This window comes from Ranitomeya variabilis, chromosome 4, assembly GCF_051348905.1.
Source record: "Ranitomeya variabilis isolate aRanVar5 chromosome 4, aRanVar5.hap1, whole genome shotgun sequence".
Classification (NCBI taxonomy): Eukaryota; Metazoa; Chordata; class Amphibia; order Anura; family Dendrobatidae; genus Ranitomeya; species Ranitomeya variabilis.
The window spans coordinates 686141950-686214038 of NC_135235.1; the positions used below are offsets into that span (position 1 = coordinate 686141950).

At 45.5% G+C, this 72089-nt stretch overlaps 1 protein-coding gene across 2 annotated transcripts; it reads left to right on the plus strand.

Annotated features, from left to right (window-relative positions):
- Window positions 1-7096: 7096 nt before the first annotated feature.
- Window positions 7097-27723, plus strand: LOC143767599 (uncharacterized). 2 transcript variants are annotated; one of them, XM_077256025.1, is made up of 7 exons: window positions 7097-7157; window positions 16724-16870; window positions 17000-17179; window positions 17263-17386; window positions 17468-17565; window positions 17761-17851; window positions 24389-27723. In XM_077256025.1, exons 2-7 carry the CDS (start codon window positions 16793-16795, stop codon window positions 25669-25671), a joined length of 1854 nt encoding a protein of 617 aa, XP_077112140.1. In that variant the 5' UTR covers window positions 7097-7157; window positions 16724-16792; the 3' UTR covers window positions 25672-27723. The 2 variants fall into 2 exon arrangements, with proteins under 2 accessions (XP_077112140.1, XP_077112139.1); XM_077256024.1 differs by having other exon boundaries at window positions 7102-7157; window positions 24386-27723.
- The last annotated feature ends 44366 nt before the right edge of the window (window positions 27724-72089 follow it).

Consider the following 72089-nt stretch of genomic DNA (forward strand, 5'->3'; position numbering starts at 1 on the left):
GGACATTGTCTTTGCAGGTGGCCCAGCTGACGGCAGGTGTGGCATCGTGCCCCAGGGGAACTGTGGTAGGCCGGGTTTCTAGCTGGTCCCCCTACAATCTTCGGTGGTTTGGGGCCTTCCAGGTCCATTGGCGGACCCCTAGTGACCATCTTTGATCCGGACAACTGAGGCCTCCTGGCATCATGATGTTCATCAGCCAGACGACCGGCTTCAAGAGTCGTTGGCCACCTGTCCCGAAGCCATTCCTGTGTCTCGGGGGTTAGTCCATTAAAGAATCGTTCTATCAAGACGAGCTGGAGGACGTCCTCTGTTGTGAATTCTGTTCTTGGGCTCCCTCCGGTGGTTGTTTGTGATAGTGCAGTTGTCTCTGGGTTGTAATCCGGGCAGGTGTTTCTGCTGATTGCAGCTCTATTCGGTATTTAGGTGTGCTGGATTCATTAGTCAGTCCCAGTTGTCCATTGTTCTTGGAGGGTTTACATCCCTGTCTGGTTACTTCTGCTCTGCTGCCAATTCAGCCAAGATAAGTGTCTTGTTTATTTTCCTGCAGCACACATGTAGTGTGCTTTTCAGTTCAGAACAATTTATTGTTTTGTCTTGTCCAGCTTAGACTTGTTTGGATTTTTTCAGTCATGCTGGATTCTCTGGAGATGCAGATATACATTCTATGTCTTTAGTTAGATGTGGAATTTTTGTATTTTCTGCTGTGGATATTTTCAGAGTTTTAATACTGACCGCTTAGTACTCTGTCCTATCCTTTACTATTTAGCTAGAAGTGCCTCTTTTGCTAAATCCTGTTTTCAGCCTGTGTGTCTTTACCCTTATATTCACCGTCAATATTTGTGGGGGGCTGCCTATCCTTTGGGTTTTCTGCTCTGAGGCAAGATAGAATTCCCATTTCCATCTATAGGGTTATTTAGTCCTCCAGCTGTGTCGAGGTGTCTAGGATGTGTTAGGTACACCCCACGGCTACTTCTAGTTGCGGTGTCAGTTTAGGGTTGCGGTCTGTACAGGTACCACCTTCTCCAGAGAAGGTCTCATGCGGCTCCAAGGCCACCGGATCATAACAGTACAACTGGCCAACAATGAGTTAAATGCATCTCAGAAGAAGGGTGTTGAGCCATTTTTTTTTCTGTAGTCTGCTTTGTCTCTCCTTCCCTCTTTTCCTCTGGGTGGCTGTGGAGTCTTGTGCTAGTATGGATGTTCAGGGATTAGCTTCTCGTGTAGACCAACTTGCTGCTAGAATACAGGGTATTGCAGATTATATTGTTCAGACTCCGGTTTTAGAGCCTAGGATTCCTACTCCTGATTTGTTTTTTGGGGACAGGTCCAAATTTTTGAGTTTTAAAAACAACTGCAAACTGTTTTTTGCTCTGAAACCTCATTCCTCTGGTGATCCCATTCAGCAGGTTAAAATTGTCATCTCCCTGCTGCATGGCGATCCTCAGGATTGGGCATTTTCCCTGGAATCTGGGAATCTGGCCTTGCTTAATGTAGACGCCTTTTTTCAGGCTCTAGGATTATTATATGATGAACCAAATTCTGTGGATCAAGCGGAGAAGACCTTGTTGGCCCTGTCTCAGGGTCAAGAGGCGGCAGAATTGTATTGTCAGAAATTTAGAAAATGGTCTGTGCTGACTAAATGGAATGATGATGCTTTGGCGGCAATTTTCAGAAAGGGTCTTTCTGAATCCGATAAAGATGTTATGGTGGGGTTTCCCACGCCTGTCGGTCTAAGTGATTCTATGTCTCTGGCCATTCAGATTGATCGGCGCTTGCGTTAGCGCAGAGCTGTGCGCGCCGTGGCTTTGTCCTCAGAGCAGATGCCTGAGCCTATGCAGTGTGATAGGATTCTGTCTAGAACAGAAAAACAAGGATTCAGACGTCAGAATAGGTTGTGTTTTTATTGTGGCGATGCTTCTCATGTTATTTCAGTCTGTCCTAAGCGTACAAAGAGAATCGCCAGTTCAGTTACCATCAGTACTGTACAACCTAAATTTCTGTTATCTGTGTCCCTGATCTGCTCATTGTCATCATTTTCTGTCATGGCGTTTGTGGATTTAGGCGCCGCTTTGAACTTAATGGACTTTGAATTTGCCAGGCGTTGTGGATTCCCCTTGCAGTCTTTGCAGAATCCTATTCCTTTAAGGGGCATTGATGCTACACCTTTGGCAAAAAATAAACCACAGTTTTGGACACAGGTGACCATGTGTATGGCGCCAGCCCATCAGGAAGATTGTCGTTTTCTGGTGTTGCATAATTTGCATGATGCTATTGTGCTGGGTTTTCCATGGTTGCAGGTACATAATCCTGTGTTGGATTGGAAGTCTATGTCTGTGACTAGTTGGGGTTGTCAGGGGGTTCATAATGACGTTCCTTTGATGTCAATCTCCTCTCCCTCCTGTTCTGAAATTCCTGAGTTTTTGTCTGATTTTCAGGATGTATTCGATGAGCCCAAGTCCAGTTCCCTTCCACCGCATAGGGACTGTGATTGTGCTATTGACTTGATTCCAGGCTGTAAGTTTCCTAAGGGCCGACTTTTCAACCTGTCTGTGCCTGAAGATACCGCCATGCGGAGTTATGTTAAGGAGTCTTTGGAGAAAGGGCATATTCGGCCATCTTCTTCACCGTTGGGAGCGGGATTCTTTTTTGTTGCTAAGAAGGATGGCTCCTTAAGACCCTGTATTGATTATCGCCTCTTGAATAAGATCACGGTCAAGTTTCAATACCCTTTACCTTTGCTTTCTGATTTGTTTGCTAGGATTAAGGGGGCTAGTTGGTTTACTAAGATTGACCTTCGGGGGGCATATAATCTTGTTCGTATTAAGCAGGGGGATGAATGGAAAACTGCATTTAATACGCCCGAAGGCCATTTTGAATACCTTGTGATGCCATTCGGGCTCTCTAATGCTCCATCTGTTTTTCAGTCCTTCATGCACGACATCTTCCGGACTTATCTTGATAAATTCATGATTGTATATTTGGATGACATTTTGATTTTTTCCGATGATTGGGAGTCTCATGTGGAGCAGGTCAGGATGGTATTTCAGATCCATCGTGATAATGCTTTGTTTGTGAAGGGGTCTAAGTGTCTCTTTGGAGTGCAGAAGGTTTCTTTTTTGGGCTTCATTTTTTCTCCCTCATCTATTGAGATGGATCCGGTTAAGGTTCAGGCCATTCATGATTGGATTCAGCCCACATCCGTGAAGAGCCTTCAGAAATTTTTGGGCTTTGTTAATTTTTATCGCCGTTTCATTGCTAACTTCTCCAGTGTGGTTAAACCTTTGACCGATTTGACGAAGAAGGGCGCTGATGTGACGAATTGGTCTTCTGCGGCTGTCTTTGCCTTTCAGGAGCTTAAACGCCGATTTACTTCGGCCCCGGTGCTGCGTCAACCGGACATTTCTCTTCCGTTTCAGGTTGAGGTTGACGCTTCTGAGATTGGGGCAGGGGCCGTTTTGTCTCAGAGGAATTCTGATGGTTCCTTGATGAAACCGTGTGCCTTCTTTTCCCGTAAGTTTTCGCCTGCTGAACGCAATTATGATGTCGGCAATCGGGAGTTGTTGGCTATGAAGTGGGCGTTTGAGGAGTGGCGACATTGGCTTGAGGGAGCTAAGCACCGTATTGTGGTCTTGACCGATCATAAAAATCTGATTTACCTCGACTCTGCCAAGCGGCTGAATCCTAGACAGGCTCGATGGTCCCTTTTCTTTTCCCGTTTTGATTTCGTGGTCTCGTATCTTCTGGGTTCTAAGAATATTAAGGCTGATGCCCTCTCTAGGAGTTTTTTGCCTGATTCTCCTGAGGTCCCTGAACCGGTCGGCATTCTGAAAGAAGGGGTGGTCCTTTCTGCCATTTCCCCTGATTTACGACGGGTTCTTCAGGAATTCCAGGCTGACAAACCTGACCGCTGTCCAGTGGGGAAACTGTTGGTTCCTGATAGATGGACTAGTAGAGTGATTTCTGAGGTTCATTGTTCTGTGTTGGCTGGCCATCCTGGTATTTTTGGTACCAGAGATTTGGTTGGTAGGTCCTTTTGGTGGCCTTCTTTGTCACGTGATGTGCGTTCTTTTGTGCAGTCCTGTGGGACTTGTGCGCGGGCCAAGCCTTGTTGTTCCCGTGCTAGTGGGTTGCTTTTGCCTTTGCCGGTCCCTGAGAGGCCCTGGACGCATATTTCTATGGATTTTATTTCTGATCTTCCGGTTTCCCAGAAGATGTCGGTTATCTGGGTTGTTTGTGACCGGTTCTCTAAGATGGTTCATTTGGTGCCTTTGCCTAAATTGCCTTCCTCTTCTGATTTGGTTCCGTTGTTTTTTCAGCATGTGGTTCGTTTGCATGGTATTCCGGAGAATATTGTGTCCCACAGAGGTTCCCAGTTTGTTTCTAGGTTTTGGCGGGCCTTTTGTGCTAGGCTGGGCATTGATTTGTCTTTTTCTTCCGCATTTCATCCTCAGACAAATGGCCAGACCAAGCGAACTAATCAGACTTTGGAAACTTATTTGAGATGCTTTGTGTCTGCTGATCAGGATGATTGGGTGGCTTTCTTGCCATTGGCCGAGTTTGCCCTTAATAATCGGGCTAGTTCAGCTACTTTAGTTTCGCCCTTCTTTTGTAATTTTGGTTTTCATCCTCGTTTTTCTTCGGGGCAGGTTGAGCCTTCTGACTGTCCTGGTGTGGATTCTGTGGTTGACAGGTTGCAGCAGATTTGGGCTCATGTGGTGGACAATTTGGTGTTGTCTCAGGAGGAGGCTCAACGTTTTGCTAACCGTCGTCGGTGTGTTGGTTCCCGGCTTCGGGTTGGGGATCTGGTCTGGTTGTCTTCCCGTCATGTTCCTATGAAGGTTTCTTCTCCTAAGTTTAAGCCTCGGTTTATTGGTCCTTATAGGATTTCTGAGATTATTAATCCGGTGTCTTTTCGATTGGCCCTTCCGGCCTCTTTTGCTATCCATAATGTCTTCCATAGATCTTTGTTGCGGAAATATGTGGTGCCCGTTGTTCCCTCTGTTGATCCTCCGGCCCCTGTGTTGGTTGATGGGGAGTTGGAGTATGTGGTTGAGAAGATTTTGGATTCTCACTTTTCGAGGCGGAGGCTTCAGTACCTTGTCAAATGGAAGGGTTATGGACAGGAGGATAATTCTTGGGTTTTTGCCTCTGATGTCCATGCTGCTGATTTGGTCCGTGCCTTTCATCTGGCTCGTCCTGATCGGCCTGGGGGCTCTGGTGAGGGTTCGTTGACCCCTCCTCAAGAGGGGGGTACTGTTGTGAATTCTGCTCTTGGGTTCCCTCTGGTGGTTGTTGGCGGTAATGCAGTTGTCCCTGGGTTGCAATCCTGGGCAGATGTCCCTGCTGATTGCAGCTCTGACTGGGGTATTTAGGTGTGCAGGATTCATTAGTCAGTGCCAGTTGTCCATTGTTCTTGGAGGTTTTGCATCTCTGTCTGGTTCCTCCTGCCCTGCTGCAAAATCAGCAAAGATAAGTGTCTGGTTTTTGTTTCTGCTGCACACATGCTGTGTGCATTACAATTCAGTGCTATTCATTGTTTTTTCTTGTCCAGCTTAGACTGTGTTTGGATTTTTGCAGTCAAGTTGGATTCTCAGGAGATGCAGATATACATTCCATGTCTTTAGTTAGATTGTGGAATTTTGTATTATCTGCTGTGGATATTTTTAGGGTTTTAATACTGACCGCTTAGTATTCTGTCCTATCCTTTTCTATTTAGCTAGAGTGGCCTCTTTTGCTAAATCCTGTTTTCTGCCTGCGTGTGTCTTTCCTCTAATACTCACAGTCAATATTTGTGGGGGGGCTGCCTATCCTTTGGGGTTCTGCTCTGAGGCAAGATAGAATTCCCATTTCCATCTATAGGGGTATTTAGTCCTCCGGCTGTGTCGAGGTGTCTAGGATGTGTTAGGCTACTTCTAGTTGCGGTGTCAGTTTAGGGTTTGCGGTCAGTACAGGTTCCACCTACTCCAGAGAAAGTCACATGCGGCTCCAAGGTCACCGGATCATAATAGAGTGCTCAGTCAGAAGGTTAATGAATATTACACAATGTGCAGAATTATTAGGCAAGTTGTATTTTTATCACATGATACTTTTTATACATGTTGTTCTACTCCAAGCTGTTCAGGCTTGAGAGCCAACTACCAATTAAGTAAATCAGGTGATGTGCATCTCTGTAATGAGGAGGGGTGTTGTCTAATGTCACAGTAAAAAACAACAGTATCGGGAGCCTGTGAGGGCTCTTCACCCACACTTCCCCATAATAACCTGGAGCCTCCCGTATACTCCTCTACACCGAACAGGGGGCGGGGGGGGGTTTCAGCACCCCTACATACCTGATCAAGAACGATGATTCTCTCCAGGTCCATCTTGTGTGTCTGCAGGCATGGAGTGATAAACTTCAAAATGATAAACAGGAAGTACATGGGAGTGTTCTAGTAAAAATACGGCGATCAGCAAATACGGTCTTCACGGTGTACCGCAAAATCAACACACTGGGCAAGCTTCCGTTGTTTTTGTTGCCCCATAGATTTTCAATGGGGCCGGGTCCATAAGCCGTGAAAAATATCGAGGAGGCTCGATATTTTTTCACGGCCATGAATACAGCCCTCACGGCTGTGCGGCATATGGCGCTACGACGAAACCACTTTTGGTTGATGACCACAGATCGGCGTATTTGGCAATTATGGCTCAGATTCCAGGTGGAAATGGGAGACTGTTTTCCTTGATGCTCCAGGAGGTTCCGGTAAAACATTTTTCATTAATTTGCTGCTCGCAGAAATTCCCTCAATCAATAACATTGCTCCGGCCGCTGCATCGTCTGGGGTTGTGGCCGCTCTCTTAGATGGAGGCGCACGGCTCAGTCAGCACTAGGATTACCCCTGAATCTAGCGCTCTTGGAAACTCCTGTCTGTAATATGACTAAGATCTATGAAAGGTCTGGGAGGATCCAATCACTTAATGGGGGGAATTGTTCTACTTTTTGCAACGTTACCTGTTCTTAAAGGAGCAGTACCAGCAGAGGAGCTGAATACTTGTCAGCACAGCAGAGTCCTGCATACACATGTGACTCCTGACTCCTCCCCTCCGGTGACCTCATCACAGGTCCTCTATGCACAGAGCAGCGCCAGCAATATATGTGGAGTGCGGCCCTGCGGGTGGAGGTAGGTGCTGGAGATTCCCCATTACTGAACGGGGGGACATTAACCCCATTCATACACGGTGATGCTGTAGCCATGTTGGCTACTGGTATTACTGTGACTGTCCGGCCGCATCACGTTATTGAGTTTATAGAAGAACCAGTGACGCGATGCTCGGCACACCGTCCTCAGGAAGCAGGTCAGGGAGAGCTGTTATAGGAGGGAGCGCTTAGATTATTGTCAGACCCCTAAGTATTATAAAGTTGTGTCCTTTAGTGTCTTTCATGTGGCACTATAAGGTGTATGTAACCCCTTCACACTAAAGCCCGTTGTCACCTTCCTGACAAGGCCAATATTTTCAACTCTGACCACTGTCACTTTATAAGGTAATAACTCTGGATGCTTCAATGGATCCCACTGATTCTGAGACTTCTCTTTATAACATATTCTACTTCATGATAGTGGTAAAATTTATTTAATATGACTTACATTAATTTTTGAAAAAATAAGAAATTAAGAGAAAATTTTAAAGATTTTGCAATTTTCTAAATTTTAATTTTTATGCCCATAAATCAGAGAGTCATGGCACAGAAAGTAGTTAATAAATAACATTTCCCACATGTCTACTTTACATCAGCACAATATTTGAGACATACATTTTTTTGGTTAGGAAGTTATAAGGGTTAAAGGTTGACCAGCAATTTCTCATTTTTACAATAAACTTTTTTCAAAGCAATTTTTTTAGGAACCACATCACATTTGACTTTAAGAGGTTTATATGACAAAAAGTACCCAAAAGTGACACCATTCTAAAAACTGCACCCTCCAAGGTATTCAAAGCCACATAGTGTATCCTTGCCCATCCCCTGTAGACTATGAGCCCTCGCGGGCAGGGTCCTCTCTCCTCCTGTACTTGTGTGTGCCTTGTTTTACTCATGTTTATTGTACTTGTCTATATTTGCCCCGTTCACATGTAAAGCGCCATGGAATAAATGGCGCTATAAAAATGTATAATAATAACATTCAAGAAGTTTATTAACCCTTCAAGTGCTTCACAGGAACTAAAGAAACGTGGAAGGAAAAATTAACATTTAACTTTTCAGTCAAAATGATCTTTGAGCCCAAGTTTTTTTACTTTTTATAAGGGTAACAGGAGAAAATGGACCACAAAAGTTGTTGTGCAATTTCTCGTGAGCATGCCGATACCCCGTTTTTGGGGGAAAACCTTTGTTTGGGTGCACAGCAGGTCTCGGAAAGGAAGGAGCACTGTTTGACTTTTTGTACACAAAATTGGCTGGAATTGAGATCGGACACATGTCGTGTTTGGAGATCTCCTGATGTGCCTAAACAGTGGAAATCCCCTACAAGTGACCCCATTTTGAAACTAGACCCCTAAAGGAATTTATCTAGATGTGCAGTGAGGACTTTGAACCCCCAGGTGCCTCACAGAAGTTTACAATGTAGAGCCATGAAAATAAAAAATCAAATGTTTTCCTCAAAAATGATCTTTTAGCCCCAATTTTTTTATTTTCACAAGGATAGCAGGAGAAAATGGACCACAAACAATGTTGTCCAGTTTCTTCTGAGTATACCTCTACCGATACACATGTGGAGGAAAACCACTGTTTGGGCACACATCAGGCTCAGAAGGGAAGATGTGATGTTTTGGAATGCAGACTTTGATAGAATGGTCTGAGTGCTTCATGTCACGTTTGCAGAGCCTCTGATGTGCCTAAACATTGGAAATCCCCCCACAAGTGACCCCATTTTGGAAACTACACCCCTGATGGAATTTATCTAGAGGCATACTTTTAGGCTATGTGCACATGTTGCGGATTAGGCTTAGGAATTTCTGGTGCAGATTCTGCCTCTCTTGGCAGAAAACGCACCTGCGGATTTGTTCCATTTTTTGTGCAGTTCCGCAGCATTTTTTGTGCATTTTTGCTGCGGTTTTCTTGCGGATTTGCTGCGTTTTTTTACCCCTGCGGTTTTCTATAATGGAATGGGTACAAAAACGCTGCAGATTCACAAAAAAGAAGTGACATGCTACTTCTTTTAAACCGCAGCATTTCTGCAGCGGATTTTTGCAAAGTGTGCACAGCATTTTTTTCTCATTGATTTACATTGTACTGTAAATCAATTGCGGATCTGCAGCATTTCTGCACCTCAAAAAACACTTCGGATCCGCAGCAAATCCGCAACGTGTGCACATACCCTAATAATAATGATTATAATTCTTTTGGTTTTACTGGTGTATGAACTTATTATGTAGTGTTATGTGTAAGATGTGTGGAGTACATCAGATTATAAAAGTGTGTTGTGTCAACAGGTTAAAAACTAATTTTATTAATTTGCGGACATGTGGTATGCTTTGAAGCAATCCTTAATTCAAAGGCCAGGTTTCTCAGTGCAGGTTTCACAATGGTAAATTGTGTTCTTTCGGATTCCCTTCTTGGAGCATACTCTGCACTGTTTTTGTGATCTTCCTTTCTTTGCTGTTTTGGAACCGGTCCTGGAAAATGTTGACCTGGGACAAGAAGGACACTATCAGTTTCCAAAGTACTGGAACCCTCATCTTTCTGAGTGCCAAACATTAGGGCCTTGATGACTACCTCCTCAAATTAAAAGAAGGTCCCTGCATTGCCTGCAGATCAGAACAGCACAAAAGCATTGTATGGTGCCATCTATACAATGTGCACGGCCAATATTTTGTACCATGTTTTAGCTTTTCACATGGCACTGTATGTTTTGAGAACCTGATCTGACAGATCTACACCCCCATGTACCGATTGTAGTCCAAGATCCAATCTGGCTTTGGGAACTGTGACAAGGGAGCTGTTGTCACGGTGTATGGTGGTGAAGATAAGGATATACCTTTTAACCTTATACTCACCACCAGCATGTTGTCGCTATATTGGGCTCGGCTTTCGCCCTTTCTCAGCATTTGCCAAATTTGTGGCTTAGGGAGGCCTCTCTGATTTTTTCACATGGTGCTTCAGGCAACTGTACTTCTGACAGAGAGGGCCTTGAAGAGGGGGGTGCTGGTGTAAAAGTTACCAATGTAGACGTGATAACCCTTATCCAGCAGTGGGTGCAGCAATTTCCACACAATTTTCGCACTCACCCCCAAGAAAGGGGGGCTTTCACAGGGGTTAATCTGGGTGTGCTTTCCCTTGTAGACCCTAAATCTGTGGGTGTACCCTAGGGTACTCTTGCACCGTTTGTACAGTTTAATTCCATACCTGGACCTCTTACTGCGCAGGTATTAGTGAAATTTTAGCCTCCCTTTGAAATGAACCAGAGATTCATCTATAGCGATGTCCCTTTGAAGGTTGTACGCTTCAGCAAATTTTCTGCTAAAGTGTTCATCTATTTGCCGAATTTTATATAGAAGATCAAAGTTCGAATCATCTTGGGGAGGACAGAACGCATTATCACTATAATGCAATAATTTTTGGATCTCTTCAAATCGTGTCCTTGTTATGGCCATACAGATTACCGGTTCTGTAGAGAATATCAATACTCCAGTATCGCTGAAGCTCTGATTTTCAGATTATGCCCATATGCAGCACAATTCACCAAAATGTCATCATCTCTGCTGCATCTACAGGGGTCCATCTGGCATATGATAACTTGGGATTTTGGGTGAAAACTAGATGGGCATACAAGTTTGTCTGGGCCACCATAAATTTATTATCTCCTCCCTGAAAAAGAATTTTAAGAAGTCAATTTTAGTGAGGCCAGTGGTGTCAAACTGGATTCTTGAGCTGCCGATGAAATCCGGAATGACCGGCTGATAATTTTTAGTGTTCACTACACTAACGCTCGCCCTATAAATTTACTCGGCACTAACTATTCTTTTTTTTTTTTTGCAAAAGAAAAACGGACATCACCAACAATACACCATACGCTCCCCCGATGCACTACCTAAAAATTTACTGAAAGCAAATAATTATTTTTTTGCACTAATGAAAAACGGACATCACCAACAATATAACGTACGCTCCCCTGACATCCGCTACATTGACACTATTCTGTGCAATTTTTTTTCTCTAAAATTACACTTTACCAACTACTAGTATTTTTTTCTAAAAAAAATAATCGGAAGTAACTTACACTGTGACATCCGCTAACTAAAAAAGTCCCTTTATTGACACATTGCCAATGCAGGGGGTTCCAGACCCCCGGGAAAATGTGCAGGGATGGTCTGCTATCCCATTTTAACCCGGTCACTGCACGATGCAGCGCGGTGACCGGAAATAGCAGCGCCGAATATATAATTCACTTTGTGGGAGGGCAGCAGTATATATACAGCACGTCAAGAAGGGGTTAACTTTTTAAACCTATTAAATAACTAAAAAAAACTGATGTGGGGTCCCCGCAATTTTTGATAAAAAAGCCAAGGTAAAGCAGACAGCTGGGGCTGATATTAAGGTCGATGGATATTAATCCCTACCCAGCCTTAAAATACCAGCCCATAGCAGCCCCAAAATTGGTACATCACATTAGATACACCAATTATGGCATTTTGCCTGGTTCTTTCCGGGTGCATGGGCAATCGGGGTGATATCTTTGAAGGGTGATGTCAGCTGTTCTCTTCCAATCTCTTCTTTTTCCTGTCCTGATCTGGCTGTACATCACTACAATGACACTCTTAGAAGCACCCTTGACCAAGTAGCTCCCCTCACCCTCAGAACCTCCAAACACAGAGTGAAACAGCCCTGGCTCGCATCGCAAACCCGATTTCTCCAGCGATGCTCTAGGAGTGCTGAATGCTTATGGAGAAAAACACGCACACCAGAAGACTTCATACACTTCAAATTTATGTTAAGGATCTATAACTCTGCCCTTCACTGCGCCAAACAGTCCTACTACACCACCCTGATCTCCTCACTATCCAACAACCCCAAGAAACTTTTTAACACCTTTCACTCCCTCCTCAGGCCAAAAGCACAAGACCCTATCACAGACATTTGTGCTGATGACCTAGCCTCCCACTTTATAGAGAAAATAGACAATATCTGTCAGGAAATCTGCTCCCAGACACCAAGTGCAGTGACTTCCATCCCTCCCTGCATCTCCCCTGGCTCACTCTCCACATTCGATCCCATCACAGAAGAAGAAGTCTCCAAGCTCCTCTCCTCTTCTCGTCCAACTACATGCACCACCAACCCCATTCCCTCACACCTCCTCCAGTCTCTCTCTCCAGTCATCACAACTCACCTAACTACAATCTTTAATCTCTCCCTCTCCTCTGGCATTTTCCCCTCCTCCTTCAAACACTCTATCATTATTCCATTACTAAAGAAACCCATCCTCGACCCATCCTGCACAAACAACTACAGACCGGTCTTCAATCTCCCCTTCATCTCGAAACTCTTGGAGTGCCTGATCTACTCCAGCCTTACCCTTTACCTCTCCACTCATTCTCTCCTAGACTCTTCACAGTCCGGTTTCCGCTCTCTACATTCGACAGAAACTGCACTCAACAAAGTGACCAATGACCTTCTGACAGCCAAATGTAACGGTGACCACTCTCTGCTCATTCTTCTCGACCTTTCTGCAGCTTTCAACACTGTTGACCACCCTCTCCTACTCTCTAGGCTCCAGTCGCTAGGCATTAAGGACACTGCTCTCTCCTGGTTCTCTTCCTATCTTTCTGACCGCTCCTTCAGTGTTCTGTTCTCTGGCTCCACGTCATCTCCTCTTCCTCTCACTGTTGGGGTACCTCAGGGCTCAGTCCTTGGCCCCCTTCTCTTCTCCCTCTACCCAGCCCCAATTGGACAGACCATCAGCACATTTGGCTTTCAGTACCATCTTTATGCTGATGACATACAACTATACACGTCAGCCCCTGACCTTACCCCTGCTGTACTACAGAACGCCACTGACTGTCTGTCTGCAGTCTCCAACATCATGTCCGCTCTCTATCTGAAACTCAACCTCTCCAAAACTGAACTTCTTCTGCTCCCACCATCTAGTAACCTCCCTAAATCTGACATTTCCCTCTCCGTGGGTGGAACTATAATAACACCCCGGCAGCAGGCACGCTGTCTGGGTGTTATGTTTGACTTCAATCTCTCCTTCACCTCCCATTTACAATCTCTTGCCCGCTCGTGCCGCTTACACCTAAAGAACATCTCTAGAATCCACCCTTTTCTCACCATGGAGACAACAAAAACCATCACTGTCACCCTGATCTACTCCCGCCTGGACTACTGCAAAGCTCTATTAATTGGCCTCCCCCTTTCTTGACTTTCCCCTCTCCAGTCTATCCTTAATGCAGCAGCCAGGGTCGTGCATCTGGCTAATTGTTACTCGGACTCCTCCGCTCTTCGCCAGTCGTTACACTGGCTGCCCATTCATTATAGAATCCAATTCAAAGTACTTGTTCTCACCCACAAAGCTCTCCACAGTGCGGCCCCCCCCTTACATCTCCTCCCTCATTTCTGTCTATTGGCCTAACCGACCGCTGCGCTCTGCAAACGACTTTCGACTAACCTCTGCTCTAAACCATACCTCCCACTCCCGACTCCAAGACTTCTCCCGTGCCATGCCAATCCTCTGGAATGCTTTACCCCAAGATATTAGGACCATCCACAATTTGCATAGTTTTAGGCGCTCGCTCAAAACACATTTGTTCAGAGCGGCCTACCACATTCACTAATCAGTCATTTTATGTTTGCGTGTGTGTTGCCCATTCACTATTTCCATCTATCCCACACCCCCTGAAGATGGCTGGACCATCATTGTAAATACACACCTGTACTTTGTATCTCCCCCACCTCATTGTAGATTGTAAGCTCTCACGAGCAGGGTCACCTTATTTTGCTTTATTATTGTATTGTTAACGTTGTTACCTATGACTGTTGTGTTTGAAATTGTTAATCTGTAAAGCGCTGTGGAATATGTTGGCGCTATATAAATAAAAATTATTATGATTAGCTGTGTAGTGTAGTTATCAAAAATGGGAGGGGACCCCGTGTAATTTTTTTATTTAGTTCCCAGGAGTGACCTGCGAGTCTATGTGTCCAGGTGTCTTCACCATGCTGCTCATATTCCATTTGAGCACTGATTCCATCCATTTCTGCCATTTTCCTGCCGTCCAAGCCCTCCTGTTAGGCTTTTCTGTTAAAATGCTTTTTCATTGACTTCCATTATAGTCGGTACTCGAGTCTGAGCATCCGACCTGCTTGATTTAAATAAAGAGTACTCAAGCATTTTAGTGCTCGCTCATCACTAGTGGATACAATTGATAACACCAGGGAATTTGCAGGAATATGTGGCGAATACTCAATGGATATTCTGCTTTCTGGACCGGTTCCACCTCTATGTCCTATTAAACAATCCAGGAGAAGATCTTGTCAGAACCGTGACGTGAGATCCATCTGCTGTCGGCACAAGCAGCGTTTCATGGGGACTTCATGGAAAGGGAGTTAAAGTGTGAAAACGCACCTTTTGTGATTTTTCTGGGTCGGATGCCTTTTTTAAGTATAACATGAACACATTAGCCTTTTTTAAGTATGCGTCCTATCCCCTGGGTGTTCCTTATATAGTGATTGTCAAATGACGAGAAGATACCAAATGTCAGAACCAATACACACAGTGGGTACAGAAAGTATTCAGACCCCTTTAAATTTTTCACTCTTTGTTTCATTGCAGCCATTTGGTAAATTTAAAAAGGTTAATTTTTTTAACATTAATATACACTCTGCACCCCATCTTTACTGAAAAAAACGGAGCTGTAGAAATTTTTGCAAATTTATTAAAAAATAAAAACTGAAATATCACATGTTCAATAAGTATTCAGACCCTTTGCTCAGTATTGAGTAGAAGCACCCATTTTAGCTAGTACAGCCATGAGTTTTCTTGGGAATGCTGCAACAAGTTTTTTTCACACCTGTATTTGGGCATCCTCTGCCATTCTTCCTTGCAGATCCTCTCCAGTTCCATCAGGTTGAATGGCCAACGTTGGTGAACAGCCATTTTCAGGTCTCTCCAGAAATGTTCAATTGGGTTTAGCTCAGGGCTCTGGCTGGGCCAGTCAAGAATGATCACAGAGTTGTTCTGAAGCCACTCCTTTGTTATTTTAGCTGTGTGCTTAGGGTCATTGTCTTGTCGGAAGGTAAATTTTTGGCCAAGTCTGAGGTCCAGAGCACTCTGGCAGAGGTTTTCATCCAGGGTATCTCTGTACTTGGCCTCATTCTTGTTTCCTTCAATTGCAATCATCCTGTCCCTGTTGCTGAAAAACACCCCAATAGCATGATGCTGCCACCACCATGTTTCACTGTTGGGATTGTATTTGGGAGGTGATGAACAGTGTCTAGTTTTCTCCACACGTACCGCTTAGAATTATCACCACCATGTAAGGCTTAGAATTATCACTAAAAAGTTCTGTCTTCATCTCATCAGACCAGAGAATCTTATTTCTCAAAGTCTGGGAGTCCTTCATGTGTTTTGTAGCAAACTCTATGCTGGCTTATATGTCTTGCTCTGAGGAGAGGCTTCCGTCGGGCCACTCTGCCATAAAGGCCCGACTGGTGGAGGGCTGCAGTGAGAGTTGACTTTGTGGAACTTTCTCCCATCTCCCTATTGTATCTCTGGAGCTCAGCCACAGTGATCTTTTGGTTCTTGCTTATCTCTCTTACCAAGGCTCTTCTCCCACCATTGCTCAGATTGGCTGGACGGCCAGGTCTAGGAAGACTTCTGGTGGTCCCAAACATCTTCCATTTAAGCATGTAACCTTGGCCAGATCTGTGCCTTGCCACAATTCTAATTGAAAAAAGTAAAGCGGTCTGGATGGAGCGCTGATGACAGAGGCCACCGGAGCACAGGTTAGGGATTTAAAATCTTTAATCACAACGCGTTTCAACAGCCAATCGCTGTGTTCTTCAGGTGACAATGAATTTTGTCTCAAACTTCTGTGTGTCAATCAGACATGAGCTCTAACGTGATAGAAGATTACAGTGCGGGGAAGACGGGAAACATTCATATAGACGGCCAGTGGTGATGGAGCCAGTGACGGACTCTGGACAAATATGTTTCTAGAGCCGAAGTAGAAGATGAAGATGTCGTCCTCATCATGAAGTAGTTATTTCTCCTGTCACGTGTAATGAATATCTCCTGCAGTATTGCTAATGTTAATTCCAGTGTCGGTAAATGAGACGAGAATTAGCGTTATGGAAGATGAGTCTATGAGAAACGTATTCAGCTGCCGACTCCGAGGAAGAAACTGCTTGTTGTCTGTGGCCTAAAATATATAGGTTTTATTAGTAGATCTAAGGAAGACAACTAAATACTGTAAAATAGTAAAAATACCATTGGTGCATGGGTCCCCGCCAATCTCTGTATTTTCTGGTCACTCTTAAGGAACTTGTAATTCCTACAGCTAATCAGCTGCCACAGCAGTGAGTAACATAGCCAGTGAATAGGAACATGGAGGAGATGTCTTAGTCAGCAATTCAGCTTATGTTCCAGTCCTATAAGACTAGAGAATACAACATCTACACGTTCTATCTCCTATGTTTCCCAGTAATTGAATTATTACACAGGATTTTATGAGGTTACATTGTGTCATCTTCTCCATTCAGGTCTCTACAATATCGGATTCTCTTAGTGGACATCTATATAATTGAATTTTCCTGATTTACCCATCAAAGATGGATATGGACAGAGACAAGATGGTGGAGAGGATATTGCACCTCACCCTAGAGATCCTCTTCCGGCTTACTGGAGAGGTGAGAGATTCTGATGACGTCACATTACATCATTCTTATCTATGGGAATAACAGATGGGCAGAATTGGAGAGGCGAAGACTCTGGAAATGTCTATAGTGAGATTTATTAATGTGTTTCTCCATAACCAGGGTTACATAGTAGTGAAGAAGACCTCTAGTGAGCGCTGTCAGGACCCTGTGTCTGAGGGATGGGGAAGACCCCTGAGCCCAATCACAGGGCCTCCACCTGACCCTCTAATACATGAGGACATCAATGACCAGAAGATCCTAGAACTCACATACAAGATGGTTGAGCTGCTGACTGGAGAGGTAACAGTGCTGGGAATGCTGGGACATTACACAGTAACGCTATGAAGGGATCGGGGGGATGACGGTATCATTGTATGTGTCAGGTTCCTATAAGGTATCTGGATGTCGCTGTCTATTTCTCCATGGAGGAGTGGGAGTATTTAGAAGGACACAAAGATCTGTACAAGGACGTCATGGTGGAAGTTCCCCAGCCCCTCACATCACCAGGTAATAGACAGGACTAAATACACACGGCCTAAAATTATCTGTATGTAAAGAATGAATTCAGTCCCTGTATGTTTCCTCCAGATCTATCCTGTAAGCGGACAACACCAGAGAGATGTCCCCTTCCTTTTCTTCCACAGGACTGTAAACAAGAAGATCCCAATGTTCCTCAGGATCACCAGGTAGATGGAGAGACGGTGTCATGAGATCTCCCCTATGATGTGTAGATGGCTGTGAAGGTCTTATGCACAGTCTTGTTTTATCCACAGTATTATGTTTTATACTTGTGTAATGAGAACGGTGGAGATGGCAGGATTAGAGCTGATCATAGATGTGACTTCTCCATCTGTCTGTGACTTTTACAATATTTGTTTCAGAGTGAAAATCCGACTCATATTAATACTACAGAGACATATGTGAGGGATGATGAGCGGTGTAAAGAGGAGATTGCTACATATGACTACCCAGGTGAGTAGTAACCACTAAATACAGAGAAGTCACAGATTCCTCTCAGGAAGATGCAACAGGAAAAATGTATTGCAGTAAATACAGGAAAATGTTTCGGTCAATTGTGACCTTCATCAGTTACAGGAGGTTATTAAATAAAAGCCGGTAACGGGAATTATACTCGCTGCACGATCATATATCATAATTATTTCAGCGTGGTTGTTGTAGGCTATGAGAAAATAGGAAGATTCCTGGAGCTGCAGTGCTCTCTGACGCGGCATCCATCACTTGTCTCAAGAGCCGCGTCGGAGAGCACTGCTGGACCATGCATACCAGGATAGGGATGAGGCGCCATGCATCCTAGGACGAGATGGGGGGCCCTGCATACCAGGATGGGGATGGGGCCTTGCATTCCAGGATAAGGATGAGGGGGCCATGCAAACCAGCGTAGGGATGAAGGGGCCATGTGTATCAGAATGGGGATGAGGGGACTATATATACCAGGATGGGGGATATTAAGTACAGAGTTGGCTACTTTTTTGCTTCAATGTTTTTTCCTAATTTCCTTCTTTAAAACCTAGGTGCGTCTTATGGTCCAGTGTGTCTTATAGTCTGAAAAATACAAGGATTGTGATAAACTACAGGAAAAACATTACATCTGTGCCATGTGTAAGATAGCGCTTACTGAATGCGTTGGGAGGACACTCACTTGGCTTCGAGATTTAAGGCACACAGGAACACTTTCCACTTAAACAGTGTATGCGATTTATTATGCAGTCATAAACCGTACCGCGAACAGTCCATTACACACTGTACCGGAACATGACATTAAGTTGCGCTCATTAAACATGCGGGACCTTACTCCGTCCAGTTACCATGGGTGACTGCACAGTTCATTAACTGACCTTCGTCAGTACAAACAGTCCCCCAACTCTGGGTTACCTTCCTGGAGCTCCTGCTCCACATGCTGACCTCCTGTTAGTCCTCTTTCCTGGGGAAACTGTCTTACTGGGATCACCGTCCTTGTGACCAGGGCACTCATGACAGTCCAGAGCCGCAGAAGAAACGGTAGCTTCCATAACGCAGTGCCATCACAGACTCTGCACATATGGCCTCTCCATGTGCTATTCAGGAAGTCCTACTCCCAGGATCTTCCAACACAGGCCTTCAGATCCATGGCCTCACTATCTGCTCTTCAGGGATCCGATCCTACTCCCAGGATTTCCCAACACTCAGGCCATCCAGTATCTTAGAACACACAGACCATTCAGGTCCATACACTCTCTCCCTCAGAGACATGTGACCCAAACCATGGTAACATTATGTGCCTGTAACCACTCCCATAGGTGGAAGGTGTGTGTGGTTAGTCAGACGCACCCAGCTCTCCCATTAACCCTCTAAGTCTCCCTTTAAAGCTATACAAACACAACTCTTATGGAACTACAAGTCCCAGAACAACAATACTGGCTTACAGCGCAGACTCCCTCTGCGACACTGCCATTTACAATCATGCTGAACACTGTTTCACAATCCCAGTTATGCCTCCATGCGTATCCTGAGGAGCACACATACAGCGCCCCCTGGCTACAGCATGGGTTACTGCATCACACATGTTATATCTCTAAGCTGTGCATGGCTGATGGCTGTAATATATATTTATTCAAGCCTGCAGGAGATGTGTTGGCATGGCTCGAGCCCCGGTTTCATAGATTTATTTAGACATCATGAATTCCATTATGTTTTCCATCCTAAGGAATTCAGATTACTGCCCAATCTCTCCTGAAATGGGGGGTGCTAATACATTCTCTACTCTTTTGGTCAGGACTCATTGTAGCACCAATGGTCCACCATAAATGAGTGCAACTCCGGTTTAGTGTTCTCCCCTCTTACATACAGTCATATGAAAAAGTTTGGGCACCCCTATTAATCTTAAGTTTAATGTTTTATAAAAATGTTTCTTTTTGCAACAGCTATTTCAGCTTCATATATCTAATAACTGTTGGACACAGTAATGTTTCTGCCTTGAAATGAGGTTTATTGTACTAACAGAAAATGTGCAATCTGCATTCAAACAAAATTTGACAGGTGCATAAGTATGGGCACCCTTATAATTTTCTTGTTTTAAATACTCCTACCTACTTTTTACTGACTTACTAAAGCACTTTTTTTGGTTTTGTAACCTCATTGAGCTTACAATGTAGCGACCTGTAGCGACCTGTACAACGATGTCACATGGGAGCTATTATGACGATTCAGTGTCTGAGTCGTCAACGAGGTCGTTGGTAAGGTGTCAAACACAGCGATGTGTGCTACCCAGCGGGACCTCAACGATCAAAAAAAGGTCCAGGCCATTCCGACACGACCAGCGATCTCACAGCAGGGGCCTGGTCGCTGCTACGTGTTACACATAGCGAGATCGCTACTGAGGTCCCTGTTGCGTCACAAAACTTGTGACTCAGCAGCGATCTCGCTAGCGATCTCGCTTAGTGAGACGGGGCTTAAGTCACTTCACAGCAGATCACCGTGAGAATTCTGTGTTTGTTATTTTTAAGTAAAAACAAAAACTTTGCTTTAATTTTAATGAAAGACTTTATTCTGGCTGTGTCTCTATTTACCAAATAATTATAGGATTAGTAATAGAGAGGTGTCTTAGAGACCCCTCTCCATTACTAAGCCGTGGGCTTGATGTCACCTGGAAATACAAGGGTGACATCAACCCCACAAATATGAACTCCACTTGCCACTGCTACAAGACAAGTGGAAAGAGCCAGGCAAAGCACCAGAATTGGCGCATCTAACAGATATGCCTTTTCTGGGCAGCTGCGGGCTGCTATTTTTAGGCTGGGGGGTCAATATCCATGGCCCCTTACCAGTCAGAGAATACCAGCCCCCAGTTGTCAGCTTTTTAGCAAGGCTGGTTGTCAAAAATGGTGGGGACCCATGCCATTTTTTTAAATTATTTATTTAAATACCGTATATACTCGAGTATAAGCCGAGTTTCAGCCCATAAAAATAGGCTGAAAGTGCCCCTCTCGGCTTATACTCGAGTCATGGAAGGCGGGGGGGTCAGCGGGTGAGGGGGAGCGACACCTGTCAAATACTTTTGAAAAAACTGACCGTCACATCCAAACATAGATCAAGTGTGAACAGGTGCTGAACCTTAGAGTCACCAACTCCTATACAATCCATTCACATGGAGACGTTTATTCTCAGCGAGGAAGGAAAGCGTAGGACCTGGTATAAGAGAGATGCCGTAAAGTGGCTACCAGGTACACATAAAATTGGCCTTTTTTATGCGCTAAACGCTCTCATTTTTCATATTTTTAGTGCAGTAATGCAGTTAAATTTCTGTGTTTCATGTTTGCATGTGTTAGCGCTGCAGTGTGCTGCCTTTTTTGCTTACCTGTCAAATACTCACCTACTCCCGGCGCTCCTGACGCGGTCCCTGCAAGTCCCACAGTGTTCGGCGCAGCAGCTTCAAGTTCTTCCCCTCTTCAGCGGTCACGTGGTTCTGCTCATTAAAGTTATGAATATGGACTCCACGCCCATAGAGGTGGAGCCACATATTCATTACTGTAATGAGCGGTACCATGTGACCGCTCACTACAGGAAGAAGCTGCCGCGCCGTACACCGTGGGACATGCAGGGACCGTGTCAGGAGCGCCGGGAGTAGGTGAGTATATTTACCTTCCCTCGTTCCACCGAAGCTCCGTCTTCCCGTCCTCTTGCTGTGACTGTGCAGGTCAGAGGGCGCGGTTTTAGTGCAGCAGCATTACATGTGGCACAATGCTGTATGGAGCGTCTATGGGGCCATAAAGAACTGCATGGAGCATTATATGGGACATCTATGGGGCCATAACTGCATAGAGCATTATATGGGGCCATAACTGCATGGAGCATAATATGGGGCATCTATGGGGCCATAACTGCATGGAGCATTATATGGGACATCTATGGGGCCATAACTGCATGGAGCATTATATGGGGCATCTATGGGGCCATAACTGCATGGAGCATTATATGGGGCATCTATGGGGCCATAACTGCATGGAGCATTACATGGGGCCATAACTGCATGGAGCATTATATGGGGCCATAACTGCATGGAGCATTATATGGGGCATCTTATGGGGCCATAATGAACTGCATGGAGCATTATATGGGGCATCTTATGGGGCCATAAAGAACTGCATGGAGCATTATATGGGGCATCTATGGGGCCATAATTGCATGGAGCATTATATGGGGCATTATATGGGGCCATAACTGCATAGAGCATTATATGGGGCATCTATGGGGCCATAACTGCATGGAGCATTATATGCGGCATCTATGGGGCCATAACTGCATGGAGCATTATATGGAGCTCCTGATTCAATATGGATATTCAAAAACACTTAACCTACTGATGTCTCAATTAATTTTACTTTTATTGGTATCTATTTTTACTTTTGACATTTACCGGTACCTGCTGCAATTTTCCACCCTAGGCTTATACTCGAGTCATTAAGTTTTCCCAGTTTTTTGTTGCAAAATTAGGGGGGGGCTTATACTCAGGTCGGCTTATACTCGAGTATATACGGTAATTAAAAAAACAGTGTGGGGACCCCTCTATTCTTGACAACTAGCCTTGCTGAAGCTGAGGGTTGCAGTCTCCAGTTGTGATTTTTGCCAGACTGCTTAAAGAAAATACAGGGGAACCCACGCCGGTTTTTTCATTAATTTATTTAGTTATAGCGCAGGCGGCGGGTAAGAAATAGCCCCATCATCCGCTCCTGGTGTCACTGTTCTTAGCGGCAGCAGGTGTAGGTTAATGGGAGTAATAGTCCCAAAAGCCCCCACCTGCTGTCATCATTCTGACTTTAATATAACTCTCATAATTCTCCTCGCTGACAGAGCAGGGGAGAATGATGAGAGCATCTTCAGCACTTGCTGCCTGGGAACAGTGCTTACTGCAGCGCTTCTTCCATGCCAGCTGTCCATGTGGTACTGATGCTGCACACGAGCGACACACGGTTGCCACATGTGTGCCATAAGTATTACAAACATGGACATCTCTGGTACCGGAAATATCAGGACGTGTGAAACCTGCCTTATACACAGTTCTCTTTAAATGCCTAATATTTCTTCTTGAAACTCATCAGACAGAAAATATTGGAGCTTAGGATAGTTTAGATTGTGAAATCTCGGAGACTAATGCTAATTACACCAGAGAGATGGTAATAAGAGATAATCCACTGGCGCTTAACAAAAAAAAAAATAATCAAGTTTCGAGCTGCCTATCTGGATAACAACCACCACCTGCTGTTACTAAATGAAAAGGTTTCACCACTAGTTACTCATTTATTACTGATGAAGACTGTTGATCTTGATCATTTCGGTAGTTCCTAATCAGGCCCCATTTTTCATATCTGACGTGTGTCACTTTATGTGGTGGTAAGTATAGAATTCTTCACAAAGGATTATAGAAAACAAATGGATCTTACAAACTATTTTCCAGCTTTGCACAATACCCTATATACAGTTGTACACTACTGTCTGGGCACATGGCAGTGTTCAGAAGGGAAGGAGCGCCATTTAGCTATTTGAATACAGATCTTGCTGGAATAGTTTGCAGACAATGTATTGGGAGCACTGTTCATGGTCACTTGGCAGCTCAAAAGATGTCCACCATGAAAATGTTTGGCATTATCTTCTCTGCTTTCCATCTCCCAAGGATTGCCTTGCTCATCGCTCTTTTGTACCCTTACATGGAATCTGGACTTACAAAGCTACCCCTAGGCTTGGACTATGGTGTTACCTGCTATTCTGTGGTGTTAGATGGTGAGAAGAATAGTCAGATAGCTGGGTCAGAACTAGAATACAGAATCAGAAGATGCAATAGTAGTCAGTAAACTGGCCACGGTCACAACAGGAAATAAATACACAAGCCGCAAGCTGAGCACAGAGGACTGAACCAGAGGAAAACAACGCGGTATCAGGCAGATTCCGGAATTATGCTTTGAGCTTTAGTAGGGTGTGGTACTTTACAATTGGCTGAAGTAGGGAGCAGATTTCTCCAGCTGGACAGCAGGAACAGATCCCAGATGAGATTGGATACACCATATGCAGAAGCCCTAATATAACTAAATAACAGAAAACCAGAACAGTCAAAATCCCCATAAAGTGATTCCATTATATAAATTAATTCACTGAGGGTAATGATCCTTAGGAGGAGTGAATATTTTGACTCCACAGCCACTTTCTGTAAATTAACACGCAGTGGATGTTGGAGAGTGAAAAATTACACAATTACCATTTTATTACCCAACATATAGTGCCCAAATTGTGCTCCTGGAGACACACACCATAAAATAAATTGGTTCTTCTCACTATAGTATTGCTAAATACAGGGATCCTAAATGTTGTTTGAGCACACTGCAAGACTGTCATTGTCTTAGTTAATAATTAAAGTTTTTTACATAGCTTGCCATTTTTATGGACAGTTTAAGTAGAAATGTTCAAAAATATAAAACTCAAGGATATTTTATTAAAAAATAGTTTTTTTTATCTTAGCAGATGACTGTACCAGGAGATTAGAGGAACAGCTGACATCTTCAATTTTTAAATCTGATCATCTTGAGATCCTACAAGATACAACTGAAGTGATTGCTATTACTCCAGATATACCATCATCCATTCACAGCAAAGATCTGTTATCTGATCCCATGAAACAGGCCTCATCTTCTGATTCATTACCGACTACTAAGGAAAATAAAAGTCCAAAAAGAGGCAATAAAAACAATAAAAAACAAACTGCTCCTAAAGCAAAGAAGCCATTTTCATGTTCAGAATGTGGGAAATATTTTACATGGAAATCACATTTTGTTACTCACCAGAGAATTCACACTGGAGTGAAACCTTTTTCATGTTCAGAATGTGGGAAAAAATTTTCACAGAAATCACATTTTGTTACTCACCAGAGAACTCATACAGGGGACAAGCCTTTTTCCTGTTCAGAATGTGGGAAATGTTTTAATCAGAAATCGGCTCTCGATACCCACCAGAGAGTTCACACAGGGGAGAAGCCTTTTTCTTGTTCAGAATGTGGGAAATGTTTTAATCAGAAATCGTCTCTCAATACCCACCAGAGAGCTCACACAGGGGAGAAGCCTTTTTCCTGTTCAGAATGTGGGAAATGTTTTAGTCACAAATCGGTTTTTGATAGCCACCAAAGAGCTCACACAGGGGAGAAGCTTTTTTCCTGTTCAGAATGTAGGAAATGTTTTAATCAGAAATCATTTCTTGATAGACACCAGAGAACTCATACAGGGGAGAAGCCTTTTTCCTGTTCAGAATGTAGGAAACGTTTTAACAATAAATCAGATTGTCTTATGCACCAGAGAATCCACACAGGGGAGAAGCCTTTTTCCTGTTCAGAATGTGGGAAATGTTTTGCGCATAAATCAAATGTTGTTATACACCAGAGAACCCACACAGGAGAGAAGCCTTTTTCCTGTTCAGAATGTGGGAAATGTTTCGCACATAAATCACATTTTGTTATCCACCAAAGAACTCACACAGGGGAGAAGCCTTTTTCCTGTTCAGAATGTGGGAAATATTTTGCACAGAAATCACATTTTGTTTCCCACCAGAGAACTCACACAGGGGAGAAGCCTTTTTCCTGTTCAGAATGTGGGAAATGTTTTAACAATAAATCAGATTGTGTTACGCACCAGAGAATTCACACAGGGAAGAAGCCTTTTTCCTGTTCAGAATGCAGGAAATGTTTTAACCGGAAAGCGCTTCTTGTTAGACATCAGAGCAGTCACACAAAGAACAAGCCCTTTTCATTTTCTTAATGTATGAAATATTTTACTTGGAAATCAACTGTTAATAAACATCAGAGATGTCACATAGGGGAGAAGCCTTTTTTATGTTCATAATATTGGAATAGTTTTAACCAAAATTTGATCTTATTAAATGGGTTGTCTCTTGTCATTCCTCATGTTTGCTGACAAAAGGATAAAACTAAACGTTATTAATTCCAAATGTTAAACTATATCCATTCACCCCCTGAAGGTTAGTCAGAAAGTGACTAATAGAAAAAACATATAACTCGCGTCTCAGTACATAGGGTGAGGTGACGTATACACACTCACTCTCCAAGCCTCTCATTTCTACAGATTTTGTCGTCCTCACCAAAGATGACTCATCAGGAGACTTTATGTATTTTCACATACTATCGATTCCTGACATTGGAGTGGCTTAGAAACTTACGAAATATACAGTTTGAAGTCTATGATCTGCCAATATATGGCTAGTTTTCTGACTGTTTTGGATAACATGATATGTGATTTTAGTTTTTTTTCATGTAGTCGCGCTTGAATATAGATCAACTAGCTATTGAACCCGTTCTACGCCCGGGTGGCGAGCATTTATATTGGTATATGGTCTCCATCCTGGTATGTGTTGCTTCCATCCTGGGCCCTAATCTTGTCATGTGCTGTTACCATCTTGCACCCCCTTCCAGTCTATAAGGTAGCACCCCCCCACAGGCAGACTCTGTAGAATAAGGCAGCACCCCCCACAGGCAGACTCTGTAGTATAAGGCAGCACCCCCACAGGCAGACTCGGTAGTGTTAAGGCAGCACCCCCCACAGGTAGACACTGTAGTATAATGCAGCACACACCCCCACAGGCAGACCCAGCAGTATAAGGCAGCACACACCCCCACAGGCAGACCCAGCAGTATAAGGCAGCACCCCCCACAAGCAGACTATGTAGTATAAGGCAGCACCCACAGGCAGACTCTGTAGTATAAGGCAGCACCCCCCACAGGCAGACTCTGTAGTATAAGGCAGCGCCCCCCACACAGGCAGACTCTGTAGTATAAGGCAGCACCCCTGTGAAGATACCAGATTGTATCTTAATTTCCCAGACAACCATGATTTTGCAACCAAGAGAACTGGCTTTTTATCTGTATATTGGCTTGTGAATTTAAGTGTTTATGTCTGGTGGTTCAAGAAGACAGACTTGCCAACTGATATACTATATAACATACTGTGTAAGTCTGTAATAGTGACTGTACATAGGGTGTTTTAAGCTTTGTTTATTAATGTGTGCTGAAGTGCTAATAGTGCTATGTGATCCCATCACCATTGTTTACCTTATCTTGATGTTGGACTGAAGGACACTGGGTAATTCTAAAAATAGCTTAAATGTCTTGGGTATAAGAAGACTCAGAGATCACATCATGAGAGACTGAAGTAACAATTCATCATGGCATCATCGCGAGAGACACTGATCTATGATTCTATAGGAAACAACTTAGGGGTTTTCAGCTCCGGTTGGAAGGACACAGATCTGATCCAGTGACCATCCCTGAACCATGGCTATGTTTGGAGAAAGCCAGGTTTGGGACCCGCTGGTCGCCTGGTTCCATGGAGATGGTCAGATAAGCCAGGTGGTGACTCTCGTGTCAACTGGCTTTGGACTTTGTATGGACTCTATGGACAGTTTTTGGTCATCTCTCTACGCTTGTCGTTACCTCTTCTCTGTGTGTGTATCACAGGTGGAATAGCGACCCTGGGAGCTCTGACATCATGTTAACTGGCTTTGGACCTTGTACGGACTCTTCAGGATCTTAGCCGAGGGTCTGTCGGGCCCGGCTGAAGAACACAGGACTGCTCTCGGATATCTCCATACGCTTGTCGTTACCTCCTCTTTGCGTGCATACCACAGATGGAGTAGCGACCCTGGGAGCTCTGACATAGCATCTACCATTATTTCGGCGAGTCAGTGGAAGGGTGAGACACTGTAATGTGCACCATCTTGGGGTAATTGCTGAGATTGTTCTGTTTGCTATTGTGTGTTGTGGTTCAATAAAGTATTGCCACAATTTTTTACCTTAACCCTGTGTTGTCTGTGTAGTGTATTGCCCACCGGGACATAGAGCAAGTGTTCATTGGTATGAGCCCTGGTCCATGAAGTCTTGCTAAAGACAGCCAGGCCAGCGGACGAGAGCACCCACTGACCCCTTTCTCCACAACCCCCCCACAGGCAGACTGTAGCATAAGGCAGCACCCCCCCACAAGCAGACACTAGTATAAGGCAGCACCCCCCACAGGCAGACCCTGTAGTATAAGGCAGCACGCCCCACACAGACAGACCCTGTAGTATAAGGCAGCACCCCCCGACAGGCAGACTCTGTATAAGGCAGCACCTCCCCACAGGCAGACACTGTAGTATAAGGCAGCACCCCCCCACAAGCAGACACTGTAGTATAAGGCAGCATCCCCCACAGGCAGACTCTAGTATAAGGCAGCACCCCCCACAGGCAGACCCTATAGTATAAGGCAGCACCCCCCCACAGGCAGACCCTGTAGTATAAAGCAGCACCCCCCCACAGGCAGACTCTATAAGGCAGCACCTCCCCACAGGCAGACCCTGTAGTATAAGGCAGCACCCCCACAGGCAGACTCTGTAAAAGGCAGCACCTCCCAACAGGCAGACTCTAGTATAAGGCAGCACCCCCCCCACAGGCAACCCCCATAAAGTAAAACAATAAATACCTCTCTTCCTGGTTCCTGTGCTGCTACCTGATTCCACTTACCTCCGGACCATGATTTCTGGGCAGTCACATCATCGCGCCCCCTGTCAGTGTCGGCGTCGGTGATGTCAGACGCTTACAGGGGATGATGGGAGAAGGAGCGTAGCACTCCTTCCCTCATCAATGCCGTCAGCTGCATCGGCTAGATGCCAATACTGCTGATCCTGCGATGACAGAAGGGGAGCCCACTGCTGGCACCGCCCCCCCCCCCCCTGCTCAGGGGCCCATAGCGGCCAGGCAGCAGAGCAAGGAGATCGATTCTCCCTGCTCTGCCGCAAAATGTAACTATTGGCACCCTGTGCACGCCAATACCAATTACAGTAGCGTAGCTCCGGGTGGCCCCCCTCTGAGCACCGGGGCTGGCCCCCTCTGCACCCCCGGTAGCTACGCTACTGCCGGATGCGTAACTCTGTGGGGTCCAGTCTATAAAGGCTCGTAGCAATATATTATAGATATTAAATAGTCTCTTGATGAGTCGTCTTTAGTGAGGCCTACGAAACGAGTAGAAATGAGAGGCTTGGAGAGAGAGTGTGTATACGTCAACTCACCCTATATACTGAGTCGTGGGGTATATGTTTTCTCTATTAGTCACCTTCTGACTAACCTTCAGGGGGTGAATCATGGGTATAATCTTACATTTGGAATTAATAAAGTTTCGTTTTACCTTTTTCTCAGTGAATCTTCTAATCAAGGGATAATTTTATATATATATATATATATATATATATATATATATATATATCATATCTCTTAGAAATAAAAGGCAGCAGCACTCACCAGTTTGCCATGGACCCGTAGAAGTGCTGATTGTACGAAACGGCCGTCGTCCTCTTGCACTCCCCGCACCCTCGCTATTTTCTTGAAATGTGTCTATCATAATCTCCACCATGGATTAAAGGCACATTAAAGACTTTGAATCAGCAAACTGGTGAGTGCCGCTGCCTTTTATTTCTAAGAGATATGGAATAGTGGATGGTCATGTTTTATTAAGCTGAGCACCGTAATCCCAGTTGCTTTGGATTGTCGGCAGGCGAATGGAGATATAGGAGTGAAAGGGCAAAGGGTTTTGCTTTGCATCATGTCCTAGTGCCATTCCATTTCTGAGTTTCGAATATATATATATATATATATATATATATATATATGTATATACAGTATATACAGTGGGGGAAAAAAGTATTTAGTCAGCCAGCAATTGTACAGGTTCTCCCGCTTAAAAAGATGAGAGAAGCGTGTAACTGACATCATAGGTAAACCACAACTATGAGGGACAAAATGGGAAAACAAATCCAGAAAATCACCTTGTCTGATTTGGCAAGATTTTATTTTACAAATGATGGAAAATAAGTATTTGGTGATTAGCAAAAGTTCATCTCAATATTTGTGATATATCCTTTGTTGGCAATAACAGATGTCAAATGTTTTCTGTAAGTCATAACCTTCATAAGGTTGGCACACACTGTTGGTGGTATGTTGGCCCATTCCTCCATGCAGATCTCCTAGAGCAGTGATGTTTTGGGCCTGTCGCTGGGCAACACGGACTTTCAACTCCCTCCAAAGGTTTTCTATGGGGTTGAGATCTAGAGACTGGCTAGGCCACTCCAGGACCTTCAAATGCTTCTTATGAAGCCACTCTCCTTCGTTGCCCTGGTGGTGTGCTTGGAATCATTATCATGCTGAAAAACCCAGCCATGTTTTATCTTCAATGCCCATGCTGATGGAAGGAGGTTTGCTCTCAAAATCTCACGATACATGTCCCCATTCATTATTTCATGTACACGGATCAATCTTCCTGGTCCCTTTGTAGAGAAACAGCTCCAAAGCATGATGTTGCCATGCCCATTCTTCACAGTAGGTATGGTGTTCTTTGGATGCAATACAACATTCTGTCTCCTCCAAACACGATGAGTTGTGTTTCTACCAGTTTTACTTTGGTTTCATCAGACCATATGACATTCTTCTAATAATCATCTGGACAATCCAAATGCTCTCTAGCAACCCTCAGATGGACCCATATATGTACTGGCTTACGCAGGGGGACATGTCTGGCACTGCAGGATCTGAGTCCCTGGCGGCACAGTGTGTTACTGATGGTAGCCTTTGTTACGGTGGTCCCAGCTCTATACAGGTGTCACGATAATGTGAAAAAGCCATGTTTGAGAATCTGCATAGCTGTACAAGACACACGCTGCAGGCTCCAACCCCCCTTCTTCTTACCCTTCCCACTGCCTTTGTTGGCCTAGGCAGAAACCCTGTGTAACTTGAAACTCCAGCGTGAGGCCATGAAACTATTCACTGCTCCTTCCCCCCTCCCATAGGAATTTCTTTGTCTTCAAACACATGAGGTTTTCCGTGTGTGGGGGAGATATTAAAGAAGCCATAATGCGCCACCAGTGTATGATAGGAATATGACAGATACATATTCAGAACATGCTTTGATAGAGCTTCGCTACGGGGCTTTTGCTGGAGTCTGGCACCAAGAGAACCAGAGAAATGGATTTCTCCTAAACAGAGTGGAATAGCTAACTTAGCTTAGACTCAGTAGAAAGCTAATTTCAATATAAGATGAGTGATGTGTGTGCCGTTATTCTGATAGGTTCACAAGCACATTTATGAGTATTATAAGTTTTCGCACCAAAATGTGCACCCTGGCTGCTAGGGGAGGGTGCAGGTAAACCAGCCCTTTAGTGATGTCACAAGCCTACCAATATAAGTTATTGCCAGTCAGCCCAGCCTTCATTCTTGCCTGAGAAGCTGTTGCACCAGGACCCCCTGATGAATTGGGATATCTGGCTCCTCCCACAAGCGTGGATAACTAGGACGATCTAAGCAACATGTGAGTGTTCATTTTCTGTTTTAATCCATTTTCTTTGTAATTGCTTTGTACATACTTTGTCTCATATTGTAAAATCTTTATATACCTTTTGTAAACACTGCCTACCTTTTTGGAGTAAAATATAAAATGTATTAGTTTCGTCTTCTCCATGTTCTATGCGAATCTTCACGTGACTGAAGTTAATTACGCTACTAATTTGGGTTGGCCTGAACCCCCTCTGTTAAGAAATCTGAGCTGGTGGCAGCGAAGTATGTTCTGGGCTAGGTGGGTACAGCTGGCAGTGACGGAATGGGGTTTTATAATCTGTTGCTGGCTGCGGCCTGAGCATTTAGGCTGTGTGCGCACGATGCGGAATTTGTGCGGATCCGCAGCATATTTTTCCATGCAGAAATGCTGCAGTTCCGCACAGTAATTTACAGCACAATGTAAATCGATTGGAAAAAAAAAGCTGTGCTAATGGTGGGGAAAAATCCGCATGAAAACCGCTGCAGAACAAAAGAAATAGCATGCTACTTCTTTTGTGCGGAACTGCAGCTTTTCTGACCCCTTCCATAATAGAAATCCACAGGGGTAAAAACTGCAGAAAATCTGCACAAAATCCGCATCAATTCCGCATCAAAACCGCGCAAAAATTGCGGCAAATCCACACCTGCGGTTTCTGCCAGGAGATGCGGATTTTGTGCAGAAAATTCTGCACCCCAATCTGCAACGTGTGCACATAGCCTAATAATTCCCTCACTGCAGCGTGCCTGCTAGCTAGTCCACAGTGAAGCGGCCCATCCGCCGACTAATTATCCTAGGTGTAGTTCCCTGACTGACCTGAGGGTAAGGGGGGTGCTGGAGAGCTGCAAGTTCCAAAGCGGAACTGGAAAGCGGGATATTCATAAATCCCTGCAGTTTGTGACATATTGTAGCAGCAGTGGGATAACTAAAATAAGCCCCTGCGGTAAATTGATAGGTCAATAGCCTGGTTTGTGTTTTCATCACATTGTAGCAGTGGTGGGATAACTAAGATAAGCCTCCTGCACATGTGGTAGCCGTTTGCTGATCAAAGGTCACCCCCTTTTCGAGACAGCAGGTCATTCACTAGATCCTCCGTGCGGTTCTGGGATTTCTAATCACTGTTCTTGTGATCATTTTGACCCCACAGGTTGAGACCTTGCGTGGAGCCCCAGATCAAGGGAGATTATCAGTGGTCTTTTATGTCTTCCATTTTCCTTTTATTGCTCCCACAGTTGATTTCATCACACCAAGCTGCTTGCCTATTGTAGATTCAGTCTTCCCAGCCTAGTGCAGGGCTACAATTTTGTTTCTGGTGTCCTTCAACAGCTCTTTGGTCTTCACCAAAGTGGAGTTTGGAGTGTTAATGTTTGAGGTTGTGGACAGGTGTTTTTATACTGATAACAAGTTCAAACAGGTGCCATTTCTACAGGCAATGAGTGGAGGACAGAGGAGCCTCTTAAAGAAGAAGTTATGGGTCTGTGAGAGCCAGAAATCTTGCATGTTTTTAGATGACCAAATACATATTTTCCACCGTAATTTGCAAAAAAAAATCTTACCAAATCAGACAAGGTGATTTTCGGGATTTGTTTTCTCATTTTGTCTCTTGTAGTTGTGGTCTACCTTTGTCAATTACAGGCCTCTCTCATCTTTTTTAAGTGGGAAAACTTGCACAGTTGGTGGCTGTCATTTGGTAAATTAAAAAAAGTTCATTTTTTGCTCCTTAATGTACACTCTGCACACTATCTTGACTGAAAAAAAAAAAGTGAAAATTTTAGCAAATTTATTAAAAAAGAAAAACTGAATTATCACATGGACATAAGTACCTTACTTTTCGCTTTATAAGATGCTCCGAAATATAAAACGCACCTCAAATTTTGAGGAGAAAAATAGGAAAAAAAATGTTTTTTTAATAAAATGATGGGGCTTCTTATAATCTATGCGTCTTATTGCTTACTGAGGGTGGAAGTTGGGGACCCAGGGTCGCTGCTGGAGGAGGCAGGAGTGGAGTGATGCTGCAGATCGCAGGTTGGGATGAAGGGGTGTCCGGTGTTGCTGCTGGTGTCCGGCGCTGCCGGTGCTCTGAGGGTGTCTCCGGTGCCTGGAGGTGTTATGCGGGTGTCCCGCGGTGTGGCAGGTGTCGGGCGCTGCTGCCCAGTGCTCTGTTGGTGTCTCCAGTGCTGCGGGTCGCCGACCGATGCTACTGCGGCGGTCTCCAGTGCTGCCAGAGCTCTGCCGACATTTTGTGTAAGGCCAGAGCCCCAGCAGTCCCATGGTTTCCTGTGCGGTGGACTCCGGGCAGATGGCCGCCCTGGGGGGGGGCACATGAGCAGATGAAGATCTCGGCACAGAGATCTCGGGAGATAATATTTCAGCGCTGAAATTTCACCTCCCGAGATTTCTGTGCCGAGATCTCCATTTGCACATGCGCTGCTCCCCCGGCTGCCATTTTCCCAGAGTCCACCGCACAGGAAACCATGGGACTCAGCACCGGAGACCGCCGCAGCAGGATTGGGCAGCACCGACAGCACATCTGCAGCACCGGAGACACCAGCAGGGCACTGGGCAGCAGCGCCGAACACCCGCAGCAATGCCGGACACCCCTTCATCCCAGCCTGCAGCCTACCGCAACTGTATCGGTAAGGTACATATGCATTATAAGACGCACTCTCATTTATTCCCCAAATTTGGGGGAAAAAAAGTGCCTCTTATAATCCGAAAAATACGGTATTCAGACACTTTGCTCAGGCACTCATATTTAAGTCAGATGCTGTCTATTTCCATGTGATCCTCCTTGAGATGGTTCTACTCCTTCATTGGAGTCCAGCTGTTTTTAATTAAACTGATAGGACTTGATTTGTTAAGGCACACACCTGTCTATATAAGACCTCACAGCTCACAATACATGTCAGACCAAATGAGGATCATAAGGTCAAAGGAACTGGCCAAGGAGCTCAGAGACAGAATTGTGGCAAGGTTACAAGAGAATTTCTGCAGTACTCAAGGTTCCTAAGAGCACAATGACCTCAATAATCCTTTAATGGAAGAAACCGTTCTGGGCACGGTTTATTGATTACATTTTTCTGCTATGGCAGGGCACAGAACAGGACCTTCTCGCCTTCCTTGAGATCCTGAATGATAACAGGATTAATGTTAGACTCACATGAAAATATAGTCAGACAAATCTTGAATTTTTGGATGTCTTGATTACAAAAGGTGCTAATGATTGAATTCAAACAAATGTACATAGAAAAGAGACAGCTGTAAATTCACTATTACATGCCTCATCATCACATCCTCGGCCATTAATCAATAGCATACCAACCGGTCAATTTTTGAGGATGAAAAGGATATGCTCTAATGATCATCTCTTTAATGAACAGGCTGAAGCTCTTTCTACAAGATTTGAGAACAGAGGTTACTCTAAACGTTGTATAAAGAGAAGATTGAAAAAAGAAACTGACTAAAAGAGAAGATTTGCTACAACTAAAAGCAAAATCCCCCATGGATTCCAAGGTGAGATTTATATCCACTTATAGTGATAAGTGGTCTAGCGTCAGACAAGCGCTAAATAAATATTGGCCGATGATAAAAAACGGACCAGACTCTACCTAAATATTTGAACGACAAACCCTCTATTACATACAGGAGGTCTCAAAATTTAAAAGATTTACTTGTCCATAGCTATCATGCAGGACAAACTCCGGAAAAAGCATTTGGATCAAGAGGGCCCAAATGTTTTTTTTTCCCCTGTCATGACTGTATAGCCTGTTCCAATATGTCTCAAGCATCGACGTTCGTGTTTAGTGATGGGAAGCATGTATACACCATCACACAACACATTACATGCAACAGCATTGGTGTAGTATATTATGCTGTATGCCCTTGTAAAAAGATTTACATAGGCCTAACCTCAAGAACTTTAAAGACACGTGTCAGAGAACATTCTAGAGATATTGTCAACGCCAGGGATGTCACTGACATTGCAACCTTAAAACCAATCCCAAGACATTTTAAGCTCAAACATGATTGCAATGCCAAACTCTTGAAAGTGACAGGTATTGACAAAGTTTATATTGACCAGAGGGGGGGGGGGGTAATTGGCGAAAAAATTTAGCCCAACCTGAGGCGAAATGGATTTTTAAAATCAATTTGGTTCAACCCTATGGATTACATGAAGTCATGAGTTTCGCTCCTTTTCTTTGAAGTCTTTTGGCAGTTTTAATGTTTTTTATTATTGGTGTGTTGTTTTGTTTATTTGTGTCCTCAATTGGATATTTTTAATCATTCTTTTCTTTTAGTTTTTTAAGCTCCTGTTATTATCATCATTGTTACTCCTGTATACATACCATGGTTGGATGGCTTGGTTTGGGTTAGCTGGGTGGTTGGCCTTGGATCTGGTGGTGTTCCCCATCCGATGTTCTTCACGTGGATCACAAAGAACTCAATTTATATAGCATAAAATAATTTTAGCACTTGCACTTTATAAACATGTTAATTTGTATAATGTTTATTCCTTCTTCTCACCTTCCCCAATAGAAAAAAATGGGAGAAGATCTTTGGTGAAAGAGGTAAAGAAGAACCCCAAAACCACTGTGGCTGAGCTCCACAAATGCAATAGGGAGATAGGAGAAAATGCTACAAAGTCAATTATCACTGCAGCCCTCCACCAGTGGGGCCTTTATGGCAAAGTGGCCCAACAGAAGCCTCTCCTTATATGAAAGCCGCCATAGAGTTTGCTAAAAAAAAGCACATGAAGGACTCCCAGACTATGAGAAATAAGATTCTCTGGTCTGATGAGACGAAGATATAAGTTTTTGGTGATAATTCTAAGCTGTATTTGTGGGGAAAGCCAGGCACTGCTCATCACCTGCCCAATACAATCCCAACAGTGAAACGACTGTTTGCAATTGAAGGAAACATGAATGCTGCAAAGTACAGAGATATTCTGGATGAAAATCCCTTCCAGAGTGCTCTGGATCTCAGACTTGGTCAAAGGTTCGCCTTCCACCAAGATAATGACCCTAAGCGCACAGCTAAAATAACAAAGGAGTGGCTTCAGAACAATTTTTTGACCACTCTTGACTGGCCCAGCCAGAGCCCTGACCTAAACCCAATTGAGCATCTCTTGGGAAACCTGAAAATGGCTGTCCACCAACGTTCACCATCCAACCTGATGGAACTGGAGAGGATCTGCAAGGAAGAATGGCAGAGGTTCCCCAAATCCAAGTGTGAAAAACTTGTTGTAGCATTCCCAAGAAGACTCATGGCTGTACTAGCTCAAAAGGTGCTTCTACTCAATACTGAGCAATGGTTCTGAATACTTATGACCATGTGATATTTCAGTTTTTCTTTTTTGTATAAATCAGTTTTATTGGTCAGAACAATAAAGAAAACATTTGAAAATACAAATTAGTAAATCTGTGCATTATTAGACAGTAGTTACATATTAATCAGATAAAACAACGTTACAATACTTAAGTCTTACAATTTAACTGTCTGACTGATAATGTTATTATTCATCTCGAGATTGTGAAATACTAACAGTAGAGATATTTAATGATTATCATTAAGTTGTTTTGTAAACAATTAAAGATATAATATATATCCAAACCAGTTATGGGGAAGACAAACAATTAGAGTAAGAAAAGAAAAGAAGGTAGAAAGAAGAAAAGAGGGGTGGATGAAGGTATGGGAAATGTGAGAAAAAGGGGAGAGAGTGGCTGTCGTCCCGTCCAGTGGCCAAAGCGCGGGCCACGAAACGATCCGGGAGCTCACATGAGTGAGCTGTATGATACATCAAGTTCTAGAAATCCAGAGATCTAGCTCAGGGGTTTCCCTAAAGACAATCCAGGGGGCCCAAGTATTGTAGGTTTTTTCAAAATTATCAGATGACTGATTTATCAGTTGCTCCATTCTATAAATGTTATTAAGTTCAGCCACAAATTCCGCATGAGAAGGAAATTTTTATTGTTTCCAAAAACGTGGAATTAGATTCCTAACTGCAGTAAGAAAATGTTTAAGAATGCCTCTTTTGAATCGAGATATCGACAAGTCACATAAGGACAGCAATGCTAGTCTCGCTGAAGGTTGGATCTGTGTGATAGACAGCTTGTTATGAAGTTCAAAAATAGCCAACCACAGATCCTTTAAGGGGGGGCAGTCCCACCAAATATGCATGTAAGAGCCTATTTCCTTTAAGCATCTCCAACAGGTGTCAGGAGTCGTGGGGAACACCGCATGTACCATAGATGGGCATCTATACCATCTTGCTAGGATCTTGTAGCTCCTCTCCTGTGATACCGCGCACAATGACGATCTAGACGAGAAGAGAAGGATTTTTTCCCTGTCCTCGGAAGATAAGGGTCTTCTCAGATCAACCTCCCATCTCGAGAAAAACATTGGCCAACCCCGCGGCGAAGCTCCCCCCTCTTTGAAAATTTTATATAGCAGCGAGACAGTGTGATCTGGGGGGTTTGTTGATATGCAGAGTACCTCAAAGGAAGTTAGCGGCCTACTGATATTAGTTTGTTTAATAGTCTTGTGGATATAACTTTTCAGCTGCTCATAGAAAAACCAGTCAACAGAGTGCATTTCTTCCTCTGGGAATAATTCCCGAAGGGACTTCATCCGATTATCCTTCAAATAATCATGGATGATGGGTTTAGAATCTTTTCTTTTGTTTAAATACATCTCTTTATGTAGCCCTGCCGGGAAAGTGGGATTATCAAATATCGGGGTCAAGGGGCCCGGGACAGCTGCAATCTGGAGGTCTTTGTTTCTGTTTTTAATAAGGAGCAATATGTTTCTTGTGAGAAAGGGTATATAAACATCCAGCCCCGTCCCCCTGCCTCCAGACCAGAGAACAACTTGAGAATCACATCCATTAAGATCGTTTTCCAGGTTTACCCACTTTTTACTGGTTTTACTGTGATAAAGATCCAGGATGCATGATCCTATTGATGCATAACTATAGATCGCAAAATCCGGGAGGCCCAAACCACCCATCAGTTTAGATCTACTTAATATTGAGTATGAGATACGTGCCCGGTTATGAGACCAGACGAAGCGAGTGATTATTTGTTTGAGGCGAGAAAAGAAGGAGGCTGGTAAGAATAGAGGGATTGTTTGAAAAAAATATAAGAGGCGAGGCAGAAGATCCATTTTAACTGCGTTAATCCTGCCTAACCAAGACAATTGGAGCTTGTGCCAATTCTCTAAATCCGATATTGCTTTTTGAAGGGTTGGCGCAAAGTTGGTCTCAAACAATTTAGACGTTCTACTTGTAATTTTGATACCCAGGTAGGTGAGAAAGTCAAAACGCCATTTAAATAAGAAGGTCGTTCTCAATTTATAAACCAAGGGGAGTGGAAGTGAAATATTCAGGATTTCGGATTTAAGGGAGTTCATTTTAAAATTACTTAAAAGACCGAATTTATTTAGTTCCGAGATAATGTTTGGTAAGCTCGTAGAGGGGGATGTGATATATAGGAGAATGTCATCTGCAAAAAGTGCTAGTTTATGTTCTTCAGACCGTAATTTTATACCCTTAATTGAGGGGTTATTTCTCAGGGCCACAGCCAGATGCTCCATTGTTAGGACATATAAAAGGGGGGAAAGCGGGCACCCCTGCCTCGTACCATTTCTGATCGGAAACAAATCCGATAATACACCGTTTACCTTGACCTGTGCGCTAGGGGAGGAGTACAAGGCGGAGATCCTGCGCAACATATTTTCTTTTAAGCCAATTTCCTCTAGGGTCTGAAAGATGAATTCCCAATGCACCCGGTCAAAGGCTTTTTCAGCATCGATTGACATGATACATAGGGGATCCCCCCCCCACCCGCCTTATCAAGTAGGGATATGGTACAAATTGTGTTGTCTCTTGCTTCTCGTCCTGGCACAAAGCCCACCTGATCTTGGTTTATTAATTTTGGCAACAAGGGGCGTAACCTATTGGCTAACATCTTCGCATATATTTTAATATCTAAATTTATCAAAGAGATCGGGCGATAATTATCACATGTAGAGGGATCTTTACCGGGCTTGGGTAGAACTGTTATGTGAGCGGTGAGTGCCTGAGAAGGAAAGGGCTCTCCAAGAGAGACAGAGTTACAAGCTTTCAGAAATATTGGACTGAGTAATGTGTTAAATGACTTGTAGAAGCCTGCTGAAAACCCGTCAGGACCCGGGCTCTTTCCCTGTTTCAAGTCTCTAATGGTTTCAGAAACTTCTTCCACTGAGAATTCCCTTTCAAGATCAAGCAAATCACCTTCAGGCAGTATGGGTAGTTTGTGTTCCTGTAGGTATGATTTAATTTTGCTACGTAACGAATGTAGTGGAGCATCTTTATAATGTCCTGCTATATTATATAGAGATTTATAGTATTCACTAAAGTTAAAAAGAATATCTCTAGTATGAAACACTTTTGTCCCCTGTCTGTTCCTAATAAAAGGGATGTAGGTATTGGGATTACGTCGATTGAGGGCTCTGGCCAAGAGCCTACCACTTTTATTGCCGAGCTGGTAGAATCGGCTCTTGAGTGTCTCTCTGAGACACCTGGATTTTTGGTCTATGATGGTTAGCAACTTTTGTCTGGCTGAAGAGAGCTGAGCAAATGTGTTGGCCTCAAGGTTTCGTTTATGTTTGTTTTCCAATTGGTGAATTTGCTCTGTTAGGCTGACTATCTCTGCCGCTCTTTCCCTTTTCAAGCGAGCACCATGAGAGATGAGGACGCCTCTTATTACACTTTTTAAAGCCTCCCATTTCACAGTAGGGGACGTGGTGTCCCTCTCGTGGTCAGCTACGAATTCTATGATTGTTCAATCCTAGTTTTACATATGTGATCCTGGAGCAAGTTTTCATTCAAACGCCAGGAGAAACATGGTCTCGAGGCAGAATGAAGCGAGATTGTTAGGTAAATAGGAGCGTGATCTGACCACAGAATCGACCCCACGTCGGCCCTCACCTGCATATCAAGCAGCTTATGTGAAATAAAAAAATAGTCTATTCTGCTGTAAGTATTGTGTATTTTTGAGAAGAAGCTATAGTCCCTAGTTGACGGGTTAAGGACCCTCCAGACATCTATCAGTCTCAAGCTGTGCAGTTGAGATCTTATTTTGTTAATGGAAGATGCAGGATATGAGGACTTACCCGAGGAGACATCCACCGCAGGATTTATTGGGATATTAAAGTCGCCCCCAAGTATCACAGGAGAGGAACCAGCGAACTCCTCGAGGCGTCTTTTGCAATCGGCTCCAAACTTCTGCTGCCCTTGGTTTGGGAAATATATGTTAGCTATTACAAGTTTATGAGCTGCCCATGTGATAAGTAAGAAGATAAATCTGCCGTTTTTATCAATTAGTGAGTCCAAGATCTCAGGCACAAAGGACCTGTGGAAGGCTATTGAGACACCCTTAGGGTACCGTCTCACAGAGGCACTTTGGTCGCTACGACGGCACAATCCGTGACGTTCCAGCGATATACTTACGATCTCGCTGTGTCTGACACGCTACTGCGATCAGGGACCCCGCTGAGAATCGTACGTCGTAGCAGATCGTTTGAAACTTTCTTTCGTCGTCAAGTGTCCCGCTGTGGCGGCATGATCGCATCGTGTAACAAAGGTGTGCACAATATTGTATACGATGTAATGGGTGGAAGTCGTACTGTCCCGTACGACTTCTACATCGCAAATACGTCATGAAATTATCGCTCCAGCGCCGTGCATTGCGAAGTGTGACCGCAGCCTACGACGCTGGAGCGATAATGGAGCGACGCTGGAGCGTCACGGATCGTGCCGTCGTAGCGACCAAAGTGCCACTGTGAGACGGTACCTTTAGACTTTGAGAATGGATTTGGGCTGTGATACCATTTTGGATAATTTTTTGTGATACACTGTGGCACCGCACCAGTTTTGAAATGTGTCTCCTGGAGCAGTAGCACAGAGATCTGTTGCTTGTGACTATCAAATAGGACCTGTCGTCTTTTTTCTGGTACATTTAGTCCCTTTACGTTGAAGGAACAGAATTTAATTTCATCCATTGTCAAATATCTTTGCGCCAGCTCGCAATAACGTGCACCCCATCCGCCAAAGCACACGACAGCCGTGGGTAGTAAGGAAAAAACAGTAGGAGGTGAGGGAAAAAGACAGGTTAAAGGAGAAATAATATAGCATAGAAAACAAAGAAGAAGGTGCGCTAGGGTTTGCGTACCAAGTCAAACTGTGCATCTGTGAAATTAGAGCGAGAAATGGAGAAGGAAAAATTCCCTCCCCTCTCTCACCCGTACACCCCGAGCGGACAAGGGAAGCCGAGAGAAGCATCAGCCCCCCCCATCCCCCCGCGAACTCAGCAAGGCCTATGGATAAGAATTTACAAACATGTAAAGTAAAGTTAAACAGAGTAATAGCCCTTGTTCAAGCTAACATACACATATATTTATATACATGTTATACCGACGGCATGCGGAATATTGCGTGTCCAAATGATCAGAGATCAGAATCAGACCTCCCAGGCAAACCAACAGTGGGACAATCCGCCCCGCTAGTAAAATCAATCAATCAACAACAAATACCATGGAGCCATTCAACCGCAGCAGAGTGTATATATACATTGCAGCAACGAGCAGAAACTAATAAACACCAAAAGATAAATGGGAACGAAGAAAAAGAATGTCATGGAGGATCAGAGGAGCTCTCATTGACATGCCGATTCTTGGAACTGGGGACCTTGAGCCATCTAGGAGGAGCATCTGGGAGAGTCGGGACCAGAGGCCAGTCTGGAAGTTCTATTAGTGGGAGTTCAAATGTGCCAAGGAAGTTGGCCAAGTCTCCAATCCGACAGAAGTATGCGCTTTTGCCTCCTTTGAAAGCTATTAGTTGAAAAGGGAACCCCCACCTGTAGAGGATATCCCTCTCCTTGAGAACCGCCAACAGAGGTTTCAGGGCTTTGCATAAGAATAGAGTACGTCTTGATAGGTCTGATAGCAGTAGAATTGGTTGGCCTTCAAATTGAAGGTATCCTTTTTTTCTAGAGGCTGTCATGATGGCCTCCTTAATTCTGAAGTAATGTACCCTGCAGATGACGTCTCTAGGGCATGAATCAGACATGGGTTTGGGACCAAGAGATCTATGAATTCTGTCAAATTCAGTGGTATTGTCTTCATAATCGCCGAGAATGTCCAGGAATATTCTCTGAGCTGTGCGGTCTAGGTCCTGAGGACCGACGGATTCTGGAAGACCACGTATGCGGATATTATTACGCCTGTTGCGATTCTCCAGGTCCTCAAGACCGGACGACATTTCCTCTAATTTCATAGTATGGTCCATTAAGATTTCTCTGTGCGTCTGAAGTTCTTGAGCGATATCTTCTTGTGTCTTTTCCACGTCCTCTATACGTGATGTAAATTCCATCTGCAGGTTATGTATCTCCTTTTTGTACGAGTTCTCAAGCCTACATGCAAAACTTTCCAGATCTGTTTTAGTAGGAAGAGCTTTAATATATTTACTCAGTTCAGCAATATTCATGTCCTCAGGCATGTCTCTGTCTCCACCACCATTAACTGTTGGTTTCCTAGGAGAGTTATGAGAGGTCTGTGGGTCTTTTAAAGAGGAACTATTTTTATGCGGAGTTTGCGACATTGCTGATCTGGTGTTTCTTGTTTGGAGTGGCTGGTTCAAGAATCGTTCCATATCCTCAATAGGAGGCTCCTTGTGTAAGCTTGAGGGTTGCCCAGAAATCTTCTTAGTTTTACCCATATATGTCCGCTGTCGCTGCTTGCCTGTTATATTGCTCAGGGGGGCATGGGGGTGCAGTGATCACCACATTAGGCACAGCTCCCCATCAGCAAGCCCCCTCCAGGGTGCATTCGATTATGGTCTTAAGGTTGGTGAAGCATATATTGTGTCCTGAACCAGGAGAGATGGGCCTCTGGATGTCATAAACGGTCCCAGCACTAGGTGACGCCAGAGGACTAGAGTTGTAAAGTGAAGGCTTATTAAGTGGTAAGCTGATGTTTTGCTTCTCAGTATTACTGGAAATAAAGCACAATAACAGCCCAGGAAATGGTGAAGGTAAGGTGGCTGCTCCTTTTCTGCAGTGAGGACTATGTGCAAGACAATGTGTGAAAGTGCCAGGTATTCTGAATAAGCCCGCCCCAAGATGGTGTTTCACTGAGAGGGGATCCAACCCCAACATGGCGTCCGCCCTCTCACTGGTGGGAAAATGATCAGCACTGGGGTACTATAGTGGGGGCCCCAGGGAATCCCCTGTCCAGCCGGGGCCAGCACTATCCTGCTCACCTTCCTCTTCTGTACAGTGCGATCCGCGCACTTATCAGAGTCCTCCCTGTAGAGGCTCCGGTGAACGTGTCTGCGGCGCCCTCACCGCCGTCGCCACGTGGGATTCAAGGGAGGGAGACCCTCTCCTTCACCTCCTCCACAGTCCGATGGAGGACTTGCAGACCTCTGCCCGCTGCCGCGCACCTCACCACCAGCCGCCCACCGAGTCTCCTCGGGCCGACTGCTGCTCCTTCAGAGATCCCGCTCTGCCGACCTGTCTCCGGGGCACCGCGCTGCAAGGCCGCTCCGTCTCTGAGGGTCCGGTGTGCCGACTCCCAGCTGCAAGGGGGGCACAGGCTGACGATCCCCTCCGCCCCAGGTATGCCGCCCGGGATTTTCTGGTGGTCTGTGCGTGATTGGAGTCTGGGGGAAGACCTTTATCTTCTCTTTGCTGGAGGAGCTCTCCACCATGCGTCCTTCTTCACCAACCGCTGGTCACGCCCCGCTGGTCACGCCCCCGCTGGCCCCGCCCCGCTGACCACGCCCACGCTGGCCACGCCCCCCACAGTTTTTCTTTTTTACTAAATTTGCAAAAATTTCTACATTTCTGTTTTTGTCAGTTAAGATGGTGTGCAGAGTTTACATTAATGAGAAAAAAATGAACTCTTTTGAATTTACCATATTAGGCTGCAATGAAACAAAGAGTGAAAACTGTAAAGGGGCCTGAATACTTTCCATACCCACTGTATCAGTAAAAATAACTGATCTTTAGTAGATAAAGTATAAAAGGATTGCACCATTCTCCAATACCTGTCGCGTCTCCATTTTTCATAATCTCAGGTTGGGTGAGGGGTTATTTTTTTGCACACCGAGCTGATGTTTTTAATGGATACCATTTTGATGCAGATACGATCTTTTGGTCACCCTTTATTGCATTTTAATGTAATGTTGCGGTGACCAAAAAAAAGAATTCTGGCGTTTTGACATTTTTTTCTTGTTACGCCATTTAGCGATCGGGTTAATTCTTTTTTTATATTGCTAGATCGGGCGATTCTGAATGCGGCTATACAAATATGTGTATGTTTGATTTTTTTTAATTATTGCTTTATTTTGAATGGGGCAAAAGGGGGGTGATTTGAGCTTTCATATATTGTTTAATATTTTTAAAAACCTTTTTTTTTACATTTGGCATTGTGAATACATACAGGATTGCATCTTAATTAACTAGACGACTATTTTTTAGTAAACGAAGAATAATATAATGTTATCTGGATGTTGGCTTTAAATTTAAGTGTTGATTTCTGTTTGGTCAAGAAAACAGACTTCTGTTTGTGTAAGCCTGGAATATTGACTTTTATTGTGTGCTTATCATTAAAGCACTACCTAATTATATGATAAGCTAAATATGCATTGTGTTATGGAGTCAGTTTGTTGACGTCTAAAGCAGAGAGGGAAAAACTATGCAAATAGTTTAATCAAGTAATCCTACTTGATTTAATCTCCATTCTTACCCTTTATGTAAATACTGAATGAGGGACACTTGATAAGTCTAAAAATAGGTTACATGCCTCTGTATAAAGAGACAGAGAGAGAGAAACAGCCAGAGAGATTCTGCCAAGACATCTATACATCCAAAGGACAAAAAACAGGACAGCAGCCACAACATCACAAGGGACACGGATCTATCATTCTATAGGAAACAACCTAGGGGTTTTCAGCTTCAGTTGGAAGAATACAGATCTGCTCCATTAACCATCACTGAACCATGGATACATTTGGAGAAGCCAGGTTGTGATCCTCAGATCAACTGACCTTGTACCTTGTATGTGGAGCGCCCCCACTGCCGCAGGGCCGAGGGGTACCCGGTACCGGGCCTCTGAGTCTCTGCTCTGGGGTTGTCATGGCGGCTAGGCCCGGTCCGTGACCCTGCCGAGGGGCGTACGGTGATAGGTATGACGGATGGTAGTGGTAGTGAGGCTGTAGTGGTGCAGTGCAATAAATAACGAGGACACCAGGTTGCAGTCTCTTTACCTCTTTACTGAAGATCTCTGGGTCCTCAGTCCAGAATCTGGATAACCAGGCTGCGCAAGTCCGGCCGGTCCAATGGCACCTCCAGAGTTCTCTTAGCAGGTGGAAATCTGTGCCTTCCTTCTAGCGCTATGTGTTGCGGTCCTTCCCTGCTGTGCTTACGGAAAGTCCCCACAACTGTTGTGTCTGTTTCTTAAGTTCCCTCACAACTCGATTAGATGATGTTCTGCTAATCCTCCGTCCCTCCCTGATGTTACGGTTGGGATGGCACCCGTTTGACGGGTAGGCTCGGAGCTCTTCCGGGACCCTAGAGTCGCCCCTCTCCACAAGTTGCCCCCCAAGACTGCATAGGTGATTTAAGTGAGACAGCCCGCCTTAGACTGACTGTCCTGCCGCTGTTTGGAGTATCGCTTGAAGCTGGATGTTGTAATACTCCCTCGGCGTTCCGGCCACCGGTAGTGCGCCTCAGCAGGGTGTTGCCTCGGTCTTACGGCACGACCCCTACTGGTATTCTCCTTATTGCTTGATCTCGTTTCTCACTCAGCACAATCTATCTCGCTTCTCGTCCTTCCTTGGGCACCGCCGCTATCCTGAGCAGGCACGGTCCCGTTACGTTCGCTCAAGTTGCCAAGCCTCTGTCAGGATCCCACCCCTGACAGAGACCCTACTGTATCTTCCCCCACAACACCCTCTGCCACAAGGTGTTGCCTGGTTCCAACCCAGTCAGCTTTCTGATCTAACTTCCTGCCTGACCCCCAGTTTACCCACTATGGTGGGGAGTGGCCTAGTGAATAGAACCCTTAGCTCCCCCCGGAGGCCCGACTGTGAAATGTATTGGTGTCTGTGATACCTGATCAGATGAACTCCTTCAGTGCCATCAGACGTACCATAGCTCCCCTTAGTGGCGGAGCCACAGTACTGCAACGACCAGGACTCTGGGGCGCTGCACTCCCCCCTGGTTAAACACAGTACTCCGGGACTGAGAAGAAAACAACAATACAAGTTAGCAAAAAGACATACAGTTTTGTTGAGTGTGATAACAATAAGCATATTTAAACAGAGCTTCCCTTTATGGGAGGTGCGGACACTTGAACGTTACAAACATGGTTAAATATCATAGCAACATGCTATAACTAACTTTCTTTTACCCAACCGGGTATTCTACTAAGTGCAAAATTGTTGAACAATAATTTAACATCGCCTTTAAGGATGTACACTCTGAATCCGCTAAAGACCTTCTTATAATCACATTATAAGGCAATTTAACTTTTACATTCTCCTTCTTTAAATCTGCAGGACCGCCTGTCCTAACGGCACCAGACTGCCTCTCCTTTCTTACAGGACCGCTCCTTTCAGCCCGAGCCTTCTGTCTTTTCAACTACTATACACAGTATAGAACATAACATTACTTTCAGTTTAAGAGCACCGAGCCATCTCTACATGACTCCTTGGAGGACTCAGGGTTCACCTTCTGTCCTCGTTATCTATCAACATTATCAAACATTTTCTATAGCACATTAAACCTTCTCCTAGCTTTCACTTTCTTTCAGGGAACATCATCAGCATTTCTTTACAATTAACTAGTTGGATACATATAACTTTCTCACATAAACATTATCATCACGTTCTCTTTATCGAAACATTATTGCTATCTCTCCGTCTTAAAGCAATACTATTCTCTAAGTGCAACACATGAACGTCCCCTTTAAGAGGGGACCAAGTCTCTATGAGGTAGCATGTCTTCTCAAGCTACCAGTCCGTACTCAGCAAAGGTTCCAGTGTGGTATCTTCACAAAGAGTCCTTTTTGAAGTAAAACCAGTAGGGAGCACCTTTAATAAGGTGCAAACTATTTACAAAAAGTTTGTATCATGCACTGTTCATGATTGCGGCAGTTCTGGAACTTTGTGCAACAACTCAGTAAAATAAACAAAACAATAGGGATCCCGGGTCAACAAAGGGATCCCCTTAAGAGTTAACCCTGGACGGGTCTAGCAGCAAAAATCAGGAAACAAACAAACAGTTAAGGAACTATTTACATGTACTGCAGTTTCTTACTCATCTACTCGAACCACCCAGGAGGCAGCACCGGCGGAGGTAACCCCTTTGGGTATTGCGAGCCGCCTGGTACTGCATAAGGGGGTCTGTCGTCCCATCTGGGGGTCTGTGTACCCACAGTCTTCAGCTCTGCAGCAGCACGGGCACCCCCCACCGAGAGAGGTGTCTCCTTGGCCACGAGGGTGGTGGAGGTGACAGTGCTGCATGTCGTGGTCCTGACCATAGTGCACGTGGGGGTGTCTTCGGTGGTCCTGGCAATGACCACAGGCTGACCACAAGGGGACACCTTTGCTACAGGGGTTAGCTTCACGGGCACCCTAATCGGAGGCATCGCAGGGTTTGGTTCCTTGCGGACATTCAGGGCAAACCACCCTTTTTCCCCAAAGTGCCTGGTATATGAGACTTCATCCCCTGGATAGAGATCCCGGCCTGGGTGGCCCTCCCTGAGGTGCGACTCGACATCCCTCCGGTTCACAAACACCTCCGCATACAGACCCGGCTCTTTGATGAAGCCCCAGCCTCCATAGAGCTTGAAGGTGGTGATGATGCCCTGCCTGCGCAGGGCCTGGTGAGCAGTGGGGTCTTTGCGGGCCCGGTCCTTGACCGCCAAGTCTTTCCGATGGTAGGCCTCCAGCCCGGCCTGGTACTCTTTTTTCTTCTCCTTCCACTGCTGCTCTAGCTGGACCTGATATTCTTCCCAGCTTAGGGCCTGCACCATCTCTCCCTCCTGGGTCTCCACCCCGGGGAACCCCATAAGATTGGATCCGGGGTTCACCCAGCGGCACACTGTGCGCTCCGCGTGGACCTCACACAGCAGGGGAGTGGGGGCGATTGGGGCTCGCATACGGTGTTCCATGCCCGTGGCTTCCTCCGATGGTAGCAGGCGTTGGAGTTTATGAGTTCCCGGGAGAGGTGGTGCTGCTACTGGACCCACTAGCAAACCCTCGGCCAGTGGGACGGGGTCGGCGGACTCACCAGCCGATGCAGGTTCCTCCTCCGCGGCGGGTTCCTCCGGCGGTGTCAGCGAGGATCTCAGCGGTCGCTCCAGTAACAGTGCAGGATCCGGCACCTGAGGACCTTCTTCCGGCGCTGCCTGGTGCGGAGCCTGGGCCTTCATGTTCAGCTGAAGGAGCTGGTCGAGCAAGCTCTCCATCTCGACCCGCAGGAGTTCGGTGCTGTCCACGGAGAACGGGCTGCTGTGCTCATCCGGGTAGTTGGGGGAGACTTCCACTTCAACCCCACTGTCGGGTTCGGAGCTGCTGGCCATGGCGTCCTCCACGTGGGTCACTTCCTGGTCTTTTACCCGCTCTCTGCTTCGTGGGCGGTGTCGTTTTCTCGATCTCCGCCCTCCATTGAGGATCAGGAGGCGGATCTCCGCTGCTGACGGACACGTCCTCACAGTGCAGAAATATTTAGACTGGGCGGCCATTGTCTTTCGCGCTCTTCAGCTTGTCCACGCCTACTCCACACCCCTCTTCTTCTCCCGCGCTCTCCTCAGCGCTGTAATGGCGGTGGATTTTGGCGGTAAATAGCGCAGCACAGTCTTTGCAATAAAGTACAGTCCAAGCACAATAAATCACAGTTCCAAGGCACACATGACCTGATTCTTCAGGCTTAAGTAGATCCTGTTCGTGACGCCAAAATGGAGCGCCCCCACTGCCGCAGGGCCGAGGGGTACCCGGTACCGGGCCTCTGAGTCTCTGCTCTGGGGTTGTCACGGCGGCTAGGCCCGGTCCGTGACCCTGCCGAGGGGCGTACGGTGATAGGTATGATGGATGGTAGTGGTAGTGAGGCTGTAGTGGTGCAGTGCAATAAATAACGAGGACACCAGGTTGCAGTCTCTTTACCTCTTTACTGAAGATCTCTGGGTCCTCAGTCCAGAATCTGGATAACCAGGCTGCGCAAGTCCGGCCGGTCCAATGGCACCTCCAGAGTTCTCTTAGCAGGTGGAAATCTGTGCCTTCCTTCTAGCGCTATGTGTTGCGGTCCTTCCCTGCTTTGCTTACGGAAAGTCCCCACAACTGTTGTGTCTGTTTCTTAAGTTCCCTCACAACTCGATTAGATGATGTTCTGCTAATCCTCCGTCCCTCCCTGATGTTACGGTTGGGACGGCACCCGTTTGACGGGTAGGCTCGGAGCTCTTCCGGGACCCTAGAGTCGCCCCTCTCCACAAGTTGCCCCCCAAGACTGCATAGGTGATTTAAGTGAGACAGCCCGCCTTAGACTGACTGTCCTGCCGCTGTTTGGAGTATCGCTTGAAGCTGGATGTTGTAATACTCCCTCGGCGTTCCGGCCACCGGTAGTGCGCCTCAGCAGGGTGTTGCCTCGGTCTTACGGCACGACCCCTACTGGTATTCTCCTTATTGCTTGATCTCGTTTCTCACTCAGCACAATCTATCTCGCTTCTCGTCCTTCCTTGGGCACCATCGCTATCCTGAGCAGGCACGGTCCCGTTACGTTCGCTCAAGTTGCCAAGCCTCTGTCAGGATCCCACCCCTGACAGAGACCCTACTGTATCTTCCCCCACAACACCCTCTGCCACAAGGTGTTGCCTGGTTCCAACCCAGTCAGCTTTCTGATCTAACTTCCTGCCTGACCCCCAGTTTACCCACTATGGTGGGGAGTGGCCTAGTGAATAGAACCCTTAGCTCCCCCCGGAGGCCCGACTGTGAAATGTATTGGTGTCTGTGATACCTGATCAGATGAACTCCTTCAGTGCCATCAGACGTACCATAGCTCCCCTTAGTGGCGGAGCCACAGTACTGCAACGACCAGGACTCTGGGGCGCTGCATATGGACTAAATGGACTGTCATTTTCCTACACTTGTTGTTACCTCCTCTTGGTGTGCATGCCACAGCTGGAGTAGTCGACCCTGGAATATGAAGCCAGGTTGTGATCCTCGGATCAACTGGCATTGTATGGACTGTCATCTTCCTACGCTTGTCATTACCTCCTCTCTGTGTGTGTGCCACAGGTGGGGTAGCAACCCTGGAAGTCACAGCAGCTATTTTCCCAGCGAGTTAGTGGAAAGGTGAGTGTTATCATCCAGACCGGGGTTTGTTGGCTCGTCTGACCACTCTCTCGCCACCTAGTGGCTTCTGCACTGCCACACTGTGATGCTACACTGAGAGCACAACCTCTCTTCCTTCACCAGCTCCCCCCTGGTGAAGGTTGTGCATACTGCACTGCAGCAGCATTACAGTGAGACTCTGTAATGGGCCGCATCTTGGTTATGATGCTTGGACTGTTCTATGTGTTTTCTGTCTATTTTATGGTTCAATAAAGCATTGCTACACTGTTTTACCCTCACCCTGTGTTGTCTGAATAGCGTTTTGCCCATGTTAAAAGGAGAGCGGGAGTTCGGCGGCACGATCCCTGATGCGGTTTTGGCTAGCGGGCGGCGCTCATAGCAATCCAGCAATGACAACCATAGAGGTCTGCTGGAGACCTCTGGCTGTCATGCCAACCAATCGGTGACCCGCAATCACGTGACGGAGTCACCCATGGGTGGGATTTCCGACGCGCTTGCTGGAAGTACACGTTAAATGCCGCTGTCAGAGGAACATGTCAGCTGTTCAAAACAGCTGACATGTGCCAGAAAAGATGTGGGCTCAGCGCAGGAGCCCACATGAAAGGGAGGAAGTGCGACATTGGTGTACATTTACGCCCAATATCGGAAAGGGGTTAAAGGGGATTGTTTTTACAGAGACAGAAGTGGTAATCAATCATGTACACGTACAAATAATTACAAAGATACACAGCTTATAATGATAAATAGTATATAGTTAAGACTAAAATATATAATCTGTGTACACTATGTGTAAATATAAAAATTCAGGCAAATGTCAAATGTTAAAACCTACAAGAGAAAAAGTAAGCAAAAACCCTGATGTAACTAAGTAGAAAAAGTAACAGTGCATTTAAATAACACAGAGTTTTTAGTAATACTGTTTTTTGATTAAAAAAAATAGCACAAAAGCCATCCCACCGCGTCAAGGTAACTCTGATCGGAACAGTCCTACACTGTCTAATATTAAAACCTTACCATGTGTCAATGTTGACCTCAGTGTGAATAAGTGCAGACAAAAGGACTGGGCCCAATGTCAAATGTTGTAGCTCCATCTGGTGGCTATGTGCAAAAGAGCCATCATAGAGTAAAATGTATCCTAAGCGAGTGTCAGTATCAAGGTTGAAATGAGATTAAGTGCACCGCATTTATTGAGTATAAAATAAATACATAGATATATATAAACGAATTGTAGATATATTACTTGATATCAGTTTATAAGGTCAATAGATACTGTGCACTTATAAACGAATAGCTTATATAATGAGAGGACACAGAGTAAAGGGTATAAATAGTTAGAAAATAAAGCGCTAGCAGTGCATTACATTCCTGGAATAAAAATAGGAGATATAAAGTGCAGCAAGTGCTATATGGAATATTCCAGTAACATATTACAGCCCATATAGTTTAAAGGTGTAAACATCCTAACAAGAGATATAGATTACAAATCCTATAGATGACATGCCAGTAGTATACAGATAAAGATTAAATATTTACCACTATTCACTCTTACGCGCGTTTCGCCATGTAGGCTTCCTCAGAGAGGGTATGGATAAGTGTTTCCAAAGGTGTATTTATATTGGTTTCCAACAAACCAAGGTCCTGCAATAATCCGGGCAAGGAGAGTAACTCTGGGACAAAGTGGGAGTGTATCTAGGACAAACCTGATGAAGAGGTCCTGCGTGACCTCGAAACGCATAGGCTTTTAATCTGTTCCAATAAATGTTTTTATCCTAAGGATATTCAAATGTCAGCAGCGCATAAGTGATACCTCCGGTCGTGTTTCTCTGCTTCGGGTGGTATCATGTGCGGGATCCAGGAAGCAGCATCATATGCCATCCTGGGTAACTCCGCCTCTGGGAACCTCCGATTGGCCGGCGAGGGGGAGTGACCGGGATGACGCTGGATGGACGTGTCGCCATAGAGACCGGATGGGCCCACACCACGCGAGTGTTCATCATCCCCAGTGAAGCAGGAGGTTCAGGATGAAAACCTGTTGGTAAGAGCAAGTTGAATAATTCTGCATAGAGCTATCTGGTAGCGATCAATCAGGTAAAGTGATAGTGAGGGGTGTCAGGAAACAAAACAATGCATGTGAAAAGTGCCGAATGTGATACCACCAAGTGACCAGTGACAGTGCAAATGTGCAACAGATGAGAAATGCAGCATAAATAGTGATATGATAAAGTTATAAAGATAAAAGCAGTTAAAAAACAGTAATAGATAATTTGAGAAAAAAAATATATAAAATATATGGAAAAGTGTTTGTTATGAAGTCTATACAATTGTAAAACATGTTTTCTTTAACCCCTTTCTGACATCTGATGTAGTATCCGTTGAGGTGACCCGGGCCCGTATGACCATCGTTGTAATAGTACGTCATATGCGATCAGCCGCGCTCACGGGGGAGCGTGGCCGATCGCGGCCGGGTGTCAGCTGATTATCACAGCTGACATCCAGTACTATGTGCCAGGAGCGATCACGGACCGCTCCTGGCACATTAACCCCCGAAACACTGCGATCAAGCACGATTGCAGCGTTCCGGTGGCATAGGGAAGCATCGCGCAGGGAGGGGGCTCCCTGCGTGCTTCCCTGAGACCCTCAGAACAACACGATAAATAAAAAGCGAGGCAAAAAACAATGCTTTATCATCATATCGCTGAACAAAAAGTGGAATAACGCGCGATTAAAAAGACGGATATAAATAAACATGGTACCGTTGAAAACGTCATCTTGGCCCGCAAAAAACGAGCTGCCATACAGCATCATCAGCAAAAAAAAAGGGGTCATAGCCCTCAGAATAAAACGATGCAAAAATAATTATTTTTTATGTGAAATATTTTTATTGTATAAAAGCGGCAAAACATAAAAAAATGATATAAATGAGGTATTGCTGTAATCGTACTAACCCGAAGAATAAAACTGCTTTATCAATTTTACCAAACGTGGAATGGTATAAACACCCCTCCCAAAAGAAATTCATGAATTGCTGGTTTTTGTTCATTCTGCCTAACAAAAATCGGGATAAAAAGCAATCAAAAAATGTCATGTGCCTGAAAATGGTAGCAATAAAAATGTCAACTCGCCCCACAAAAAACAAGACCTCACATGACTCTGAGGACCAAAATATGAAAAATGATAGCTCTCAAAATGTGGTGACGCAAAAAACTATTTTTTACAATAAAAAGCGTCTTTTAGTGTGTGACAGCTGCCAAACATAAAACCCCGCTATAAACACCCGCTATAAATAGTAAATCAACCCCCCTTATCACTGCCTTAGTTAGGAAAAAATAATAAAATTAAAAAAATGTAGTTATTTCTATTTTCCAATTAGGGTTAGGGTTGGGGCTAAAGTTAAGGTTGGGACTAAAGATAGAGTTAGGGTTGGGGCTAAAGTTAGGGTTAGGGTTGGAGCTAAAGTTAAGGTTATGGTTGGGGTTTGTAGTAAGGGTTATGGTAAGGGTTGTGATTAGGGTTAGGGGTGTGTTGGGGTTGGGATTAGGGTTAGGGGTGTGTTGGGGTTAGGGGTGTGGTTAGGGTTATGGTTGGGATTAGGGTTACGGGTGTGTTGGTGTTAGGGGCATGTTGGGTTACGGGTGTGGTTAGGGTTGGGATTAGGGTTAGGGGTGTGTTGGAGTTAGGGTTAGAGTTAGAATTGGGGGGTTTACACTGTTTAGGCACATCAGGGGCTCTGCAAACGCAACATGATGCCCACAGACCATTCCCTCAATTTCTGCATTTCAAAACACCACTTAATAAATAATAATAATCTTTATTTATATAGCGCCAACATATTCCACAGCGCTTTACAGTTCAACAGTTTCAAACACAACAGTCATAAGCAACAACATTAACAATACAATAATTAAAGCACAATAAGACGACCCTGCTCGTGAGAGCTTATAATCTACAATGAGGTGGGGGGAGATACAAAGTACAGGTGTGTATTTGCAATGATGTATTTACAATGATGGTCCAGCCATCTTCAGGGGGTGGGGGATAGATGGTGATAGTGAATGGGCTACACACACACAAACATAAAATGACTTTGATTAGGGAACGTGATAGGCCGCTCTGAACAAATGTGCCTAAAGCTATGCAAATTGTGGATGGTCCTAAGTCTTGGAGTCAGGAGTGGGAGGTTCGGATAAGTGCAGAGGTTAGTCGAAAGTCATTTGCAGAGCGCAGTGTTCGGTTAGGCCGATAGACAGAAATGAGGGAGGAGATGTAAGGGGGTGCCGCACTGTGGAGAGCTTTGTGGGTGAGAACAAGAACACTTCCCTTGCGAGCCCCGGCCTGTGCCCAAACAGTGGTTTACCCCCACATATGGGGTATCGACGTACTCAGGACAAATTGGACAACAACTTTTGCAGTCCAATTTCTCCTGTTACCATTGGGAAAATAAAAATTTGGGGGCTAAAAAATCATTTTTATTGGAAAAAAAGATTTTTTATTTTCACGGTTCTGCGTTATAAACTTTAATGAAACATGTGAGGATTCAAAGTTCTCACAACACATCTAAATAAGTTCCTTTGGGGGGGTCTAGTTTCCAATATGGGGTAACTTATGGGGGGTTTCTACTGCTTAGGCATATCAGGGGCTCTGCAAACGCAACGTGATGCCCGCAGACCATCCCATCAAAGTCTGCATTCCAAAACGCCACTTCTTCCCTTGCGAGCCCCAGCGTGCGACCAAACAGTGGTTTCCCCCCATATGGGGTATCTGCGTACTCAGGACAAATTGGACAACTTTTGGGGTCCACTTTCTCCTGTTCCCCTTGGGAAAATAAAAAATTGGGAGCAAAAATATCATTTTTATAAAAAAATATGATTTTTTATTTTTATGGCTCTACTTTATAAACTTCTGTGAAGCACTTGGGGGTTCAATGTGCTCACCACACATCTAGATAAGTTCCTTACGGGGTCTATTTTCCAAAATGGTGTCACTTGTGGGGGGGTTTAGGCACATCAGGGGCTCTCCAAACACGACATGACGTCCTATCTCAAATCCAGCCAATTTTGCATTGAAAAGTCAAACTCCTTCCCTTCCAAGCTCTGCCATGCGCCAAATAGTGGTTTACCCCTACATATGGGGTATCCACATACTCAGAACAAAGTGTACAACAACTTTTGTGGTCCAATTTCTCTTATTACCATTGGTAAAATAAAACAAATTGGATCTGAAGTAATTTTTTTGTGAAAAAAAGTTAAATGTTCATTTTTTTTTTAAACATTCTAAAAATTCCTGTGAAGCACCTGAAGGGTTAATAAACTTCTTAAATGTGGTTGTGATCACCTTGAGTGGTGCAGTTTTTAGAATGGTGTCACTTTTTGATATTTTCTATCATATAGACCCCTCAAAGTGACTTTAAATGTGATGTGGTCTCTAAAAAAAATGTTATTGTAAAAATGAGAAATCGCTGGTCAACTTTTAACCCTTATAACTCCCTAACAAAAAAAAAATGTTTGTTCCAACATTGTTGTAAATTGTTGTACTGATGTAAATTAGACATATGGGAAATGTTATTTATTAAATATTTTGTGTAACATATCTCTGTAATTTAAGAGCATGAAAATTCAAAGTTGGAAAATTGCTAAATTTTCCACATTTTTGCCAAATTTCTTTTTTTTTTCCACAAATAAACGAAAGTAATATCAAAGAAATGGTAAAACTATCATGAAGTAAAATATGTCATGAGAAAACGTTGTCAGAATCATCAGGATCCATTGAAGCGTTCCAGAGATATTACCTCATAAAGGGACAGTGGTCAGAATTGTAAAAATTGGCCCGGTCATTAACATGCAAACCACCCTTGGGGGTAAAGGGGTTAAAATATAGAATTAAAAATGAATCAGTATTAGGCCATGTTCACACTTTGGTTTTACCGCGGGTCCGCAGCAGTTTCCATTGCGTTTAAATTTGCATGTAAACCCTATGGAAACCGCAATCCGCTGTGCACATGCTGCGGGAAAAACCGTGCAGAAACGCAGCGGTTTACATTCCGCAGCATGTCACTTCTTTGTGCAGAATCGCTGCGATTCTGCACACATAGAAATGCATTGATCCGCTAACTTCCCACATGGGGCTGTGCCCACGATGCGGGAAGTAAGCGGATCATGTGCAGATGGTACACTGGGTGGAGGAGAGGAGACTCTCCTCCAGGCCCTGGGAACCACATTTGTGTAAAAAAAAAAAGAATTAAAATAAAAAATAATGATATACTCACCTCTCAGCGCTGCACGCGGCCGTCCGGTCGCAGGGTTGCTGTGCGAGCAGGACCTGCGGTGACGTCGCGGTCACGAAGGTCCTTCTCGCACAGCATCTTTGGAACAGGACCGCCGCGTGCAGCGCTGAGGAGATCGGGACGTCAGAGGGTGAGTATAAACCATTTTTTTAAATTATTTTTAACATTACTATTGATGCTGCATATTGCTGCATATGCAGCATCAATAGTATAGAAGTAAACCCGCAGCGGAAACCACAAAACAAACCGAGATAAATCTGCAGGGATAACCGCAGCGGTTTTGCCCTGCAGGTTTATCAAATCTGCTGCGGGAGAACCCGCAGAGGACCCGACCTACGTGTGCATAGCCTTAGGGTATGTGCACACGTTGCAGGTTTGCCGGCGGATTTTTCTGCACTAAATCTGCACCTCTTGGCGGACAACGCAGGTGCCTTTTTGGTGCGCTTTTTGCACGGTTTTGATGCGTTTTTTAATGCAGGTTTTTATGTGGATTTGTATGCGTTTTTGAAAGCTAAATTAATATCTATTATTGAACAAAAAAAAGATTTGTGATGTCATTTCTTGTCCAACCTCCTCTTTTACTTTTGTCCAACGCACACACCATTACGCATTGATAGATAGATAGATAGATAGATAGATAGATAGATAGATAGATAGATAGATAGATAGATACAACGATCGATCTACGGATAGATGTATCTATCTCTATAGATATATCCATAGATATATAATAGCAAGGCCGATGTTTATTAATGAACAATATGTTTAATTTTAGAAAAAATGGGGAAAAAATGGTGTGGGCTCCTGCGGAATTTTCTGCGCCAGAGGGGGAAAGCCAACGGCAGGGGGAATTATATTTGTAGACTGGGAATGGGGTGTAATGGGGTCTGCTGTGCTGTAGTACCTCTTTCAGTACCACCCCGTATTTTAGGAGGTCCACTCTGCTTTGGCTGGATTCTGAATGAAGGACGCTGACTGGAATGGCTTCATTACATGGGCGCATATAAAATATCACTACTTCTCCACGTATTTCCAGTGTGACAACACTTTACTCGCAGGACACAGAATATATCACACAGATACAGAGGGCAAGACAATTGAAAAGCGGCAGGCCAGACATACATTACAATAGCTGCAGGTGGCCGGAGCCTGCCGATAATTACTGTGGGAATTACAAAGGTGGGGGGAGGTCAGAAGGAGAATATCTTGTCACCTCTGCCCAGGGGCGCAGCCTGTGGACTGATGCATTTCACATGGAACCTATTATACATACATATAACTGCACAACATCACAACATATTCTGGGGGCTGGGGGGTTCCGTAACACGGCTCCCCTTTTCAGCGACACGATCGGCATACACAGTCTGATCCTTAACAGATCGGTTTGGGGATGACCAAAGTTTATGGGGTTGGTACAAGTTCCGTTTGTTGACTTAGTCCATCGGCGTTACCATTTTGTTTGCCGGTCTGTAGTGGATGGTGAAGTCCAGAGGTTGTAGGGCTAAACTCCACCGCAGTAATCTGGCGTTGTCTCCGGAGACCCGATTAAGCCAGACTAGGGGATTATGGTCCGTTAGGAGGGAAAACTGTCATCCATACAAATATGGTAGCAACTTTTTGAGTGCCCATACTACCGCCAGGCACTCCTTCTTGATGGCCGCATAGCTGACTTCACGAGGCAGAAGTTTACGACTCAGGCAAGCTACCCGGTGTTCTTGGCCATCCAGCCTGACTTTGCTCAGTACTGCCCCCAATCCAAACATAGAAGCGTCCGTGTGAACAAGGAAACATTTAGTTGGATCGGGTGCGGCCAATACAGGGGTATTGGTGAGGGCGTCCTTTAGCTGGCGGAAGGCTTCCTCACACTCTGAGGTCCATGTTACCTGGCGGGGTTGGATCTTATGGGTCAGATCAGTGAGGGGCTTGGCTACGCTGCTGTAATTGGGAACGAATTTCCTGTAATACCCTGCTGTCCCTAGAAACGCCATGACCTGGGTTTTAGTGCGTGGGGTGGGCCATTTAGCTATGGCCTCAATCTTGGCTGGTTCTGGTCGCTGTTTCCCACTTCCCACCCAATGCCCTAAATACTGAACCTCTGCTTTACTCATGTTACACTTGTTTGGGTTCAGGGTGATTCCGGCCTTGTGGATGCTGTCTAGTGACGTGACCGTCACGCGACCAATCACAAGCCGCGACGTCATCTAAGGTCTTTCAAGCGCTCATTCTTAGGATCGGAAGCTGCCGGTTACATCGGTAAGGTCCAGGCTGCGTCGGAGAGGTAAGTATATCCATATTTTTTATTTTTATTCTTTATTTTACACATTAATATCGATCCCGATACCGATTCCCGATATCACAAAAGTATTGGATCTCGGTATCGGAATTCCGATACCGCAAATATCGTCCGATACCCGATACTTGCGGTATCGGAATGCTCAACACTAATCCTGTCCAATACTGTCTCTAGGTGATTTAGATGCTCTTCCCATGTCACGCTGTAGATGGCGATGTCATCCAGGTAGGCACACGCATAGTCCTGGAGACCATCCAGAAGCCGGTCAGCCAGCCTCTGGAAGGTCGCAGGGGCATTCTTCATCCCGAATGGCATAACTTGAAACTGAAATAAGCCAAATGGGGTGACAAATGCAGACTTGGGAATAGTGTTAGGACTAAGGGGAATCTGCCAGTAGCCTTTGCATAGATCGATGGTGGTCAAATACTTTGCCCCCGCCAGCCGGTCTAACAGCTCATCCACACATGGGATACGCATCCGTCACCGTTTTCTCATTGAGCCTGCGATAGTCTACACAAAACCGTGTAGTCCCATCCTTCTTGGGCACTAACACTACGGGGGATGCCCAGGGACTATCTGATTCTTCAATGACCCCTAAACGCAACATCTCTCGTATCTCTTGTCGCATCCCTACTTGTACAGACTCAGGGACGCGGAAGGGGGGCTGTCTCAGGGGGGTCTGATCCTGGGTCTCAACCTTGTGTTGTGCCAGGTGGGTGTACCCCGGTCTCCCTGAAAACATCCTCTGTCGCTGCCTCAAAAATTCCTCTGCCTGCTGTCTCTCCCGGGGACCTAGGTCTTCACCCCAGTGTACTTGGTCTTATGTTTTAGACTGAGTCCTCTCCCCTAAGACATCAGGCAAGGGGAGTCCGGCTACATCCTCTGCTTCAGGTGCACAGATGGCCACTACCTCTTCAGGGTGCTCCCGGTAGGGCTTCAGCATGTTCACGTGGAACATGCGGATAACCCTGGGGTCATCACAATCGGCGACATTATAGGTGGTGTCAGCCATTTTCCCCACTACCTGGTAGGGCCCCTGCCATGCAGCTTGGAACTTGTTCTGCCTAGTGGGTTCTAACACCAAGACCTTCTGTCCTATCTCAAAGGTGCTTTCTCTGGCCCTCCGATCGTACCATACGCGCTGGCGCCGTTGGGCCACCTGCAGGTTCCCACATACAGCCTGACCCAGGCTGTATGTGGGAGGCGGTCCCGGAATTCCTGTAGGCGGTCCCGGAATTCCAGCACATAGGGTACAATAGGTACCTCTTCTATGGTGCCCTCCCCTTTCCAGTGTCTAGCACTAAGTCTAGGGGTCCCCTTACCTGCCTCCCGTATACCAATTCAAACGAGGAGAACCCCGTGGATTCTTGGGGTACCTCCCGATAGGCAAACAGGAGGTGTGGCAAGAATTTCTCCCAGTCCCTATAGGCCCTGGTAAAAGTCTGAATGAGTTGTTTCAACGTTCCGTTAAAGCGTACACACAACCCATTGGTTTGCGGGTGGTACGGGGAGCTCCTAATGGACTTTACGCCGCACAGCTTCCACAGTTGGTTGGTCACTTCTGCAGTAAACTGGGTACCCTGGTCCAGAATAATCTCCTGAGGAAATCCAACCTGTCATGGTTCTCAATGGCAAGAGAACGTAATAAAGCATACAAAAGGAATAGCTCTTGGAAGATGGGAACTCGAGCTGACCATGAGCTAAACCTACCGCACAACTAACAGTGGCCGGGTAGCGTGCCTACGTTTTATCCCTAGACGCCCAGCGCCAGCCGGAGAACTGACTGACCGTAGCAGAGGAAAATACAGACCTGGCTTACCTCTAGAGAAATTTTCCCCAAAAGGCAGACAGTAGCCCCCACATATATTGGCGGTGATTTTAGAGGAAATTGACATACGAAGTATGAAGATAGGTTTAGCAAATTGAGGTCCGCTTACTAGATAGTAAGAAGACAGAAAAGGGAACTTCACGGTCAGCTGAAAACCCTTTCAAAATACCATCCTGAAATTACTTTAAGACTCTAATATCAACTCATGACACCAGAGTGGCAATTTCAGCTCACAAGAGCTTCCAGCCTAAGAAATATTCAATCACAGAGAACTGGAACAAAAATACAAAACAAACTTAGGACAACAAGTCCAACTTAGCTGATAGTTGTCTAGGAGCAGGAACATGCAACAGAAAGGCTTCTGGTAACATTGTTGGCCGGCATAGAAATGACTGAGGAGCAAGGCTAAATAGAAAACTCCCACATCCAGATGGAAAACAGGTGAACAGAGGAGATGAAGCACACAAGTGCAGTACCACCAGAAACCACCGGGGGAGCCCAGAAACCAAATTCACAACAGTACCCCCCCCTCAAGGAGGGGGCACCGAACCCTCACCAGAACCACCAGGGCGATCAGGATGAGCCCCATGAAAGGCACGGACCAAATCGGAGGCATGAACATCAGAGGCTGTCACCCAAGAGTTATCCTCCTGACCGTAGCCCTTCCACTTGACCAGATACTGAAGTCTCCGTCTGGAAACACGGGAGTCCAAGATCTTCTCGACAACGTACTCCAACTCACCCTCAACCAACACCGGAGGAGGAGGCTCCACGGAAGGCACAACCGGTAACTCATACCTGCGCAACAATGACCGATGGAAGACATTATGAATAGAAAAAGATGCAGGGAGGTCCAAACGAAAGGACACAGGGTTAAGAATCTCCAATATCTTGTACGGGCCGATGAACCGAGGCTTAAACTTAGGAGAAGAAACCTTCATAGGGACAAAACGAGAAGATAACCACACCAAGTCCCCAACACAAAGACGAGGACCAACACGACGACGGCGGTTGGCAAAATGCTGAGTCTTCTCCTGGGACAACTTCAAATTGTCCACCACATGCCCCCAAATCTGATGCAACCTGTCCACCACAGCATCCACTCCAGGACAATCCGAAGACTCCACCTGACCGGAAGAGAAACGAGGATGAAACCCCGAATTACAGAAGAAAGGAGAAACCAAGGTGGCAGAACTAGCCCGATTATTGAGGGCAAACTCCGCCAAGGGCAAAAAGGCAACCCAATCATCCTGATCCGCAGACACAAAACACCTCAAATAAGTCTCCAAGGTCTGATTAGTTCGCTCGGTCTGGCCATTAGTCTGAGGATGGAAAGCAGACGAAAAAGACAAATCAATGCCCATCCTAGCACAGAACGCTCGCCAAAATCTAGACAAGAATTGGGTTCCCCTGTCAGAAACGATATTCTCCGGAATACCATGCAAGCGCACCACATTTTGAAAAAACAGAGGAACCAGCTCGGATGAGGAAGGCAATTTGGGCAAGGGAACCAAATGGACCATCTTAGAGAAACGGTCACACACCACCCAGATGACAGACATCTTCTGAGAAACAGGGAGATCAGAAATAAAATCCATGGAGATGTGAGTCCAAGGCCTCTTCGGAATAGGCAAGGATAACAACAATCCACTAGCCCGAGAACAACAAGGCTTGGCCCGAGCACAAACATCACAAGACTGCACAAAACCTCGCACATCTCGCGACAGGGAAGGCCACCAGAAGGACCTAGCCACCAAATCCCTGGTACCAAAGATTCCAGGATGACCTGCTAACGCAGAAGAATGGACCTCCGAGATGACTCTACTGGTCCAATCATCAGGAACAAACATTCTACCAGGCGGGCAACGATCAGGTCTATTCGCCTGAAACTCCTGCAAGACCCGTCGCAAGTCTGGGGAAACAGCAGATAATATCACTCCATCCTTAAGGATACCTGTAGGTTCAGAATTACCAGGGGAGTCAGGCTCAAAACTCCTAGAAAGGGCATCCGCCTTCACATTTTTAGAACCTGGTAGGTAAGAAACCACAAAATTAAACCGAGAGAAAAATAACGACCAGCGCGCCTGTCTAGGATTCAGGCGCCTGGCAGACTCAAGATAAATCAAATTCTTGTGGTCGGTCAATACCACCACCTGATGTCTAGCCCCCTCAAGCCAATGACGCCACTCCTCAAAAGCCCACTTCATAGCCAAGAGCTCCCGATTACCAATATCATAATTTCGCTCAGCGGGCGAAAATTTACGAGAAAAGAACGCACAAGGTCTCATCACGGAGCAGTCGGAACTTTTCTGCGACAAAACCGCCCCAGCTCCGATTTCTGAAGCGTCAACCTCAACCTGAAAAGGAAGAGTAACATCAGGCTGACGCAATACAGGGGCGGAAGAAAAGCGGCGCTTAAGCTCCCGAAAGGCCTCCACAGCAGCAGGGGACCAATCAGCAACATCAGCACCCTTCTTAGTCAAATCAGTCAACGGTTTAGCAACATCAGAAAAACCAGTTATAAATCGACGATAAAAATTAGCAAAGCCCAAAAACTTCTGAAGACTCTTAAGAGAAGAGGGTTGCGTCCAATCACAAATAGCCTGAACCTTGACAGGGTCCATCTCAATGGAAGAGGGGGAAAAAATGTACCCCAAAAACGAAATCTTTTGAACCCCAAAAACGCACTTAGAACCCTTTACACACAAGGAATTAGAGCGCAAAACCTGAAAAACCCTCCTGACCTGTTGGACATGAGAGTCCCAGTCATCCGAAAAAATCAAAATATCATCAAGATACACAATCAAAAATTTATACAAATAATCACGGAAAATGTCATGCATAAAGGACTGAAAGGCTGAAGGGGCATTTGAAAGACCAAAAGGCATTACTAAGTACTCAAAATGGCCCTCAGGCGTATTAAATGCGGTTTTCCACTCATCCCCCTGCTTAATTTGCACCAAATTATACGCCCCACGAAGATCAATCTTAGAGAACCACTTGGCCCCCTTTATTCGAGCAAACAAATCAGTAAGCAGTGGCAAAGGATACTGATATTTAACCGTGATTTTATTCAAAAGCCGATAATCAATACACGGCCTCAAAGAGCCATCTTTTTTAGCTACAAAGAAAAAACAGGGTCCTAAGGGAGATGACGAAGGACGAATATGTCCCTTTTCCAAGGACTCCTTAATATATTCCCGCATAGCAGCATGTTCAGGCACAGATAGATTAAATAAACGACCCTTTGGAAACTTACTGCCCGGAATCAGATCTATAGTACAATCGCAATCTCTGTGCGGAGGTAGTGAACCAAGTTTAGGCTCCTCAAAAACGTCACGATAATCAGATAAAAATTCCGGAATCTCAGAGGGAATAGATGACGAAATGGAAACCAAAGGTACGTCCCCATGAGTCCCCTGACATCCCCAGCTTAACACAGACATTGCTTTCCAGTCGAGGACTGGGTTATGAGATTGCAGCCATGGCAATCCAAGCACCAACACATCATGTAGATTATACAACACAAGGAAGCGAATAATCTCCTGGTGATCCGGATTAATACGCATAGTTACTTGTGTCCAGTATTGTGGTTTGTTACTAGCCAATGGCGTGGAGTCAATACCCTTCAGAGGTATAGGAACTTCCAGAGGCTCTAAATCAAACCCACAACGTTTGGCAAAGGACCAATCCATAAGACTCAAAGCGGCGCCAGAGTCGACATAGGCGTCCGCGGTAATAGACGATAAAGAGCAAATCAGGGTCACAGATAGAATAAACTTAGACTGTAAAGTGCCAATTGAAACAGACTTATCAACCTTCTTAGTACGTTTAGAGCATGCTGATATAACATGAGTTGAATCACCACAATAGAAGCATAACCCATTTTTTTGCCTAAAATTCTGTCGTTCGCTTCTGGACAGAATTCTATCACATTGCATAATCTCTGGCGTCTTCTCAGTAGACACCGCCAAATGGTGCACAGGTTTGCGCTCCCGCAAACGCCGATCAATCTGAATAGCCATTGTCATGGACTCATTCAGACCTGTAGGCACAGGGAACCCCACCATAACATCTTTAATGGCATCAGAGAGACCCTCTCTGAATTTCGCCGCCAGGGCGCACTCATTCCACTGAGTAAGCACAGACCACTTACGAAATTTTTGGCAGTATATTTCAGCCTCATCTTGCCCTTGAGACAGGGCCATTAAGGCTTTTTCAGCCTGAATTTCTAAATGAGGTTCCTCATAAAGCAACCCCAAAGCCAGGAAAAATGCATCCACATTGAGCAACGCAGGATCCCCTGGTGCCAAAGCAAATGCCCAATCCTGAGGGTCGCCCCGGAGCAAGGAAATTACAATCCTGACCTGCTGTGCAGGATCTCCAGCGGAGCGAGATCTCAGAGACAAAAATAATTTACAATTATGTTTGAAATTCTGGAAGCGAGATCTATCCCCAGAGAAAAATTCAGGTAAAGGAATTCTAGGTTCAGATGTAGGAGCATGAATAACGAAATCCTGTAAGCTTTGAACCTTCATAGCGAGATTATTCAAACCTGTAGCTAAACTCTGAGGATCCATATTAATCAGGTGAAATCAGAACCATTCAAGGATTAGAAGGAGAGAGAGACGAAGGCTGCAGTAAGCAGAGATGCTAGTGAATCAACTAATGAGCAAACTCAGGAAAAAAAAAAAAAATCTCTGCAGACTTCTTTTCTCTCCTTTCTTCTGCCAATTATTTTAACTCTTGGCCGGCCAAACTGTCATGGTTCTCAATGGCAAGAGAACGTAATAAAGCATACAAAAGGACTAGCTCTTGGAAGATGGGAACTCGAGCTGACCATGAGCTAAACCTACCGCACAACTAACAGTGGCCGGGTAGCGTGCCTACGTTTTATCCCTAGACGCCCAGCGCCAGCCGGAGAACTGACTGACCCTAGCAGAGGAAAATACAGACCTGGCTTACCTCTAGAGAAATTTTCCCCAAAAGGCAGACAGTAGCCCCCACATATATTGGCGGTGATTTTAGAGGAAATTGACATACGAAGTATGAAGATAGGTTTAGCAAATTGAGGTCCGCTTACTAGATAGTAGGAAGACAGAAAAGGGAACTTCACGGTCAGCTGAAAACCCTTTCAAAATACCATCCTGAAATTACTTTAAGACTCTAATATCAACTCATGACACCAGAGTGGCAATTTCAGCTCACAAGAGCTTCCAGCCTAAGAAATATTCAATCACAGAGAACTGGAACAAAAATACAAAACAAACTTAGGACAACAAGTCCAACTTAGCTGATAGTTGTCTAGGAGCAGGAACATGCAACAGAAAGGCTTCTGGTAACATTGTTGGCCGGCATAGAAATGACTGAGGAGCAAGGCTAAATAGAAAACTCCCACATCCAGATGGAAAACAGGTGAACAGAGGAGATGAAGCACACAAGTGCAGTACCACCAGAAACCACCGGGGGAGCCCAGAAACCAAATTCACAACACCAACCCATGAGAAAACCTGGAGCAGGGCAGCCTCCACCGTCTCTGCCAATATGTTAGGTAACGCAACCGCCTCTGGATACTGTGTGGCATAATCTACCACTGTCAATATACACCTTTTCCCTGACGGACTGGGTTTGGCTAACGGCCCTATCAGATCGACCGCTACTCAGCTAAATGGCTCCTCCACAATGGGGAGGGGGCGTAATTTGGCCTGGCAGCGATCTCCTCTCTTGCCAATGCAATGGCAACTGTCACACGTCTGGCAGTACTGACGAACATCATAGGTTACCCTGGGCCAAAAGAAGTTTTGTGTCAGGCGATGCCTGCTGCGACTGACGCCGAAGTGTCCGGCCAAGGGTATGTCATGAGAGATTTGCAGTAACTCCTGCCTGTACTTCTTGGGAACTACCAGCTTTCGTTTTATAGTGGGGCTCGTCCCTGTGTGGTGCTGCTCTGTGATCCGGTAGAAGAGTCCCTGCTTCCATATAAACTGTTCCCCTTCCAGTACCCCTCTCCCCTCTTGTGCCTTCCCACGATATCCCTCCAATGAAGGATCCCTGCTACATGGACTGCCACTGTCCAGTCCGTCTTCTCTTGGTCCCGGATGAGATGAGGCTTCACAAGGGTCAAAGTTGCCCCTGAATCTCTTAGTCCCTGCATACGTTTCCCATTAACCCACATGACCTGTCGATGTTGTTGTCGATTATCTGCCCGGGCTGCCTGTACAGGGTCCACTTCATGCAGCACTTCCTCCATCTCTTCCACCCCTTGGTTAGTCGCAGACCCCAATGTCGGGTCAGCTTCGCCTTGGTAGCAGTGTACAGCGGCCCGGCTGAAGGTAACTGTTCCCGCCTTTGGCCACTGGGTCTACTGAGTCCGGTTGGGAAATTGTCTTTGCAGGTGGCCCAGCTGACGGCAGGTGTGGCATCGCGCCCTAGGGGAACTGTGATTGGCCGTGTTTCTAGCTGGTCCCCCTACAATCTTCGGTGGTTTGGGGCCCTCCAGGTCCATGGGCGGACCCCTAGTGACCATCTTTGATCCGGACAACTGAGGCCTCCTGGCATCATGATGTTCATCGGCCAGACGAGCGGCTTCCTCAAGAGTCGTTGGCCGCCTGTCCCGAAGCCATTCCTGTGTCTCGGGGGTTAGTCCTTTAAAGAATCGTTCTAACAAGGCGAGCTGGAGGACATCCTCCTTAGTGATTGCTTGGCTCCCTTGTACCCACTGTAGCAGTGACCGCCGTAATTTACAGGCCCATTCAGCGTGGGTATCGATTACTCGTTTTATAAGTCTGCGGAACTTTTGGCGGTATGCCTCTGGTGTCAGCGCATTCCGGGCCAAGATCACTTGTTTGATCCGCTCATAGTCCATACAGTCCTCATCAGGTACCGTGCGATAGGGTCCGCTGCCTGGCCTGTCCGCTTGCTGGCGAGAATCTGAACCCGTTCCTCCGGCTTCACTTGATGAAGGGCACACTGCAGAAAGCCATCAATGTCTTCTTCTGCCTCCCCCAACTGTCGGAAGGCATTATACCGGATCTTTTTGTGGCTTACTGTTGAAGGTACCTGGTCGAAGGCCAGAGCTCCCCCTGCTTGCTGACTCTTCTCTCTCCGCTCTGCCATCTCCACCTTGGCCAGCTCTATTTTGGTCCGCTCTGCCATCTCCATCTTGGCTAGCTCTATCCTGGTTTGCTCTGCCATCTTTTCCTTCAGATCCGTACGAACATCAGCCATCACCTCTCGTATGAGCTCTACTGCAGGGTTTGGGCCATAGAACGCCAGTCTGTTTTTTACCTCCCTCTGGAATTCAGTCTCCTCCATGTTCACATTGGGGGTGCTGCACTGTCGTGTTCCATGATGGCTGCTATCAAATCCGCTTTTGTTTTGTTGCTGGCGATTAACCCTCGTGTTTCCACCAGGTCTTTTAGTGTAGTCCTCTTTAACTTCTGGTAGTTGTTTTCCATTCATTCCTTTCCTCCTGTAGATGGGGTATCACATCCCACTTCTGACATTAGTGTAAAGGGGTCTACCAAGCTGGGGTACCTCTTTCAGTACCACCCCGTTTTTCCGGAGGTCCACTCTGCTTTGGCTGGAGTCTGAATGAAGGATGCTGGCTGGAATTCCTTGATTACATGGGCGCATATAAAATCTCACTGCTTCTCCACGTATTTCCAGTCTGACAACACTTTATCCACAGGACACAGAATATATCACACAGATACAGAGGGCGGGCCAATAGAAAAGCAGCAGGCCAGACACACATTACAATAGCCGCAGGGGCCCGGAGCCTGCCGATATTTACTGTGGGAATTACAAAGGTGGGGGGAAGACAGAAGGGGGATATCTTGTCCCCTCTGCCCAGGGGTGCAGCCTGTGGGCTGATGCATCTCACATGGAACCTATTAAACATACATATAACTGCACACATATTCTGGGTGCTGAGTGGTTCCGTAACACGTAACAGCGCCCTTATCCGGACTCTGAATACAGTCTACGAGGTCTGCCCTCTCTGGAAGGGTTTAAACCGACGAGATTTGATCATTTTCACTCCTGGTATGGAGTCGATAGCACAATTATATGTCACCATATAGTAGCTACCGGGGGCAGAGGGGGCCATCGCCCCGGGCCCGGTGCTCACAGGGGGCCCAGCCGGAGCTATGCTACTGTAACTGTATTGGCGCGCTAGTTACCTTCTGCGGCAGAGCAGGGAGAATCGATGTCCCTGCTCTGCTACCCGCTATGGGGCCCCTGAGCAGGCTGGGGGGGCCCGGTGCCAGTAGTGGACCCCCCGCCCGTCACTGCACTGATGAGGGAAGGAGCGCTCCTTCTCCCATCATCCTCTTGTCAGTGTCTGGGGTCACCGATGCTGGCAGTGGGAGCGATGACGTCACCACCTGGCGCCCGCTGTCTGAAGATGTGTCATGTCGGACGCTGTTCAGACCAGATCGTCCGACAGACAGCGGTAATTCGGCTTTTGACCACTATTTACTCCTTCCTGTATTTGTATTTATTTTGCCCTGCACATGTATAGTGTATTCCTGAGTGACTGCGACGTGGTGTATATTTTCCTTTATCCTTGTCTGTGCTTACTGTGGGTATTGGAATATTACCTCTTCACTGGGTGGTGGGTGGAGGTATCAGCCTAGGGTTGAAACAGGAGACAGGGTGAGGTTCGAGGCCTGGACATGCACACCATCAGTGTAAACTCCAGGTAGAGGGTCAGTCAGGATTTCCCTAGTCTGAGGGAAACTGCAGGGGCCCGGGTTATTAGCTCTCGCTCACCTAGTCTCCCCTTGACATTATAATCGGCCCAACAACAGAAGAAAAAAAAAAAAATTGTTTCTTTTTTTTGTGTGTTTTGTCATGGATCCCATGACTTCCATAACCCGCCAGTTGAGGGCGCTGTCCCTACAGGTCACTGATTTGAGGGGGGCAGTGCAGCAACAGGGACTTGCAGTATCTAATGTGCAGGCTGGAGCGACAGGAAGAGTTGCTGAGCCTAAATTTCCTTTGCCTGTAAAATTTACTGGGGAACGCAGTAAATTTGTTTCTTTTCGTGAAGCTGGCAAACTATATTTCCGCATGCGCCCGATCTCCTCGGGTAATGAGGCTCAGCGTGTGGGCCTGGTGTTGTCATTGTTAAGCGGGGATCCCCAAGCATAGGTGTTTTCTTTGCCATCTGATTCTGTTGCATTTGACTCTGTGGAGAGTTTTTTTCCTCTCTTGGGAAAAATCTACGATGAACCTGACAGAATGGCTCTAGCAGAATCTAAGATACGCACGATTCGCCAGGGGGAGCGAGTTGCAGAGGATTACTGTTCTGAATTTCGTCGCTGGGCGATCGATACACAATGGAATGATGCAGCATTGCGGAGTCAGTTTATACATGGGGTTTCTGGAAGGGTTAAAAAAGCCCTTCTGATGTACGAGACTCCTGCTTCTCTAGATTCCACCATGAGTCTGATTGTCCGCATTGATCGCTGTTTGCATCAGGGGGAGCAGGAGACACTGTCTATGGGAGAGGGTTTAGGTTCACGTGTGGTTGCTGCAGGTGAGCCCACGGAGCCTATGCAAATCGCAGGGGTGTCACATGTCATGCGTCGAGCCCCTGAGCTCAGGAAGCAGGGAGTCTGTTTTTACTGTGGTAAAACTGGTCATTTTATTAACATCTGTCCTCTGCTGTCTAAGAAAAACTCATCGGCGGAAAACTTCTAAGCTCAGAGGGTGTGGAGGAGACCAATCTGAGCTTATGTATATTGTTGTGAATTCCGTTCTCGGACTCCCTCCTGTGGTCATGAATGGTACTTTGGTTAGTTCTGCTCTTGGGCTCCCTCTGGTGGCTTCGAGCGGAACTGCTGGTCACTAGGTTGACTTTATCAGCTGCTCTCGTTATGTTGCTATGCTGCTTCCCTATTTAACTCCACTCAGATCGTTACCTGATGCCAGCTGTCAATGTATCAGAATTGGTTTAGATCTCTCTTGGACTTCTCTGAGGACCTGTCTACTCCAGCAGAAGCTAAGTCCCTGCTGGTTCATTTGTTGTTACTGCTGCCTGAATATATTTCTTAGCTCTGCTAAATTCTTGTCCAGCTTGCTATCATGATGTTTCCTTGCTAGCTGGAAGCTCTGGGGTGCAGTGTTGCACCTCCACACCGTGAGTCGGTGCGGGGGTGATTTTGCATACTCTGCGTGGTTTTGTAGTTTTTTTATGCTGACCGCATAGTATTCTTTTCTATCCTCTGACTATTTAGTAAGTCTGGCCACCTATGCTAAAACCTGTTTCATTCCTGTGTTTGTGACTTTCCTCTTAACTCACAGTCAATATATGTGGGGGGCTGCCTTTACCTTTGGGGAAATTTCTCTGAGGCAAGGCTAGGCTTATATTTCTTTAGGGGTAGTTAGCTCTTATGCTGTGAAGAGGCGTCTAGGGAGAGTTAGGTACGCTCCACGGCTATTTCTAGTGTGTGCGATAGGAGTAGAGTTTGCGGTCAGCAGAGTTCCCACTTCCCCAGAGCTAGTTCCGTTTTTTGAGTTTACTCATCAGGTCATTCCAGGTGCTCCTAACCATAACAGTATATCCTCCATGGTGGTTTCTCAATGCATGATTCCTGCAAAGGTGTTTATTGCTGGCAGTGAGCTACCAATTACTGTTTCTGTGGATAGTGGTTCAGCAACAAATCTCATTGATGAGGAGTTTGCGCGCACAGCAGGTTTTAGGATTGAAAAACTGTCTCATCCTATCCGCGTGGTCACCATCAATGCTGCTCCTCTCTCAGGGGGAGATTACTGAATTTGTGGCTGAGGTGAAACTCCACATTGGAGTTCTACATTCCAAGCGGGTTACATGTAAGGTGCTCAGGAATCTTCCTGCTCAGGTGGTTTTGGGTTTTCCTTGGTTGTCTATGCACAACCCGGTAATTGACTGGAAAACTCAGGACATAATTCAGTGGAGCGAGTTCTGCCAGGAGAATTGCCTGGCCACATGTGTGGCTGCGGTGACTTCAAGCGTTCCGGAGTCACTTCTGGATTTTGTGGATGTGTTCTC

Bases quoted from the DNA above. Each gene is read 5' to 3' on its own strand.
- LOC143767599 (XM_077256024.1), top strand. From the start codon at position 16,793: ATGGATATGGACAGAGACAAGATGGTGGAGAGGATATTGCACCTCACC. The intron at 17,180-17,262 runs GTAACAGTGCTG...TGTATGTGTCAG, and splicing joins TTGAGCTGCTGACTGGAGAG to GTTCCTATAAGGTATCTGGA. The intron at 17,852-24,385 runs GTGAGTAGTAAC...TTTTTATCTTAG, and splicing joins TGCTACATATGACTACCCAG to CAGATGACTGTACCAGGAGA.